We start from the raw sequence: 72,089 nt of genomic DNA on the forward strand, positions 1-72,089 counted from the left end.
CTTTGAAACTGCAAGTGCTGTGGTCGTAACGACCTAGAATGCCCCCTGGTGGTTAAATGTGAAGTCGGGCAGTCTTGAAACAATTTTTTTCGAACAAAGCGCAACATTTTGACTTAGAATTCGCCTCAGAACATTTTTAATCCGAAATTAGCGTTAAACCAAGGACGTTTTTTTTATAAGAAAACGAAGGGTGGGGTATCAGTTATTATTTAATATTAAAATAAATACTTAATAAATTTAATCCAATTAAACTTTGACCTTCTCCAGAGCAACAGGGCTACTTTGAAATATTATTAGAAGTTTTAATTAATAAGCAATTTGTAAGAAATATACCGTTTTTCGTTATAATTTAAAGATATGTTACCTTTTTTAGCTCATGACCTTTGACCTTTTAATAAAATCGACCTTTTAAGAGCTTATAAAGAAGGATAAGACAATTTGAAGAAGAATGACACCTCTTATGTTGAGTTTGGGTAAATAATTTTTGAATTATAAGCGATTATAAAATTGCGGTCATTTTCCAAGATGGCGCTGAAAGTTGGCACTGCAGACTTTAGGACTTTGCGGAGGTTCTATAAGACCACAACCTCTTTCGATTGTGAAATTTTTAGGTATGGCATATTTTTTTCCACAAAAAAAAACATGGAAGTCGTACTAAAAACATTGGCACTACGATTGCGCAGAAACGACTGCTCAGACGCTAAATTCAAATAGGACCATTCTTGTCAAAAACGTGCTCAGCATTAATTTTGTAATTGACAGTATAGCTGTAAAAGTAATAATAACGAAGATGTTGGTGAAAAACCATTTTTGTCGGCCATTTTCCCGCCAAAAAAAGGTTCCATACACCCCAATGATGGGGATTTTTGACACAACGTTTATAGACGCTAAATAAAGGTGTATGCAAAAATTCAGCCCGGGGGCAATTTTTCCGAAATGAAATCCTAAAGTTACTGGACTATAACTAATTTTATCCATTGTGTCAAACAAATGTATATCTAAACGGGAGCTCCAATCAATAATCAGACAATCGTGCTGCCTTTGTGAGGGATGGTCATTGTGGCAACCTTGGCACTGCTTATGCACGTAGTCTGTAATCGCGGTCAGTACGGCTCCTTTAATATCATTGAAGACGCGTTTTACTTCATTGTTAAACGTCATCACTTCGTCGCATTTATCCATCATCGTCTTCCAGGGGTATTGCCTGACAGTAAAGCCCTGTTTGGTTAAGATGCACTTTCCGAAGTTGGTCCCAGTTCCAAGGATTATTTCTCTCGCGTCCACTACCTTCCGCGTTTGGAAAATACTCGTCTCATTTCTGATCCTTCAAAGAACCAGGTAGAGTTTGGGATCGAATCGTCTTCCAAGAACGTTGTTATTTGACCGCTCGCTGTCCGTAGTTGCTTGAACTGGCTTTCCGTCAACTCAATTCCAACACTACCATCCAAAGTACCGACGTGAATATTAGTCTGGGGTTACCAATACCACCTTCGTAGTAGAAATAGGGAAAACCTTACCGACGTTGCTAAAAGGGGTATCGAAATTTTTAGAAATCACTATTTTTAATGCGGAAAAGTTTATACTTACATCTTCTTAGTATTTGAATTCCAAGGTGTAAGAGACTCAGGGATCCTAATTCAGAATGATATATTGGAGGAAAAATTTACCTTTATGTGGTAAATTTTATTGCGCTTTGTACCACGCCTTAAACCATTAGGATTATGCCACCACGTTCGAAACAGTAGATTAAGCAGGCTTTGAAATTTAAGGGTATATCAGCGCAATACGTGTTAAACAATTGACGGTCAATATTCAAATCCTCGTCCCCATGTATTTTCTATGAGATACGGTGCTCACAGCTCTCTCGCAGTACAATAACGACCGGTGAACACATCAAATATCGGCAATATAATTCCCCATGTTAATTGTATGCGGCATGGTGCCCGGTGAGATACCGTCCAAATAATACCCCATGTTATTTCTATGGGGCATAACGCCCGATGCCCCATAGATCGTTCTCGGGGTACGGCACCCGCTCGCAGTACATTAACGGTCGGCGAACGCTTCGAACGTTGAGCCGGTACTTTTTTTCTAGATGCCGTCAAAATAATACCCCGTGTTTATTCTATGGGGCATCATGCTCGGTGAATTTCCGTCAAAATATTACCCCATATTATTTCTATGGGGCATGATGCCCGATGCCCCATAGAGCGTTCTCTCATTTATATACTACTTAAAAAATTCCAATATCCAATATGAAATTTATTACGTGCATTATTTTCATTGGGAATAATAAATAATGTTCATTTATTACGTGCATTATTTTCATTGGGAATAATAAATAATTTTCATTTTCACAACTTACCAATACTAGTGGTGATTTGAACTATTATCTTTCTTGACGCTATGAAGCTTCTTTAGTTCGACTAAAGCCCGATGAAGGGTTAAAAACCCAGGAGTGCTAATCGTACAGGTCCTAGTACGTAGCAAGGGCCTTCGGGAACTGAGCACGGCCGTGAATGTCCTTTAGGTACTCCGGAAGGGAATTCCTCTCCTGTATGGAGGGGAGAAATTAATGTTTGCGGACGACAAGTCTGAAGCCCGGAAGGATCTTAGAGGCCACCCTATTCCCTCTTGGAGGGCCAAACCAGTCGGACAAGACCGCCGAGAGGGGGGAGAGGGCACCACAGGAGCGATGAACCACGCTATTTATGATAATGAGACGCTTAAGACGGCAGCGCAAAGCTAAGGTGTCCCATTTGTTTTTCTTGAGCACGCTTGTCATCGACGTACTCCACGCTTATCCAACGCTGGTAGCGAAGCGAAGGGCACGCCGCTGGATACTATCAACCGCGTGGACGCCACTTGCAGTTAATGGGGACCAGACGGCCGGACAGTACTCCACACAGAAAAAACAACGTTTAGCTTTTCAACATTTGAATTGCAATTTAACGCGTTATAAATGTAAATGGCTACTTTTGCCGTTGATTCACTAAACTCCAAAATGTTTAAATCAAAAATGGCAAAACAACTAAACACGAGGAGCAAGCGAAAATCTATAAAAACGCGTAAAAAACCTAGGCGTTTAACAAAATCAACATAAATCTAAACATCTGTGTTTTAAAGTGTTCAAAACGGATCCACTCAGTAAAAACCACGTTTAGCTTTTGGACACTTGAATTGCAATGTAACGCGTTATAGATGTAAACGGACCAAATGGCTAAACAACTAAACACGAGAAGGAATCGAAAATCTATAGAAACACGTTTGAAACCTAGACGATTAACAAAATAAGCATAAACCTAAACACCTGTGTTTTAAAGTGTTTAAAATGGTTCCTCTGGGATATAGATTTGAAACGGCTTCTGTTATAAAAGCCAAAGTTTCCGCTAATAACGCGTTAGATCCGACTGCGCCGATGTAACCGTTTATTTTGCTTCTTTCAAATTCTAATGTTCCTCACAGATTTAGTTATAATTCGTAAACTAGTTATCCTACGGATTTGCGGTCGGTGAAATTCGGCACTAAACAATACGTAACATCCGAAAGTATGGTTGGTCTTGTCTAATATTTAGTGAAATTTACAGAAAACCACGTTTTTGAGTGTACTTTTGGTCATAACTCGGAAACTATTAGTACTAGCGACCCTCGTTAACACATACTACAGAACGATACCCAACTCGACCAGAGTTCTAAATTTAAAAGGTTTTTTCATATCAGAGAAAAACGACCACGTAATTCAGTACAAATTACTCGGAAACAGTTCATCGTACAGACCTGTGGTTGGTCTCATTCGACTCAGCGTTAAAATTATCATCGGGCACAACACCATACGCGGTCCAATTCGTTGAACGCAAATTTCGTGGCCAACTGCCCCCTATTGCCTCCTTTGCCCCCCCCCTAAACTATGTTCTGCACCCCGCATCGCTGCGGACTCATCATCCTTAAAGTAGGCCAAATTGCAAGTTGGGGCGAATTTACCGTTGAGCTATAGGGACGGTTTGCAGCCGTATATTTTATTATACCTCTCGTGAAAAACGTTCGTTTACAAGCCACCACCGCGTCCCCCGGCTTGAAATTTGGTGATTTAATTCGGAAACTACTTTCCTGTATATCATTCCAATGACTTAAATTAGTAAATATCACTAGATTATCATCGCTGTCATGTATTTTAAATAGTTTAATTATCTTCAATATTCCAATGGCCAAGGTCTTAGGCCAAGGAATAAAAATAAACCTATCTGAAAAACTAATTCCTTCATCATCACAAGGTGCTCTTTTTTAATATTCCCTACATTTACAAAATAGAATTAATGGGGGCGGCTCTGATGTCTGCATGGCTCCAGATTATTATAGTTGCTAGCAGACTTGGAAACAGCGGTAGTCCCGGGGCCAATGGCCCTTAAATAAATCAGGGACCCCTTAAAATAAATCAATTGAACGGGGGTAGCGGGCCACCAGGGCCCACATATTAAATTAAAAAATATTTTTTAAGCTGATTCTGAAACGCTGTCTTCCTACCCTAGATGAGAGCGAAATCTAGCGTTACTGATAGTCTGATGTGTTATAAATTTTACTACTTAAGCCCAGTTCACACTATACAATTAATTGGGCCACTTAATTGTATCCAACTAATTGTAAGCAAGAACAGAAAAAGTGGTGACATATAGTGTAAACAGAAAAAGTGGAACAATTCTTACAATTATTCGGTTCACACTATACAATTTTCTTGCTTACAATTAGTTGGATACAATTAAGTGGCCAATTAACTGTATAGTGTGAACTGGGCTTTAGTTACGTTTAATATGTTTTGAACATCTGGCAACGCTGTTCCTTGGAAATATTCGCATAGTCGCGTTATTTGTGCTTGACTTCCATTTCAAGACGATTCCGCGCTGCTCACGTTTTTCTTTGAAAGTAAGTCTACGTGAGAGATGATTTTATTTCTTATTAACAATTACTTGCAATATAGAAGATTTGCTTCTTCTTGTATATTAATGTAATTTCAAATATCTGCGTAACGAAAATTTAGGCCTAAGTTAAGCTTGGATGTAGTATTGTACTATTATCATGAATACCAGTGCTAGTATGCCTAATGAAATCGCCAAACGATTATTAAATAAAAACTTAAACATTTTAGTTCTAAGCTAACTATTAATTCGATCCAAAAATTAATATTAAATTCAACAATGTTATTACAATTTAGGGAAGACATTAATTATAAATGCTGGAGGTAAAGTTAAACTAGCGAAGAGGTTAAAAGTAGGAAGGGGTTAGTCTAGAAATTAAGCTTAGAATATAATTATTGGCAAATTGATATTATTGAAGTGAAGTAGAACTCATGAATGCATTGCAATGTGGTTTAGACAAAATTCTTATTAACTTGACCCCCTGACTCCTATTGTCGAAAAACACATGGTGGTAATAAATAAAGTCAGTACCATTGCGGAGGGGGCGGTTCGATCTGGGCTGCATTTTTAACGTGAGGCAATTTCATTTTCAACGTATTTTGCGTTGGTACAGGACCGTTCTTAGAGCGCTCATGGCCCCGGGCGAAATGCATGGGCGAAACTGAGTGTAGAGGCCCTCCGGTATATAAATCCCTATGGTAAAATTTTAGAGGCCCTGGGCGACCGTCCTGCTCGCCCCCCCCCCCTTAAGAACGGCCCTGTATGTTGGTATTATAACTGCTGGCCAAATTAAATGTTAGACCAGGGCGCCAAAACCTCTATTTACGTCACAGAACTAAATCGTATACTTGGCGCTACGAATCTATAGTGTTATATGTAAACACGCAAATTTATCGTATAAATGATTCTTGGGCATCTTTCGTTGTCGACACACAACTTACTAAATATTGTCCACGCAGCTCAAAATCTTCTTTATAAGCTCTACTTCACTTCACTTCAGTTTGGTTGGGTCAAATAATAAAGAAAACCAAAAAATTCAGTTTTAGGAAAGAACATAGCGGAACGGGCTCGTCTCACAACAAGAGCCCGAGCTCGATTTGAAGCTAAGCTCAGCCTTTTTATGAGAATGATACGAGCCCGAGAAGAGACCAAAACGTTGTGGTCATTTAATTTGAGCCCGAGATGAGACCTTTATATTATAGCGTATTTTTGTGTGCTCGAACTGAAACTATTTTAATACAGCGTATATTTGTGAGCTCGAGATGATACCATTAAAATATAGTAAATTGCAGTGACCCTTAGCGGAGTCCAATATAATGTACTACTACGAGTCCGGGCTGAGACCATATTTTTGTAACGAGGCCGATATGATACCTTTTTATTTTTAAGAGACGGTTGTGTCCGTTTTTGCACGATTATATTTCCCCTTGGCCACTGGGGAGCGCTGCGGAGCAGAGCAAGAGTACGTACTTAATAATCGGTCCCCAAAATCGTCATTTGTTAAAACCACCAAATATTTAAAATTTGTGGAAGAACATCATATTGACATAAAATGTTTGATAATCAATAAAATATTTTTTTGCAAATAAAAATTTTCTTTATAATCAATTTTCTCTTTGAATAATCCGAAACGTCTCAAGAACTCGATACGTTTGGAATTCTAATGTTGCGGGAACTTGCCGCGTTTGAATCTTAAACGTTTCAAGAACTCGACGCGTTTGAATCTTAAACGTTTCAAGAACTCGACGCGTTTGAATCTTAAACGTTTCAAGAACTCGACGCGTTTGAATCTTAAACGTTTCAAGAACTCGACGCGTTTGAATCTTAAACGTTTCAAGAACTCGACGCGTTTGAATCTTAAACGTTTCAAGAACTCGACGCGTTTGAATCTTAAACGTTTCGAGAACTCGACCCGTTTGAATCTTAAACGTTTCAAGAACTCGACGCGTTTGAATCTTAAACGTTTCAAGAACTCGACGCGTTTGAATCTTAAACGTTTCAAGAACTCGACGCGTTTGAATCTTAAACGTTTCAAGAACTCGACGCGTTTGAATCTTAAACGATTCGACAACTCGACGCGTTTGAATCTTACACGTTTCAAGAACTCAACGCGTTTGAATCTTAAACGATTCGACAACTCGACGCGTTTGAAACTTAAACGTTGCGACTACTCGACGCGTTTGAAACTTAAACGCTTCCAGATTTCGACGCGTTTGAAACTTAAATGATTGGAGAACTCAACGCGTTTGAAACTTAAATGATTGGAGAACTCAACGCGTTTGAATCTTAAACGCTTCCAGATTTCGACGCGTTGGAAACTTAAACGTTTCAAGAAATCGACGCGTTTGAATCTTAAACGTTTCAAGAACTCGACGCGTTTGAATCTTAAACGATTCGACAACTCGACGCGTTTGAATCTTACACGTTTCAAGAACTCAACGCGTTTGAATCTTAAACGATTCGACAACTCGACGCGTTTGAAACTTAAACGTTGCGACTATTCGACGCGTTTGAAACTTAAACGCTTCCAGATTTCGACGCGTTTGAAACTTAAATGATTGGAGAACTCAACGCGTTTGAAACTTAAACGCTTCCAGATTTCGACGCGTTGGAAACTTAAACGTTTCGTCAAATAGACGAGTTTACATTTTAAGCACTTCAAGACCTCAACACGCATAAAACAATCATTTCTAGAACTTAACATGCTTTAAACGAAAACGTTTTGTAATTCGACGCGCAAAAAGACTTAACGTTTCTTCTACTCAACGCGTGTTGGTATAGTATATGTCTGTGAGAGCGTTGCATTTTCCCGTTTAGAAAAACGTCTAGAATTTAAACATTGTTTTTTCTGTGCAGGATCAGAAGGACGTAGGTTTTAACTCCTAACGACTTCGACACAAAGGAGCAGTGGGAAAAGTGTTGGCGGATGAAACCCAAGGCCCTAGCGGCTTGAGCAATGACACGGTTGATGTGGGTGTACCACTCCAGGGTGTCTGTTAAGGTCACTCCGAGATATTTTTGAGAGGAGACTGTGTGAAGGATATATTTCGCTGAGTTAACTGATCACTTAGCAGAGTTTAGCGGTAGCAGCCACTGCTCACTCCACTTGCCGATAGTGTCGAGGACGGATTGAAGAGCAACGCAGTCCTGTGTCGAGAAGATAGGCCTGGAGAGCGCTATGTCATCCGCGAAGATGTAAAGTTGGGAGACGACATTGTCTCCGATATGTCGTTGATGTAGATGATGAAGAGGAGAGGCCCCAGGAACGATCCATGCGGTACGCCGGAGGAAGCAAGGAGCCAGGCGGAGATGGCACCGGGGAGTACCACTCGAAATTCCCTGTTCTCGAGGTAAGCTGATCGCCCGTTCAGGGTCCTACCCCTGACCGCGTAGGAGTAAATTTTGTCCTTGAGGAGCTCATGCTTCTGGAGTGGTGTATGACTGCCCTGAGCAGGAGAGGTCAGGGACGAGTCACTTTCACCTTCATAGAGACGCGCTGATAGAACTGCTTCCTGTGGGTAGTCAAGTCAGAAGACAATTTTCGACATGATGGGTAAGCGCGGCACGGCGGGCGTATTTGACGATGACACGATGTCGAGTGAAGGCTTGCATGTTAACAGCCGTAGGCTATAGCCGAGAACGATTATAGCGTCGCTTCGTGATACTCATCAGGCGGCGGAGAGATGAACAGACCTCCGGAAGATTATGTCGAGAGGAGAGCCTCTTCATCGGAACATGGGCAGGAATCGCCTGGGTGGTGGTAGGAGTGAGTGCGCTACACGCCTCTGCAATAGAAGAGGTGGCCGTCAGGTTAACAGTTGGCAGCTACCTCTCCATAGCAACGAAATTGGTCTTGTTGAAGTCAGGGCAGAACCAGGGAGGGTTCTGTCCGGGGACGAACCACTTCGATTCTGAGAAGGCGAATCTCGTGATCGCTGACTCCAGGTACATGGGAGATTACAGCTCGGCGTTTGGATAAAAGTAACCACTTATAATTATTTTATCCATAGCCTACAATTATCCTTCTCGCACTATTCATCACTCACCTCGTATCTTTCATCGATCTATCACTTCACCCTCCAATCATTCACCATCCTCGACGCATTCTTCTCTCTTACCTTACGGCATTCCACTAAACACCCAACTTTCGTCACCCCCAATACCATCGCTATCTTCCAAGCTGCAAGTGTACCACAGCTTGTTCATACCAATTAACATATTTCTTTAACTCGTGGATGCAATTTTGCTACCATCTGCAACGAGTTCATCCTCGGTTACACGTTTATCCCTCTCTACCCCTGCGCTCACTCTACCTTCTCCTTCTAGACACACGCACAACAGCATAAACCCTCGGGCTACCACTGTGCTTCAAGACTTTCAAGTTCACGATCGCCCCCAATCATCCCATCCTGGCCTACGGCGCTGCCCTCCTCCTCCACCGTTTCCGCCTACTCCACCACAAACAACATTCATCTCTCAACTACCTCACTCTCCACGTCATGCACAAGATCTCCGGAGAGCCTCTCCTCCTCCAACAGTCACTTTTGCAGTCTCACACCCCTCATGACACGATCTGGTTCGTCCCAACTCACGCTATCAACAGTAATCAAAACATTCCCTTCCCTGGGGAAAAAATTATTATTTTCGGTCGTTAATAATGATAGAGAAAAAATTAACCGAACTGAAATTGTTTATTTTATTTTAAAAAGTACTAATTTTTTAAGATTAGCAAAGCAATTGAATTATTTTTCTAATGTGTTTTATTTTCGAATAATAATATTTCAGGAAAAATTCTATTTAAAAAAACGAACAATCTTCAGAGGTTAGCAGCTCTTTAAATTAATCGTACCAAAAAATATAAAAATATATTCTTTAATTGATAAGACGGATAAAGAATGTTTTTTTTCATTAAATGAAATAATCGCAAATTTTCATTTTTCAAATATCTTTGTTACGAAAGAACATTTGTGGTATCTAAAAAATTATTCTTTGACAGATTTATCTATACGGATAATAATAGTTATTGGTTAACTGTACTTAATTGTTTATCCGAATAAAATAACTGAAACAAATAATTTGATAGACTTCCAATAATTTTTCATTATTCTAATCGCCGAGCACTAATCCAGCGCCCTTGGTGGTCACTGCCAAGGCCTAGCTACGGCTCAGCGGAAGGTGCTTTGTTCGTCACCCACTAATCGCCGACGTAAAGCGAGCTTCTTGAAGTTTGAAATGACAATTGCATCTCCAGTTTCTTTAAAGTATTCAAAGCTGTAGTAAATCTAATTCGTTAACATGACTTATCAAAGGTTGAATTAAAAACAAAAATAAATGAAAGCAAAAATATATATTTTATGCAATGTTGTAGAATTTTACATTATGGTAAATTATTGGCTTTTCTATCGAAATTTGGTGAGGCATAGAGAGAGCCAGGTAAATTTCAGGGTGAATCCGAGTGTAACCCAAGTGATTTTCACAAATAACTCGAAACGGTGCTACGTTAGTGCATAAGCCAATCAAGTCAGGTGACTGACGAATTTATATCGCCGAATATATTTGAGATTAATCAGACATGCTTCTTCCTAATTATACTGACGTTCTCAACTGCCGAGCAGCAGTAACAAGAAACGTCCCAAATACACAGAATAACATGGTTTAAAAATAGTGTAAAAAGGGAAACGGACGTGTGTACAAATATATGATATTGTTTACATCTACGTATAAATAAAACGTTTATTAAATTGGAAAAACTGCTATATAAAAAACTACTTAGTAAGTTTTTAATTAGATTTGACCTAACACTTCTGATCATATTTTAGGTATTTCCTTCCCTTTTCCTACTTGCAATTTTAGTATTCTGGTTGAGTATAATTTTTGCGAAGAAAAGAACTAAACGAATAAATAAATTTAAAATGAATGAAGACTTAAGTACAAAATCAGTTTCAAATTCAGTTGTTTCTGCGTTTTCACTTTATATAAAAGGAGGTTTTGTTAATCTGCTGCCACTTATCAGACAACGTGAGTAATTCAATATTTAAAAAAATATCGTTATCACTCTGTGTTCGTTTTTATCTTAAGTGTATATTGTCCAAAAGTAGCTATTTGTAAAAACAATTTAGTTCAGCTGTTAAAAAAATACTTGAGATAAGGCTTAATTATTGGTCACAAACACTGAATTAAATTGTAAATTTAATTCATTGTTAAGTCGCATTTTTAAGTATGCTTATTTATTTAAACTCGGCTAATGCAAAATACTTTTAGTTTTACTATTAGATAATTTTTCCTTTTAACATGTCGAAAAATATAAAAAAAGTGGTATGGGACTTTACCTGCACTGACCCTCTGCCTCCGTCGTATTTGGCCAATTCCACTAAGGGGCCGCTACCCAGGCTGAGTGGAAGAAATAAAAGCAAATATTCGGGTCTGAAAAACAGATAATCACGGGGGTGGTGGACTCTCTGAGATTTCCCGGGCAGGATAGCCTGGCCCTGGTGCATTTCATTGGTTGTAGGATAATTATTTCCGAAAAGCATTTTTGACTCAACGCATCGCGATTGTTCTGCAACGGGGGAACGCAGAATCCGTTGAAAACACTTTCCCGCCCGGTTACTCGCTCGCGGAAGGCCTCGAGAGTCAATATTTTTTTATAGAAACCATTACTGTTGTAATAATCAGCTAGGCTAATACCCAAGGCTCCACCCTAGGCCCAAGTCATCTAGCGACTTTTATAGCCTTTTAATTCAGGTGGCCGGGTTAAATTACGTAGGAAGCGTGGGTATTTAATATGCTTTTAAATAGAAAAAATATATAGTAGAGAGGGGGGTGTCTATCCGGTGATTGAGAATTTCATTCTCAATCACCGGATAGACACAAAGAGCTTGGCTCCCGCCGTTCACCCGCGCCTATCCCGTTCCTCCCCCACCCGCGCCTCTCCTCCCTTGATCACCAGAATTTCTAATCACCAGAATTTCTAATCACCAGATTCTCCCGTTCACGGGTTGCTTTCCCCCAACCCCCATTCACTGGATACTTTATCTCTCGTTCACCAGCTCCTTTCCCCCATTGCTTTCACCCCTTCTAATCACCAGTTGCTTTCCCCCAACCCCCATTCACTGGATACTTTATCTCTCGTTCACCAGCTCCTTTCCCCCATTGCTTTCACCCCTTCTAATCACCAGTTGCTTTCCCCCATCTCTAGGCAATAAAAACAACCATAATTGTTATCTCTCATACTATCGATCCCAATCGCTAGAAATTGGCTTTTTCCCCATTCGCTATAAATCGCAGCAGTTTGCCAGAATTAGTTTTATCTCTCCGAAATAATTAATGTACCCAAAATTGGACCGCCAGTTTATTATTCTTTTTAGGGGAATCTCTATGGGAGTTTAACATTACAATAAAGCTAAAAGGTCCAGTTTGGGGTACATTTGGTCCGAAATGGGGTACATAGGGCCGAAAATGGTGACTTTGGTCGTTTTTGGGGTACATTTGGTCCATTTTGGTCCATTTTTGGGTACATCCCTGCTTTCCCCCATCCCCATTCTCCAAAATTAGTTTTCCTCGCGCAGATATCTGGAGATTAGATTTTTACCCGTTTGCTTATCGCTTTCGAACCCCTTAATTTCTAATCTCTAGGCAATAAAAACAAGTTATTTACATTTAATTTTTTATTTTAGAACTTTGTTTTACATGTTAGTAGGTACTATCAGATATTCCATTAGATGGTTATCTTGTACATTACACAATTAAAACAAATTAAAGTAGTTAAGTTTACAGGCATTTAAATGGGGTGAAACGATCTCCTGCAACTTAATTTAATTAAAAGTTCTAACTCACGTATTTGTAGTGTTTAGCAACAGTATCGTCTGACATCCGAGGGACAGTTACAAACGTCTTCTTCTGGTACAGGTGAGAAGCTTTTGTCAGAGACCGTAGTTGCTTTTGGCGTCGGGGGAATGTCCCATTCTAGCGAAAGGTACTTTTTTTCCGATGGTGAATTATCCCTAGCCGGACAGTTTGGAAAGAATCTAGCATGTTCAAGTTCTGGTACGTCTCCTGATTTCCATCCTTCTAATACGCCATGGCATTTGTAACATCGTACTTCATCGCCCCGCTGAATATAGTAGAATCCAGCCTTCGCTAGTTGCTCCTTAGTGACGTGCGGATTTTTCCAGTGACGAAACGTTTCAAGTCGATACACTTCAATGTCCATAGCTGATCTAGACCAAATACGTTCTATAGTTTCAAATGATACATTCTCTAAGCCTACATTTACCCCTAAGTCTACTAAACCTAATTTTATCAATATGGTTAAATTTCTACGCTAAAATTATCAATATAAATGCTTTTTTCAATATGCAAATTGTTTTAAATATGTCTAAAAATATAGTCTATTACCAAGAAAAAATAGTTACTTACTTTATGGGTAGAAATCCTTTGTCAAGCTGTAGAAAAGACTGAGCGAACCGTCAGCAGGTCTTTACTCGTCAATGTGCCGTAGAGAAATGACGCACGGAAGATTAATTTATTCCTATCTTGTTGAGAATAATTCATCACGTGATCTAAACTTCAAATAACCCTCAAATTCTATTGGCTGTCTCTCTCTGACAGTTTAAACTGCCTCTAATGATTGACGGCACATATTAACCCACTTGAGTATTTGGAAAAAACCCTTTGCTACTCAAGGAGAGTTTTGGAAATACCACGTTGACGATATCAAAATCGAGCTCTCACTTGAAAATGTTTACGGAAAACAATCCTCTTGGAAAATTGAGTTACGTAGAAGATTGCTAAAAAATGGCTATGTGTTAAGTTTTTTTCAATAATGAGTCTAATTTTTTACATTTTAAAGTATTTATTAAGAGTGAAAAATCCTATGACTACACTGACGGCATATCTTAAGTACCGGTGGAAAAATCCAGTGCTCAAAGTTCAGTTATCTTATTAAACGTGCGCGTGCACAGAAAAATGAACGAGTCACGTGATAGTAACTTAATTTCTACGCTAATCTTACCCCTACTAGACCTAATTTCTGTCTAATACATTTCCAATATATATAAAAGAATGCCTAAAAATTTCATTTTAAATATAATAAAATAGCCTAGCTGATTATTATTATTATAACTTACTTTTCAGCGTGACCTTCAATGACTATTCCCAATGCTAAGACTCTTTATTGAGATAACTAAGAATTGATTCCCATGACTACCCTGACGGCATATCTTAAGTACCAGTGGAAAAAAAATCCATTGCTCAAAGTTCAGTTATCTTATTAATCGGGTGCGCGCGCACAGAAAATGAAAGTCACGTGAGAATCGGTACGTCACTGAAAATAGTGGAAGTGTCATCACTAGAGTTCTTTTATCAATATATTTAATTAAGGATTATTTCAAAGTTTAGATGGCGCCATGGTTCTCAAAGCAGTGATATTAAAAGATCTCAACGGGTGGAATTGGAGAAACGCTAAAAATATTATCGACATATTCATTCTCCCTAAGTATAAATAAATAAATAAATACATTCTTGGCATAGTAGTAGGATTTTAAGAAAAAAATTAAATACGGAAAATCAATTATTTTATTTTAAAGGTTTTGTGATTTCTCACCAAACAATTTCAACATCTTCAATGTAGGCTATCACATCAGGGGCATCTCAAAAATCTTTTTCCTCTGATCTCCTAGTTTCTGCCTCTGTCTTTAGTATTTATAAATATTTTCCTATCCATAAACCATTTCCTAACTGGTGGACATTGATAACACTAAAAGTTTACTTATAATAATATGCTGAAATACATTTTCCAATACGCAAAAAATTAAAGCTAGACCTAAAAACCTGTAAAGTGTAAATAGTTAAGACTAAATTTCTAAGCCTAGCCCATGAAAGTACATTTTCCGTAAATCATATCCTAACATGAATGCATTTGTTTTTTTTTAAAAAATATGCTAATTAATTTCGTAAACAAGCATAAATTTTAGTTCGCCCTTCCTCCAAAATATCTAATAGAGCTAGTACATTCTCGATAAATATACATGTTCTTGGGGAATAAGAGACGTTTTTTATCAAAGTAAGCCAAGTTTAAAGCTTATTGTCATTGGTTCCATAACAAAAACCACATTCGGATCAAAATAAATTTATTTATTTTATTTTTATACAGATTTTTTTTCATTTTTTTTGCCTTAATTTCAATTTTGGGAGTCGGTACCCGTTTCACCGAAGATGAAGATGCTTCGTTTTATTCAGCGTTGGGTAAATCGCCGTGTAAAAAAACATCTAGCATTGCATTAACTTTTTCCTCGTCCTCGTCCGAGACCCCTACAATACGTCTCTCGATCTATAAAGTAAAGAAATCAAAATAATAAGCTAAAAGATAATCCATACCTTCTATTCACTAGTTCAATTTATCACTGTCTCATATATCCACTATCGTACATACATACATTCATACACTAACTTACTAACGCTTTAGTCTCCGCAAGTTTTTATGTTGTATAATCAAAGTTTTGAATTGAATAATAATAATAATAATAATAATTAGATCAAAACAAATTTCAAGCTTACGTTAATGTATTCCCTTGAGTGAGGGCCCAATCTTTGAAAAATCTTCTCAATGACGACATGGGTAGCTAGATGGACGTCGATGTAACCTTCGTCCTCTTGCAGGTTCAATTCACGTAAATACCAGTTTTTATATTTTCTTAACATTATTTCTAACGTTCTAAACGAAAATTGTTTTTCGTTTGGCATATCAGGCTTAAAAGAAAACCTAAGAACTGCTTTAGTTACACGCATATCCACGTTATTTTCCATAGCTAATATTTAGCCCTTAAACTTGCTCGTAATTACGAAGAATGTAAAAATGTAGAATGCTCGCTCCTATATTTATGCCAAATCAGAAATCACTTGAAATAATAACTTCATTTGGTACTTAAAAAACGGTGAGAGGTGGGAGGAGGGGTTTGGTAATTTATAAATTTTTATAATCAAATGTACCATAGCAAAAGTATATAAATAATCAAGAAGTGCACTAATTATTATTTTCGCTCGCCAGGTAATTTCGTTTGATTTCCGTTTCGCACGGACGCAGATAACATGGTAACGCGACTACAGCGAACCGATAAAGCTAATTAATAAAATATTGTCAACCATTTGATATTAGAAATGTTAAAATAAAACTTTTACAGATAAATCTAATTTATAAAATATTGCCAATTGAGGGTTTGCAAGTTAGTTTGATTATAGGTTTTGAGTGTTAGAATAGAAATAACGCTAAATACAGGGTTAAATTCAATTCAAAATAAAAGACCATGACAATAAAAAATAACCTTTAAAATATAAATCGCGAAGAAAATGAAGTAACGCGACTTTTAAAATTAGTATAAAATGTTTAATCCCTCTGAAAACGTGAAAATTCATATAGGACAAAACCCAAATACATGTTTACTGAGCTTAGCACTCTACTTTTTCAATCCTCTATTCTCAATGGTGGCCTCTATTTTTACCATCGTCTGCTTCGTAAACTTTATGGATGCATTGGAAGGGCTCAAATTAAGCTAAGTGGGTACACTTCTTGTTTAATTTATATACTTCTAACCATATTAAAGTATCAATTTTAATAAAAGGAATTCAACTTAAGTGTTGTTTTGCTATCTGAAATTCGAAAACAAAGAAGGTAGTACAGGGGTACTTAAGTTGATTTTAATATTTTTTTTAGAAATAACTTAAGTATACAGCGAAATAATCATTAGTGGTATCTAATTTTTTAAGTGCCCACATACTTCTCATCTCGTATAAAAGAGGGTCATTTTTGTACTATAAAACCATTCCATTCCTGAAATCCGCTACAGGAAAAAAGTTGATTAAGCTAAGCAATTTACGAGCGACGTCCTAGCGTACTTGTAATTAAGAAAGTAAGTACTTAGTTTTACGATTTTGCTTAAAACTATGATTTTAAATCGATAAAGTGAAACACGTAAAGTGTCCCTGACCAAAATTGTTTCACAAACATCTGTACCGTTTAATAAGATACGAGTATGATAACGATTTCTAGAGCCCTATGTTCGATAATGATTCATTAGGAAAATTTGAATATAGTTTAAATTTTTAATTACTTATTTTTTGGTTTGACTACCAATTTGGAGGACTACTGTTTTGATTTTGATATAACTAAATTTGATTGGTTTTCGAAAAGTTTTCTCTTCTACCCCCGCCCCCAGTTTATAATTATGATGTCAGTTGTAAATTGTTTTTTTCGAGTATAAAAAGGGTAAACAGAAAAATTGAGAGATAGTATTAAGAAAACAGCCAATTCGAATTGTTTCGGAATCGGCTCGAGGGACTAAGTACGTAGATATACGTCAATTGTAAATTCTAAACTTTGTATATATATTATATTCAATCATTCATTCATTCTTACTAATTTTATAGTAATGGATCCTATTTCCATAACTTTGGCCTCGGGAAATGAGTACGTCGGTACGACAACCGAATCTATGATTTGCTTTCACTGCGGCGAATGTACGGAAGAATTGGCAGTAAGAGGCGGAGGACTCTTCTTTTGCTGGGGTCGAGAGTGCGCGCATTATCAAATGGGAGTAATTTTTCGACATGGTAATGTCTATACCAAACACATCCCAGGGCATCTTATAAAGGAGTTCCCGCCCCATCTCCGCTGTACGTACTGTGGAAGAAGAGGGTCGAAGAGAAGCCGTCGACGGGAGGAGTGCTCAGCGTTCGATTTCATGGGATGCTGTCATTACCCTAAGCCTCCCAGAGACCGAACTGTAGTTCGTTTTATAAATAGATAAATAAATAAATAAAATTGCGAATAATTTACAAATAAATGTCTATTGACTTTTCTTCATCCTATAATATAAGTTTATTCCTAAATTTTTAAGCTTATTACAATAAGATTTCTTTAAGAGAGAGAGAGAGAGAAAAGAATTGCTTAAATTAGGAAGTAATAATGAATCTATTGAATCCAATGTAAAGAAAATGCATCAAGATATTAACTTGGAAAATCCAAAAGATGATTCACCAGTAAGCAGTATTCAGTTAATTAAAAATCATAAACAAAAACCGACTGATTACGGTGCATCAAGATATAATATTTGTATATCTTCGAAAAAAGGTGAATCATTAAACATCAACAATGCGGTAATTTACTTATAATATATTTTATATGAAAATAATTAAAGGTTTTATAAATGATAAATTATATTATAGATTATAGGTGGATCTAATAGCAAAATAGTATACGTCCAGGTAAAGTATTGTTTTATTTAGAAGTTTAAATATTAAGTTAATGGTTTATTTTAGAATAACTATATGTTAAATGATTTATTTTAGAATAGCGTTGATACATATGGTGGTAGGACAACATTAGAAAGTAGGTATATTGATTTAAAAAAACTATCGATTAATTAAACATTTTAATAATATTTTTACATAGCTTCGATAGTATCCAGAGATTGTACGATTGTTATTACAAAATGAAACTAATTTATTTTATAATAAATATAGGTAGTAAAATGCTGCAAAAACCTCTGACTCTACGTTCAATACGTTAAAATAGATTACAATACGTAAATATAGGTGAAAAAATACTAGAAAAACACGCATACTATTATTTTTTTTAATTTTTGGAAATACACAACATCCACCAGTTACTTCGCAATGACGAACTGGCTGCTCTCTTTGTCCCAGGAGACATGACCAATGAGTTGGCAAAGTACGGAAAAGACTCGTACATCCAAGAATTGGCAACAGGTGGTGCAAAAAATTACGTGTTCCGTATAAATCAAGGCGTAATTTTTTGCGCCACCTGTTGCCAATTCTTGGATGTACGAGTCTTTTCCGTACTTTGCCAACTCATTGGTCATGTCTCCTGGGACAAAGAGAGCAGCCAGTTCGTCATTGCGAAGTAACTGGTGGATGTTGTGTATTTCCAAAAATTAAAAAAAATAATAGTATGCGTGTTTTTCTAGTATTTTTTCACCTATATTTACGTATTGTAATCTATTTTAACGTATTGAACGTAGAGTCAGAGGTTTTTGCAGCATTTTACTACCTATATTTATTATAAAATAAATTAGTTTCATTTTGTAATAACAATCGTACAATCTCTGGATACTATCGAAGCTATGTAAAAATATTATTAAAATGTTTAATTAATCGATAGTTTTTTTAAATCAATATACCTACTTTCTAATGTTGTCCTACCACCATATGTATCAACGCTATTCTCAAGACGTAATTTTTTGCGCCACCTGTTGCCAATTCTTGGATGTACGAGTCTTTTCCGTACTTTGCCAACTCATTGGTCATGTCTCCTGGGACAAAGAGAGCAGCCAGTTCGTCATTGCGAAGTAACTGGTGGATGTTGTGTATTTCCAAAAATTAAAAAAAATAATAGTATGCGTGTTTTTCTAGTATTTTTTCACCTATATTTACGTATTGTAATCTATTTTAACGTATTGAACGTAGAGTCAGAGGTTTTTGCAGCATTTTACTACCTATATTTATTATAAAATAAATTAGTTTCATTTTGTAATAACAATCGTACAATCTCTGGATACTATCGAAGCTATGTAAAAATATTATTAAAATGTTTAATTAATCGATAGTTTTTTTAAATCAATATACCTACTTTCTAATGTTGTCCTACCACCATATGTATCAACGCTATTCTAAAATAAATCATTTAACATATAGTTATTCTAAAATAAACCATTAACTTAATATTTAAACTTCTAAATAAAACAATACTTTACCTGGACGTATACTATTTTGCTATTAGATCCACCTATAATCTATAATATAATTTATCATTTATAAAACCTTTAATTATTTTCATATAAAATATATTATAAGTAAATTACCGCATTGTTGATGTTTAATGATTCACCTTTTTTCGAAGATATACAAATATTATATCTTGATGCACCGTAATCAGTCGGTTTTTGTTTATGATTTTTAATTAACTGAATACTGCTTACTGGTGAATCATCTTTTGGATTTTCCAAGTTAATATCTTGATGCATTTTCTTTACATTGGATTCAATAGATTCATTATTACTTCCTAATTTAAGCAATTCTTTTCTCTCTCTCTCTCTCTTAAAGAAATCTTATTGTAATAAGCTTAAAAATTTAGGAATAAACTTATATTATAGGATGAAGAAAAGTCAATAGACATTTATTTGTAAATTATTCGCAATTTTATTTATTTATTTATCTATTTATAAAACGAACTACAGTTCGGTCTCTGGGAGGCTTAGGGTAATGACAGCATCCCATGAAATCGAACGCTGAGCACTCCTCCCGTCGACGGCTTCTCTTCGACCCTCTTCTTCCACAGTACGTACAGCGGAGATGGGGCGGGAACTCCTTTATAAGATGCCCTGGGATGTGTTTGGTATAGACATTACCATGTCGAAAAATTACTCCCATTTGATAATGCGCGCACTCTCGACCCCAGCAAAAGAAGAGTCCTCCGCCTCTTACTGCCAATTCTTCCGTACATTCGCCGCAGTGAAAGCAAATCATAGATTCGGTTGTCGTACCGACGTACTCATTTCCCGAGGCCAAAGTTATGGAAATAGGATCCATTACTATAAAATTAGTAAGAATGAATGAATGATTGAATATAATATATATACAAAGTTTAGAATTTACAATTGACGTATATCTACGTACTTAGTCCCTCGAGCCGATTCCGAAACAATTCGAATTGGCTGTTTTCTTAATACTATCTCTCAATTTTTCTGTTTACCCTTTTTATACTCGAAAAAAAACAATTTACAACTGACATCATAATTATAAACTGGGGGCGGGGGTAGAAGAGAAAACTTTTCGAAAACCAATCAAATTTAGTTATATCAAAATCAAAACAGTAGTCCTCCAAATTGGTAGTCAAACCAAAAAATAAGTAATTAAAAATTTAAACTATATTCAAATTTTCCTAATGAATCATTATCGAACATAGGGCTCTAGAAATCGTTATCATACTCGTATCTTATTAAACGGTACAGATGTTTGTGAAACAATTTTGGTCAGGGACACTTTACGTGTTTCACTTTATCGATTTAAAATCATAGTTTTAAGCAAAATCGTAAAACTAAGTACTTACTTTCTTAATTACAAGTACGCTAGGACGTCGCTCGTAAATTGCTTAGCTTAATCAACTTTTTTCCTGTAGCGGATTTCAGGAATGGAATGGTTTTATAGTACAAAAATGACCCTCTTTTATACGAGATGAGAAGTATGTGGGCACTTAAAAAATTAGATACCACTAATGATTATTTCGCTGTATACTTAAGTTATTTCTAAAAAAAATATTAAAATCAACTTAAGTACCCCTGTACTACCTTCTTTGTTTTCGAATTTCAGATAGCAAAACAACACTTAAGTTGAATTCCTTTTATTAAAATTGATACTTTAATATGGTTAGAAGTATATAAATTAAACAAGAAGTGTACCCACTTAGCTTAATTTGAGCCCTTCCAATGCATCCATAAAGTTTACGAAGCAGACGATGGTAAAAATAGAGGCCACCATTGAGAATAGAGGATTGAAAAAGTAGAGTGCTAAGCTCAGTAAACATGTATTTGGGTTTTGTCCTATATGAATTTTCACGTTTTCAGAGGGATTAAACATTTTATACTAATTTTAAAAGTCGCGTTACTTCATTTTCTTCGCGATTTATATTTTAAAGGTTATTTTTTATTGTCATGGTCTTTTATTTTGAATTGAATTTAACCCTGTATTTAGCGTTATTTCTATTCTAACACTCAAAACCTATAATCAAACTAACTTGCAAACCCTCAATTGGCAATATTTTATAAATTAGATTTATCTGTAAAAGTTTTATTTTAACATTTCTAATATCAAATGGTTGACAATATTTTATTAATTAGCTTTATCGGTTCGCTGTAGTCGCGTTACCATGTTATCTGCGTCCGTGCGAAACGGAAATCAAACGAAATTACCTGGCGAGCGAAAATAATAATTAGTGCACTTCTTGATTATTTATATACTTTTGCTATGGTACATTTGATTATAAAAATTTATAAATTACCAAACCCCTCCTCCCACCTCTCACCGTTTTTTAAGTACCAAATGAAGTTATTATTTCAAGTGATTTCTGATTTGGCATAAATATAGGAGCGAGCATTCTACATTTTTACATTCTTCGTAATTACGAGCAAGTTTAAGGGCTAAATATTAGCTATGGAAAATAACGTGGATATGCGTGTAACTAAAGCAGTTCTTAGGTTTTCTTTTAAGCCTGATATGCCAAACGAAAAACAATTTTCGTTTAGAACGTTAGAAATAATGTTAAGAAAATATAAAAACTGGTATTTACGTGAATTGAACCTGCAAGAGGACGAAGGTTACATCGACGTCCATCTAGCTACCCATGTCGTCATTGAGAAGATTTTTCAAAGATTGGGCCCTCACTCAAGGGAATACATTAACGTAAGCTTGAAATTTGTTTTGATCTAATTATTATTATTATTATTATTATTATTCAATTCAAAACTTTGATTATACAACATAAAAACTTGCGGAGACTAAAGCGTTAGTAAGTTAGTGTATGAATGTATGTATGTACGATAGTGGATATATGAGACAGTGATAAATTGAACTAGTGAATAGAAGGTATGGATTATCTTTTAGCTTATTATTTTGATTTCTTTACTTTATAGATCGAGAGACGTATTGTAGGGGTCTCGGACGAGGACGAGGAAAAAGTTAATGCAATGCTAGATGTTTTTTTACACGGCGATTTACCCAACGCTGAATAAAACGAAGCATCTTCATCTTCGGTGAAACGGGTACCGACTCCCAAAATTGAAATTAAGGCAAAAAAAATGAAAAAAAATCTGTATAAAAATAAAATAAATAAATTTATTTTGATCCGAATGTGGTTTTTGTTATGGAACCAATGACAATAAGCTTTAAACTTGGCTTACTTTGATAAAAAACGTCTCTTATTCCCCAAGAACATGTATATTTATCGAGAATGTACTAGCTCTATTAGATATTTTGGAGGAAGGGCGAACTAAAATTTATGCTTGTTTACGAAATTAATTAGCATATTTTTTAAAAAAAAACAAATGCATTCATGTTAGGATATGATTTACGGAAAATGTACTTTCATGGGCTAGGCTTAGAAATTTAGTCTTAACTATTTACACTTTACAGGTTTTTAGGTCTAGCTTTAATTTTTTGCGTATTGGAAAATGTATTTCAGCATATTATTATAAGTAAACTTTTAGTGTTATCAATGTCCACCAGTTAGGAAATGGTTTATGGATAGGAAAATATTTATAAATACTAAAGACAGAGGCAGAAACTAGGAGATCAGAGGAAAAAGATTTTTGAGATGCCCCTGATGTGATAGCCTACATTGAAGATGTTGAAATTGTTTGGTGAGAAATCACAAAACCTTTAAAATAAAATAATTGATTTTCCGTATTTAATTTTTTTCTTAAAATCCTACTACTATGCCAAGAATGTATTTATTTATTTATTTATACTTAGGGAGAATGAATATGTCGATAATATTTTTAGCGTTTCTCCAATTCCACCCGTTGAGATCTTTTAATATCACTGCTTTGAGAACCATGGCGCCATCTAAACTTTGAAATAATCCTTAATTAAATATATTGATAAAAGAACTCTAGTGATGACACTTCCACTATTTTCAGTGACGTACCGATTCTCACGTGACTTTCATTTTCTGTGCGCGCGCACCCGATTAATAAGATAACTGAACTTTGAGCAATGGATTTTTTTTCCACTGGTACTTAAGATATGCCGTCAGGGTAGTCATGGGAATCAATTCTTAGTTATCTCAATAAAGAGTCTTAGCATTGGGAATAGTCATTGAAGGTCACGCTGAAAAGTAAGTTATAATAATAATAATCAGCTAGGCTATTTTATTATATTTAAAATGAAATTTTTAGGCATTCTTTTATATATATTGGAAATGTATTAGACAGAAATTAGGTCTAGTAGGGGTAAGATTAGCGTAGAAATTAAGTTACTATCACGTGACTCGTTCATTTTTCTGTGCACGCGCACGTTTAATAAGATAACTGAACTTTGAGCACTGGATTTTTCCACCGGTACTTAAGATATGCCGTCAGTGTAGTCATAGGATTTTTCACTCTTAATAAATACTTTAAAATGTAAAAAATTAGACTCATTATTGAAAAAAACTTAACACATAGCCATTTTTTAGCAATCTTCTACGTAACTCAATTTTCCAAGAGGATTGTTTTCCGTAAACATTTTCAAGTGAGAGCTCGATTTTGATATCGTCAACGTGGTATTTCCAAAACTCTCCTTGAGTAGCAAAGGGTTTTTTCCAAATACTCAAGTGGGTTAATATGTGCCGTCAATCATTAGAGGCAGTTTAAACTGTCAGAGAGAGACAGCCAATAGAATTTGAGGGTTATTTGAAGTTTAGATCACGTGATGAATTATTCTCAACAAGATAGGAATAAATTAATCTTCCGTGCGTCATTTCTCTACGGCACATTGACGAGTAAAGACCTGCTGACGGTTCGCTCAGTCTTTTCTACAGCTTGACAAAGGATTTCTACCCATAAAGTAAGTAACTATTTTTTCTTGGTAATAGACTATATTTTTAGACATATTTAAAACAATTTGCATATTGAAAAAAGCATTTATATTGATAATTTTAGCGTAGAAATTTAACCATATTGATAAAATTAGGTTTAGTAGACTTAGGGGTAAATGTAGGCTTAGAGAATGTATCATTTGAAACTATAGAACGTATTTGGTCTAGATCAGCTATGGACATTGAAGTGTATCGACTTGAAACGTTTCGTCACTGGAAAAATCCGCACGTCACTAAGGAGCAACTAGCGAAGGCTGGATTCTACTATATTCAGCGGGGCGATGAAGTACGATGTTACAAATGCCATGGCGTATTAGAAGGATGGAAATCAGGAGACGTACCAGAACTTGAACATGCTAGATTCTTTCCAAACTGTCCGGCTAGGGATAATTCACCATCGGAAAAAAAGTACCTTTCGCTAGAATGGGACATTCCCCCGACGCCAAAAGCAACTACGGTCTCTGACAAAAGCTTCTCACCTGTACCAGAAGAAGACGTTTGTAACTGTCCCTCGGATGTCAGACGATACTGTTGCTAAACACTACAAATACGTGAGTTAGAACTTTTAATTAAATTAAGTTGCAGGAGATCGTTTCACCCCATTTAAATGCCTGTAAACTTAACTACTTTAATTTGTTTTAATTGTGTAATGTACAAGATAACCATCTAATGGAATATCTGATAGTACCTACTAACATGTAAAACAAAGTTCTAAAATAAAAAATTAAATGTAAATAACTTGTTTTTATTGCCTAGAGATTAGAAATTAAGGGGTTCGAAAGCGATAAGCAAACGGGTAAAAATCTAATCTCCAGATATCTGCGCGAGGAAAACTAATTTTGGAGAATGGGGATGGGGGAAAGCAGGGATGTACCCAAAAATGGACCAAAATGGACCAAATGTACCCCAAAAACGACCAAAGTCACCATTTTCGGCCCTATGTACCCCATTTCGGACCAAATGTACCCCAAACTGGACCTTTTAGCTTTATTGTAATGTTAAACTCCCATAGAGATTCCCCTAAAAAGAATAATAAACTGGCGGTCCAATTTTGGGTACATTAATTATTTCGGAGAGATAAAACTAATTCTGGCAAACTGCTGCGATTTATAGCGAATGGGGAAAAAGCCAATTTCTAGCGATTGGGATCGATAGTATGAGAGATAACAATTATGGTTGTTTTTATTGCCTAGAGATGGGGGAAAGCAACTGGTGATTAGAAGGGGTGAAAGCAATGGGGGAAAGGAGCTGGTGAACGAGAGATAAAGTATCCAGTGAATGGGGGTTGGGGGAAAGCAACTGGTGATTAGAAGGGGTGAAAGCAATGGGGGAAAGGAGCTGGTGAACGAGAGATAAAGTATCCAGTGAATGGGGGTTGGGGGAAAGCAACCCGTGAACGGGAGAATCTGGTGATTAGAAATTCTGGTGATTAGAAATTCTGGTGATCAAGGGAGGAGAGGCGCGGGTGGGGGAGGAACGGGATAGGCGCGGGTGAACGGCGGGAGCCAAGCTCTTTGTGTCTATCCGGTGATTGAGAATGAAATTCTCAATCACCGGATAGACACCCCCCTCTCTTATAGTTGAAATTTAGATAATTGGTTAAAGAAAAATTGATTACACGTATAAGCTTATAACTACAGTAAAATATAACAAAATTTAAATACATTTTCGTGATATTTGGAGTATTTCTTATATATAAGCTTTTATATTTTAAGAATTTTAATTATTGAGTTCCCAAAATACTTAAACTCAAAATTTCATTAAATAAAAGAACAGTGAAACCAAAGTGAAGACGATACAAATTATCAGTTTGCGTAATGCTTTAAAATAACAATACCTTATCAAAATATCGATTTACTCTTAATTTTGAAAGTAAATTATCGTTGGTTTCAAATACGCATGATTGTCGAAACTTCTTTTAAATAAAATCTTATCAAAACACTATATTTGGATAGTCAAGAGGTCAATCACTCAAGGTAATCGAGGCTTGAATTTCAGATAATTTTTATTCTGCTTTACTTAAATAATTTTATATAAAGCACTTTAAAAGGGGTTTGCTTCTTTAAAATAACACCTTATGAAAGGATTTACAAATTAGTGAGCTTCAAATTTTGCTGCAATTTTATTTTAAACTGTTTTACAAACTTCCCTTGTATTAAATTCTCTAATTGACCTAAATTAAACATGCTTTACCATTTATTGTTTTGCTAAATAAAGATAAAAAGTAAATTTTCAATTTATCTTTATTTCTTTAGAATTACAATGAAATTGTATCCATATAGTTACAAAGCCGGATTTGCCATAGTTAATATTTTTTTACAGGCGCCATTGCAATCACTTTTGAAGCGTGTGTTGGAGGTACTCGAGCTGTATGAGCCTGACTGTTTTATTCTAGCCACTGATTTACTAGATGAAGATCATTATTATAACATTTCTAACGGATATGTAGTTCTGCTAGCCCCAAACCTTCTCTACGAAATAGCTGGGAGTTTAATACTTCAAGATATTGAACGCCAAAAGTTACAACTATTTATATCTAAAGGACATATCTCAAATCCATACTCTTACATGGTGCATCAAAATAAATCTTTAAAATATTTGGAAAATATTAACTCTAGGTATGGGTTTGTGTTCAGGAATGATCAGTTGATTCTTTTTGTACATTTTTTTCTAGAGACGGATCGTTTAATAATCAGTTTAAGGAGAAGATTTAATAATAAGTCATTATTTTGATAAAGAATGATATACTTTTGGGTGTACAGGACCCTTTTGTCATTTTAATTTTTAGAGACTATCATTCAAAACACCTAAATCAGAGAAGAAAAACATTAAGGATAAAACAAATATTTCATCTTAGAAATAAAAAGGAGTTTTTTTAAAAAAAAATTAAATCGGTTTTTGAATGAAAGATATTTAAAAAATTCAGTAAAATAATGAGAAGTTGTTTTAAATTCCTGATTTATTGTGACAGTTAATGGAAATTTATGTACTCTACTCCGTGGATGTTATGAAACTGTTATTTGATAGTTTTACCTGCATGAGCACTAACCGAGTGGTCATAAGATCGTTTTCTGCGCGTTCATTTCCGTAATTATGTTTGAGAATCATGCGCATTATTCTTTGCGATTTAAATATTTCATTTTTAGGGCCTTTAGAAATAAAACTAAATACCCTAACGGTAATAGTTAGTGTAGGGGGCTGTTGGGTCGCGTGGCTTGCCACCACCCTCCTACGCATTGTAGCCCAGCCACCTGAATTAAAGGTTTTAAAAGTCGCTCGATGACTTAGGCCTAGGGTGGTGCCTTGGGTATTAGCCAAGCTGATTATTATTTTATTATTATTAACTAACAATAGTTTAACCATTTGCAAATTTTAGGTTAACAAGACTACCTTTTATCTAATTTTATTTTAATGTTTATTTTTCCTAATAAAAGAATATTCATTGAATTTTCTGAACAGAGTTCTAAGAATTTTTGAAACGAGAACTTTCGAATACATTTTTGGTGATCTGCGATATAATGTTTACGTCAAACATAAATGGGAATTGCCTTTGCAATATGACATAATTCTAACATTATCAGACGTTTTCTTTACGTTTCTGTTCATCGTCACATTCCTCAGCGCAAGTGCCATAGTGTTGGGAATAGAAATATTGTTCAACATCACCAATCGAAAGGAAACATATCCACAAGTATATAGAAAGGCAATTCGTCGTAGGAAAAAGTACGCAACACTTAACAACTAATTAAAATACACGTCGGCTATCATCCATGTGCAGTCAGTCTTAATAAACAATGTTCGACATGATCTGGAAATGTGCCGATACCAACCACGTAATCAATTCAATAACACTAAAACGGACACAACAAGCTTAAGACATAATAAACAAATAACACTTAAGTAACGCTTATTTATTGTCACGCGCAAAAGTGACGTGTTAACTAAAATATTTGTAAAAGAGTTTTGAAGTCGTGGAATGTTCCAATTCTTCTTAGAAAAGTTACGAGAAAGCTTTAAATTTTGAAGCAATCTATCTTTCATTTCGAACATAGCTTTCTGTAGCTAAGAGTTGTGTGTACGAAGATTTACGCGATGTTGTGAAATAAGAAAATAACGTTATTTAAATAATATCGTCATGATTGTATAGCGTAACTTATGTCTCTGGATCCATGTTCGTGGTTGTCTAAAGAATGTGTACTGAAAATCAGAAATGTTGTACGATTCTGTAAAGTTTATAAATATGGTAGTTTTTCATTGCCAGCCCCAGTGAAAGTATAATTAAATTTAGCAGAAAAATAATGAAGTGTCCCCACATTGTGATAAATTTCGATGTTTTTTCTCACGACATTAATGATGAGTACAAAAATTATGTGTAACGTGTCCTTACCAATTGTGACGTGCCTTAAATTGGCCCACAAACAGATTTTATCATGTACCTTGTGTGTAACCAGTGAACAGAAAAACAAAAGAGTTGGCAAGTAAAAATATACCTCTCCTCGGAAGAATTGTCCCTAGCGGTATTAATTTTGCGAGATGACTCTTAAAGATATATCTCCGCAATTCCGAGTTATTTACTAAAAACGTAATCCCGGTTCAATCCCGCCCGGTGTAAAATTTTAATTATAATTTAAATAATTGAGAAGAAACAACAGAGTATAATTTATTCAGAATATTATAAATTAAGTAGTTACAACAGCGAGTTAGACGTACTAAAACAATGCACAATTGAATTTAACCCTATTTACGGTACAAGTTTATCAGTTAAATATAATACGAAGCCAATTTTAATGAAAGAAATATCTACAGAGGGTATTTGTATTTTTCTCGCTTACGAAATACTTGCCGCATCTTTATCGCTCATTTTATTTCAAATTAAACATCTTAATCAGTCGAGAAAACGTTTAAAATAAATTATGAAGTAATGACGACCCAGTTTCAAACCAGACCAATATAAGTGTAAGCGCACGATGTATACAACTCGATAAAAATATACGAGTGAAAAAACGAAATAAAATACAAATAAAACGAAAGATATTTAAAATTAAAAAACTGATCCTAATAAAACGTGAAAATACCCTCCACGTCACGCACATTCGAAATACGCAGAATTAACGTTATACTATATTCAGTTTAAAATATTAGAGTATCAAAAAATAAAAATAACGAATAGAAAAATACACAATAACAACCCAATCAATCAGACTTCAGAAACAAAACTCATAGAAAAATATTATAACGCAGTCAAGCAATAAATTTGTTTAAATACTTAAAAATCAAGCCATAGAATATATAATATCAAGAAGCGCAACACCTTACCATTCACAAATACGATTTTTCACGTTGTTATAATGAAACCGGATAAGCTTTTGGGCATGACTTACGCTCTTAAAGGTTCCTCTAAGACTGGACGGTTTTGCGGGAAAAAGGAAATAAACTTTAAAAAAAGTAGATACAAATATTAGACAAAAAAGAACGTAATCTCGATCAGTTAAAAACACAACAAACAAGATTAAATCAACATAATTTCATTCGTAAAAAAACCAGATTAGGCCCTCATAAATTCATTAATAAAAAAATTCAAGACTTTATTACCTATTATGCTTACGATGAGTGTCTTATTTTCAGTGAATCTAAGCCGCTATCGGTGGTTCTGTGATAGAGCGCTCGACTGCCAAGCTGAATGGCCTGGGTTCGAAACCTGGGTGGCGCATTTGTTTTTAATCGATAGAGAAAACGCTAAATTATAATTTCTTCGATGCAATAATTTCAATTTCAATTCCATTTAAATTAAACCAAAATTTCGTGCTCTATTAAATACGCTTCCGATATAGCTGAAGGTTTAATTTTTAATGAAGCGTAACAAGTGTCGGTGGTTCTGTGGTAAAAGGTCTGCCTGTCAAGCAGGGGGTCTCGGGTTTAAATCCCGCCTGGTGCGATCGCAAATTGATACTAAGACGAATACCGTAAACAATTGGTGGAAACCCTGCCATTGGATGTTGAGAGGTTGTGTAACACTCAGCACTCGGTCCGTCCCAAAGTCATTAAGAAGAAGTTGGAGAGGTAACGCCCGTACAAACACAACAGACTCAACATCCACAACCATCATAACACACTCAACACCCACAACCGTCATAACATGAACTCAACATTCACAATCTACACATTACAACAACGAAATATCCAATCAAACTGAATTAAAACTGTCGCGACGGTGAGCGTTGACGAAACAAAGACAATCCAAACCCAACCCAACCGCAAATAAATCCGTTAACGCTCACCGTCACATGGCGGTTTTGCCAACCCTTCGAGAAACTGCGAACGCAGTAATTTTGAGAAACTGCGTACGCAATGATTAACCTTTGCACGGATAATGCGAACGCGTTCGCAGGACAGACAGACACGGTGATTGTATAACCCCTCCTAGGGGACTTTGTTCCCTCGGAAAGGTAATCAGTCGAGATAGAAAACTATTAACAAAAATTTGAAATGAAAGTACCTTATGATACGCATATGGTTTAATCACAAAATTATCTTTTGTTGTTTTATAGAGATTAATTTAAAAGTTATCTATTATTTGCAATGCTGGTTTATTTAAATTTCAATGTCACAAAATATTTTGTAACTTCTTTCTCTTATATAATATACATGTAACATGGTAATGTCCCCTGTAATAAGACTTGTCGGATAAACTATCAAAAATATAGTAGCATCCTTTGAAAACCATTAAGAATCTTTATTTTTTTTAATTAACCATATACAAAATGTAACATAATCTAAATAATTCAGAATTCTACTTAATATATATTTCGAAGCGGAAGTTTTAGTTTCTTTGAAATTTCGTTAGTAATCCCAACATCTATGAAAGTATTTATATAACCCATCGTTACCTCCCTTTTTCGAAATGGTTTTAAAGAATTCCCTTCACCTGCCAAACCAAGTTCGATTAGTTAAAACTAATTAGCTGCGATTTAGCGACAAACTTAACTGGTCACGAACCTGGAATATGAACTAAATTTAAGGCACGTTTTTCGCACCGTGCGTTAGTGCCCTTACGAAACAGCCTCAAGAGCAGCTAAATTAATTCAATTATTTTATAAACATGGCTTTCATCCCAATGATATCCCCTATAAGTATCTACCTCAAACAGTGTCGTTGTCGTATTTAAAGGGCCAGTTTTTATCTTTATTTCCAATTCCTACTTCGTACATATTGTTGTGTGCGATAGGGCCTCGTACGGCACTGCGTTCAATTGGTTAATATTTTGATTTGTTTGAATTGTTTAACTTTAATGATTCCGCGTCTTTAAAACTCATCACACGATGTAATACCCAACAGGATCCCGCTGCATTATATAATTGTAATGATGTAAGCAGTGGATTTTTCGATGTCTTACTTTGGTCGTTGTCTATTTGTCCAGGTAGACTTGTTACATTTATTATTAATACATAACTAATAAATAAATAATTACTTACTTATTACTCTCTATTTAGAAAAATGAGCGAAACACAAAATTAACAAATATTTGTTTTTTTAGTTTTTTGCCCACCCTTTGGTCTATAAACAAAATAAAGGATTAACCAAAGACTCGATATCGCTAAAAACCTAGAGCGCACAATGTCGTTCATGTTTTACCAAACGAAACAATTCAATCTTATTTCCAAATGGATTACAAAATATCTGTATTTCTATTTAAAATATTTTGTCAAACTCATACTCAATAAGTGTTTAGTTTGAGAAAGATAAATAAGGTAATCAGAACAGACGTAGCAAAGCACTTTTTAATTCAATCCGTGGTACTTGTATCTTTGTATTTACCTCTTAGTAATTTTTCTCTTGTTACTTCAATAATGAAAGATTGTATTTTCGTTGAGTGGATAAAAGAATTGTAGTAGATACAAAATATTTTCCCATAATAAATTTTCCATATCTGTTTGTTATCAAGAGGTTCGAAATAATAGGTCCCAAATTAGGGAGAGGTCACTTATCACGATTTAAAAAATGTTCAATATACCTAAGTTGGAATCACTAATATTATAAGAAGCATCTCAATTATTAAGATTGCACATGGCTGTAGGAGGATGTCAATAAATGAGATGTCTTAAGGCATAATGTCCAAAAGTAAGATGACCTTAGGTAGGATGTAACTTAGGTGAATCTCACTAGCTTTGTCACAAAGAGGATGTTACTAGGCCCGATATCACTTACAATGTACGTAAACGACCCTAGGTACGATGTAACTAAGGAAGATGCAACTTGGTACGATGTAACTAACAGGGGTGTTAAAAGCTAATATATAACACCGGTGGGAGTCACAAATTACTATGTCATTATAGAATAATTCCCAAGATATGTGATCCCTAAGAATATTGTCGCAACGTACGACAAAATTAAGAAATATGTATCTATTTATGATTTAAAAACGAGAGTTGTCAATAGGTAGGGTCTCAAAAAGGGGTTATCACTAGATTCTGTGTTACAAAATGGTATTCAATAAGTCAAAAGACTATATTTCACTTAGTGAATTAAGACTGATGTTACTATGTAAGATATCACTAAGGTGATCTCCCTGAAGATATTTCATTAAGGGGATGTCACTTACGGGATGTCCCTAGGTACGATATCACTAGAATAATTCACTTGGTACTATGCCACTAAATAGGTGGTTACTAGGTACGATGTCCTCATTTACGGTGTCCAAGAGAATGATCAGAGCCATATCTAGTGGCATTGTCGCCCTTGACGGAGTGAGAACTTGGCGGTCGACTAACGGTAATAGTGAGTGTAGGGAGCTGTTGGATTGCGAGGGATGAAAGACTTGCCACGACCTTCAGACGCATTGTCACCCGGCCACCTGTTAAAGGCATTAAAAGTTGCTAGCTGATTTTTGCCTAAGGTGGTGCCTTGGGTAATATCCTAGCTGATTATTACATAGTAAAATGTACACAAGGCAGAACTATAATAACTTAATCATGTAAGGTATTCTATTTCGATAGACACGATCCGACGTTTTTTGGTTTAGTAACCTACGATATAGCAACTTAACCTTTTCAGCAAGTAATGGTTTTAACCAAAAGCATTGGTTATCTGGATATAGAAAGAATACCAGATTAAAACTTTAAAGCTCTTAAAAGTGTCCGTATCCATTGAAACTCAATCAACAGCGTGAAAATGTGTGGAAAAATTAAACGAGCTGCGTAAAATCTAGGCATCATTATTTCATTTATCCGTATTCTGTCAGCGTAACAAAAATATCAGAATTGTGTTTTTTTACTTTTATGAAACTATGGATTTTTCACCTGGTATTATTTACAAGGAGACAAAGTTGTAGAGCATACTACAAAAAGGTCAAATAGAATGGAATTGGTCCAAAAAGAATGATTTTTCATACCGATATGAGTTCATGAAAAATAACAAATTACTCATACGAAGAATTAACTTTTTCAACCGCTGTAAGAAAAATCATTAAAGCCAAACAAAAATGAATCGAAAATTTTTATTTTAATTCAAACAAAACAGACCTACTAGATTTTTGCAAGTTTTCTCAAATTTTGGTCAGGGTTCAGATTATTTAGTAATGTAAAATAATTATTCCATTTTCCTGGAGTCGAATTTGATACCTCTTTATTCTCACGATCACCGTGCATTAATTGTTCAATTGTCTTACGGCGAAGCTATTTGGAACGCTACAAGAGTGATTCAGTTATTACGTATTCCCTTTCCAAAAAGAACACCGCTTTCGGAGCTGCTCAAGATTTCAACCCCATACGTCATCGTTCGGAAACGGAGGAATAATTGAACTGGAGACTTGTAAATTTTAGTTTTTTTTCGTTAGGATTGAATAAAAAGATCATCTGTGGTTCATTTGTGCTATGCTTTACCATTGTGAAAAATAATTATTGTAGTTTTTAACCCATTTAATTATGTTTTTTTTATAAAGAAGCAATGATAAATAACTATTCATTTCGAGATAGATTAATATGGAATATTGGATCATGTATTATATTGAAAATACACATAGCTAAAGTTAATAACTATTTTGTTTCTTAAACATTTTTACTTGTTTTTTTTTTCGTTTTAAGCCCTTCTTTCATATGCCCAAAGAGGAAAAACAAAAGATCTAATCCCTAATTTCGTTGCCTCTTGTTAAGAATGAGAATGTTACAATTATGTTTCAAACAGATATGTGCAAAGTTTGAAATTGTCCGCTATTGGTGTTGAGGTTTATTTTAACACTTAGCTGTAGCTGGTCCAGGTTTTGAGGTGTTTTACCCCCTACTAGAGAAAATGAGCGTGCAAACGTGGTTTTAGAACCGGCTTACAATAGGAGGATTTGGTGGTAAATGCTTTTTACCCACGCTTAGTATAACATATGTTCAATTACATCGCATTTCACAAGTATAATTAAAGTAAGCAATGTTTTCGATTAAGTATAGCACAATATACGAATATTTATTACAACGTTATGGAATATAATTGTGCCCACATATCACGTCACTTTTCATAAAAAATGGTCGACCTTGCACGGCAGAAGTTTTTTAATTAACATTAAAGTTAAGTTTAATATTTAAGAAGAACTAGAATCTTGACTTTAATATTAATTAAAAAACTTCTGCCGCGCAAGGTCGAACTTTAATATTAATTAAAAAACTTTCGTGCATATTATCCAAAAAACCGCCTATGTTTAGCTAATTTTCAGTCGATCATTTTTATAAGAGTTAAGCCAAATAAACCTTTGCTAATCGGAATCAGAGAAAGCTCTGATTATTAAAAAGTTGACTCGATATGGTTGTAGTAGATAATTAAAAGTGATGTGTAAAAATATATGTTATTTTGTTATTGTAACTGCTGTACCTTTTGATCTTGCAATACTTTTCTTAATTCATATCTACTCACCCAAACACTAGAAAAACATTTAATTAATCATAGGCAAATTTGTACGCTAGTTAGGGTGTAAGGTAATTTTCCTATAGTATATATAAATTGCAGTGATTGTTTGTATATGCTTATAACGGTTGATATTAAATAAGACCAAGTAATTTAGCACAGAGCTTTTTAATGGTGAACATAATTCTGATGTAGAAATGGACAACCGACCTTAATTCATGAAAATCGCAAAAATATGGTACATGATGGATGGCATTGAAAGTCAAGGTACGTTATGTATACTAGATTACAAAGCTGACTCTCAATATGCGTTTTCAGTCGAAGTTTATTGAAATTTAAAATACCAAAAAAATAAAAACAATGGTTTAAATATACCCTACATGTAAAATCGTGCCATACGTGCATTGAAAATCAGCAGCGGTAAAACTTTAACTAAACTAAAGCTAAAAATATTCTTTAAATATTCAAATATAACATTCTGCCATTGCTGTTACAAACGTTATCTTAAAACACTATTTTTTTAAAACCAACTGTACAGGGGAAAAACGAACCATTACATGCGACAAGTTTTTAAGGTTGCGACTATGACTCTCTGAATTTTAATAATTATAATTATTTATAAATAACCCTCTATGGATCATTTTCATTTATCATATTAAACTATGGTTCTAATTATTTACGATTCATTCTTTTATTTGACCTCTTCAAACATTTCGGTTATTTCTAACAAAAAAAGGTTGGTTTTTAATATCCTTTTTAAAAGCGTGACCACAATTTCCCCAAATAAATGGTTTCTATTAGTGAATAAAGTAGTAGAATCTCTAAAGTAAGACAATTTCCATTGGTTATTTTACAGAGATATTACAAAACACTAATTTTCTTCATAACAACAGCAATACAGCATAACATTACCCAATTGCTATAGCTAAGCAAATTGCTTATTTATAAATCTCGATTTAGTTTCACGTGATTGCCACTTTCCATTTGTATTAAATTTTAATTTTTTATACATTATCTAACGACGTAAGTGAAACCGTATCCCAAATATTATCTATTAGGCTTGAAACGCAATGCCAGACGCCAAGTTTTCGAAAAGTAGAAATAGGTGACCTTAGGGGTTGAAAATTAAAACCCATAGATTAAATAATTTTCTAGAATCTTTGCGGTTCGTGGCAAAAACAATAATTTTTTTTAAAGATTTGCAGCGTCATTTAAACTGGAATGAAAATCAAATAAATGATTTCATTTAAAGACTAAGGACTCGATGGGTATTTGTTTAATACCTGCAAGCTTATTTCACCGACGAATTTGCTTTTTAAGAAGTTTAGAGTTTTCTTCTTTTTTAATAGCGAAATTTAAAAGTATTTCAAATCCCAAAACCATTGCACTTGCGCTGAGAAATGTAACGATCAACATGAATGTAAAGTACGTGTCTGAAATTTTAAGCGACTTGTCATGTTGTAGTGGATATTCCCATTTATGTTTGGTGTAAGCAATGTATCTTGTTGCAATAAAGTTGTATTCAAATGGTCTCGCTTCAAAAATTCTGAGAACTCTGTTCAAAAATTAAAATAAAATATAACGTTATTAGCAAAACTACATTTGCATTCGAATTATTTTTATTGATTTAATTAAGAAAAGTAAAATTAAATGTTTGAAATATATTCGATAGAACCTGCTTCCCTTAGGCATTTAAATTTCTGATTCTAAAACTAAATTAAATTGATATATATATATAATTATTTCAGCAGTTAAATTTTACAGTAGTAAATTATCTCTTATCCAAAGATGATAATAATTCTGGTGTTTATAATGTCCATGTTATAGTTTCGGTTTCTCCATAAACGTTAAGGGATTTTTGGTATATTTATTGTCATAAAAAGCGTCAGTTGTGAAAACATTTCTTCCTTCAAAAATGAACATTAGCTTTATGCAAAGACTCCATTTTACGCTTACGGGAAAAAAACTTTTATCACCAAAATATTTCTACGTATATTTATTTAATTTTTAGTGATTTAGTGTTTAATAAACTGAGCCAGGACTTACCTCAAGTTAATATTTTCAAATAGTTCTAATGATTTATTTCGATGAACCATGTAAGAAACGGTAAATGAGAGATAATCTCCTTTAGAGATAAAAAGGTGTAATTTTTGCCGTGGAATATTTCGAAGTATTAAACTCCCAACAACCTCGTAGAGAAGGTTGGGGACTAAGAGCACGTCAACTCCTTTTGCAACGAGGTAATAAGGCTCTTCATCTAATAGATTATAGGCTTGAATAAAGCAGTCAGGTTGGTAAAATTTGAGTAACTCAAGCACTCGTTTGAATAGAATATTCAGTGGTGCCTGTGAAAAGAAAACCATAGCATTACTACTTAAATAATTATTTGAAACCTATTTAAAAAATCGAATAACCCCTATTCTTAACATATTCAACTAGAAATGCGAAGTTTGGTATCGATTGATAGATTTAGGCATTTAGAATATTGGAAGATAACATTTATTTCAAACTTTTAGAAGAACGAATAAAAAAATATAACTACGGCACGCATGATTGCCAATCATGCGTACCGTAATTATAATTTTTTAGATGCATTTATTATGCAAAACAATGCACGCATATATAATTTTACAAGCCTTCTCTGGGCTGTAATGCAACACCCTGTCTTTCAATAAGCAGCGGAATCGCTGTTTTAATACCCCATTACACCGCTCTATAACAGATCGTGCAAACTGTCGGCACAAAGAGAATCGCTATTCAGGCGAACCTGCCGATGGGTTTACAATGGGGGTGATTAGGCAGGGCAAAAGCGGATATCTATTATCACCTGCCATAATAAAATCTCAATATTATTAAAAACAAGTTGGCAAGCCAAAATATACCTCTCCTCGGAAGAATTGTCCCTAGTGGTATTAATTTCTCGAGACGCCCCTTAAAGATATATCTCCGCAATTTAGAGTTATTTGTTAAAAACGTTATCCCAGTTCTATCCCGCCCGGTATAAAATTTTAATTATAATTAAAATAATTGAGACGAAACGACCAATTTTAATTTATTCAGAATATCATTTAAACCCTTTTTACAGTTCAAGTTTGTCAGTTGAATATAATACAAGGTCATTCCATGACAAAACGCCTGCCACAGAACACCCGACCCCTTTCGATTTTGCCCAAATTTTGTATACAGGGTTTTTTGGGCCTAGGAAAACGATTTTGACAGTTTCATAACGATCGGTTCAGCCGTTTACGAGATACAGCATACGCGTTTTTTTCAAAAGTACGCCTTGACCCCCTAAATGTTTTCTACTATATCTTAAGACATAATTATCGCAAAATCACATGTAATACCTCATTTTAAAGACAATGCGCACCCTAATATGAATATTTAATCAGAGTTGTCATTTGACGTAAATGTCATTAAACTCTGGGCCTTTAAATAATTTGACCTTTGACCTTGCCCAGACACCTCAGTCGTAGGTCAACGATTTTAGCATTTTTAAAATTCCCACTATCGAATACATAATAATCACTCAAAATCTCAAAGTAGTATTTGTAGTTTTCGAGATATTAATTTTTGAAATTTACCCCTCAAATTAATGAAAATGCTATTTTATACACGAAACTAGTTGACCTACTAAATAAATTAAAAATATTATTATTTTGGTAATTTTGAGTTTAGAATATCAAATACACTAATTCTTAAATTAAGTTGAGTTATTTACATATTATTTTTAGTTTTGCATGTTATCTGTAGACAGAAGACATCACTAAATTGCTTGTCCTTAGTATAGTCTGGCGTTCAATATTATTGTAGCGTATCTTACTGCACCCTAAAATGGAAATGTGCTAGATATCTCAAGAAAACCCAATATTGCTCTTAGTCATATCGATTACGTTTTTAATAACGTAAAAATGTTTTAATATCTTTTTAATATATAATAGTTATAATTGAGTAGTTAAATATATTAACAGCGATAATTGAGTAGCGAAATAGAATTTATTTAACTGTATATTCTCGAACAAAGCCCTGAAATGGATCGAAATTGTTCGTTTTGGAGAGACAGTAGTAAATGTCATTTGCAAACACTTTCGAAAACAGTTGGTATCAACAACCATCTGTCCGAGGATGACAAATTAGTTCTTAGCAGCCGAACAGCTATACCTATGTCCAAAATAAGAAACATATGTCGTCACCATGAAGAACTTTTTATGAAAAGGTATTCAACGAGTCAAAAGAACTGTATGAATCCTTTTGGGACTCACGACGCTGAAAAAAAGAGTGGAATAAAAACTATTTCATTGGATTTGTTCAAAAAATTAAAGTTACGAGGAATTGAAGTTATCGCTGGAAATAAGTTGTGCATCCAGTGTTTTATGTCTGCTGGAAAAAAAGTAAAGGATGAACTCCAAATACAGTTGGACGTTTCAGAAGTTCACACTGCACAAGAATCACAAGAAAGCGATTCTTTTTCATTTAGTCAACCTTGTTCATCGGGAGATGCGACGCAAGACGACAAAGCTATAGCTTTAGTGGCAGTTAACGAAACTCTAATAAACTTGGGAGAATCTCCTGTTAAAAGAAGTAAGAAATATATTCAATTTGAAAGAATTTATATATGTATACATATATAAATACATATATTTTTTAACTTTTGTACAGAAGGTTTGTCATCTCGACAAAAAACAATTCTAAGCAGGACTAAGTTAAACGCTGTGAACAATTCAATGAAACGCAAATTAGAAGAGTCAATGGAAATTTCTCTTGATGAAACAGACGATAATATGGTTACGGACGATGTTTTTAGAAAGCTCGAAGAACATCGATTATATGATAATATTTTGAACGAACTGAGAGAGAAATTCAATAACTCGAAGACATCATACGGCGAAAAGCTTCAGATCCTGACCTTGTCACCATTTGGAATACAACGCACAATGGAGGAATTTGGAGCACCAGAATACATGGTCAAACGAAGCAGGAATCTTAAATCTAGTCAAGGAATTCTTTCGCTACCAGAGAAACAATCGAAGGGATTAATATTGACAGAAGACGTTAAATCAAAGGTCGTTGAATTTTACGAAAATGACGATAACAGTCGTATGACACCTGGACAAAAGGAGTGTGTGTCAGTTAGAAACCACGAGACAGGTCAAAAAGAACATCATCAAAAGAGGCTTGTACTGCTGAACCTGAGAGAGCTCTATAACAAATTCAAGGAAGAGCATGATTTGACGTTAGGATTTTCGTCATTTTGTTATCTACGACCACCTTGGTGTGTATTAGCAGGTTCGTCAGGTACACATTCAGTGTGTGTCTGCACCTATCACCAAAATGTCAAGCTAATGATATCAGCTCTACCGTCTCCTTGTCCTTTAAAATGTGATATCGATTTCATGGCGCTCACCGTGTGTGACACTCAAAACAGGAATTGTATGATGAGGGTGTGCAAGGACTGTCCTGGGAAAAATGGTCTACTTGAAAATGAATATTTAACGAACCTTTTAGAAGATTTTGAAAATATAAAGTTCATGCAATGGGTGACAACTGACAGCACAAAGCTCATGACCTTGAGCGAGAGTGTTGAAAACTTTTTCGACTCTTTGGCCATTAAACTACTTGAACTAACGCGTCATCATTACACATCTAAGTCGCAATCTAATTATCTTAAAAACCTCAAAAAAACTCTAAAACCTGGTGACGTAATTGTTCTCGGTGATTTTGCGGAGAACTATTCCTTCGTAATTCAAGACGAAGCACAAGGGTTCCATTGGGACAATTCTCAAGCGACAGTGCATCCCTTCGTAATCTACTTCAGGGTAGTCGAAAACAGAGAACTTAAATTTTTGTATTATCAGAGATACCAGCAGGGCCGGCTCAAGAAAATATTTTCACCCGGGCAAGGGGGATTTTTGGCGCCCCTCTTATTTTGAGACTAAATTAAACTACTCCCCCCCGTAAAAACATTAGCATGTCCATGTTATAAATTTACCGTTTTCATAACAATAAATAATCCCTTTAATCACTTTCTAAATACTTTGTAAACATTTTAATACCTTCTTTATGGTACATGGTCATTTTACATGGAGCTTGAAACACTAGGTAAGGTGGCAAGAATAGTATAACTTAAGTACATTAATTATTATGTCCATACTGAATAGTATCACGGTTAATATACAGGTTGTCCTAATTTGATCGGCCCAGTCGTTTTTCTCAAAAAACTATAGTTGTTAGAAATGTGAAATTATCAGGATATACTCTCTCGCGGAGGACGCTTTTCTTTTGGAATTTTTAGAAGAATCGATAAATTTTTCACCGCTTTGAATTTGTTTTTTGAACGATAGGCGGTAGACGAAAATTTTCGATCAACAAGTTGTAGAGCGTACTCGAAAACCATTAATGAAATTGGTTTGGTCAAAAACGGACAATTAAAAAAACCAGTTGGTACTAACCAAAAAGGGTTACTTTTAATTTGAAATGATCGTATGTTTGTTAAGATAAAAAAGGGACTGTTTTTTTAGCCAAATCATTTTAAATAATTTTTAGAGAAAATACAATTTACATAGTTGAATTCCAGATTTCACGCGTCTTATTTGGGGCAAGAATGTTGAAAGAAGTCCACGAAACCGTCTAATTTATGCCAACTGAATTTCCCACGTGTTTTTCATTTTGCACTACTCTGTCGCTTAAAGTGTGGCTCCATTTTAGTATTTAAAGAGACACAGCTTCGTTTGAAAATCATTCACTGAACGCACTCCAGTAAAATAAAAAGATGCCTCGTTATACCTGTGAACAGCGGTTTAGGATGGTCGAATTATACTACGGAGATTGTCAAAGAAATGCACGTGAATTTAATCGATTATTTCAGATGTTGTATCCTGACAGTCATCCAAATCAGCACACTGTTCTCCGTGCTGTCCGTGACTTTGAAAACGAAGGCAACGTGAATCGCAGATTCCGCGGACCTGGCCATGACACAGTCATCGCCTACTTTGTCGCCTACCCTCAAGCAAGCATTAGAATGGCCTGCTCTGATTTGGACTAGTCAAAGCACTACGTTTGGAGTGTCTTTGACCGTCATAACTATCACCCATTTCGTGCCACGCTCCACCTAGCACTTTACGATGGTGATCAGCGACTTCGGCTGAATTTCTGTAACTGGTTTTGTACTATGGCCGACGGAAACGAAGATTTCCTCCGTTTGATTCTTGTGCCCGACGAGTGCTCCTTTGGGAGAGACGGCCCGTTAAATAGCCAAAATAACCACATGTGGAGTGATGAAAATCCGCACTGGGGATTTCCTCACCACAATCAGGTACAATTCCGTTTAAACGTCTGGGCTGGTCTTCTGGGAAATCGCGTTATTGGGCCATTTTTCTTCCACGTCGACTACCTGGCCTTTCTACAAAATAAAGTCGCAAATGAGTTGGAAGATGTGCCATTAGTCAACGTCCCACGCCTTTCGCTCCAGCATGACGGTGCCCCTGCCCACCAAGAAAGACACGTCGTGCTTTACCTTAACAACGTGTTCCCTGGGCGATGGATAGGCAAGAATGGTCCAGTACGATGGCCTCCGAGGTCCCCAGATTTCGCACCGCCTGACTTTTTCCTGTGGGGATTCGTCAAGGAGGAAGTGTATAAAACGCAGGCCACTAACGAAGAAGATCTACGACAGAGAATCATCGCAGCGTTCTAAAGGCCCATTTTCATGCTCGCTGGTAGCGGATAAAAATCGTCAAAATTCGCATCCGCCACTCGCAAGCGTGAAAATTAATCTAAAATATCTGTTTGAAACAGATCGACGCGGAAAGTGAAAAAGTGTGTAGCGGAAGCGGATTTTGTCGATTTTTACCCGCTACCAGCGAGCATGAAAATGGGGCTTAAAGCTTGTTTTCCACTAGCGCGCGCAACGACGCGATTTTCAGCTTTGAACGTTCAAACGTTTTTACGCGCTTAAAGAAAATAACATTATGACGCGCGCAAGTGGAAAACAAGCTTAACTCGTAACTCCCGAGATGGTCCGTGCGTTATTTCAAAATAGGCTTCATCGCGCACGGATTTGTATTGCAGCGGACGGTGGAATTATTGAACCTCATCTAAAATAAGACGCGGGAATTCTGGAATTCTACTATGTAAATTGTATTTTCTCTAAAAAATTATTTAAAATGATTTGGCTTAAAAAATAGTCCTTTTTTATCTTTACAAACATACGATCATTTCAAATTAGATAGGTTTCTCTTTCTTCTTCATGAGACGTAAACCTTTTTGGGTAGTAACAACTTGTTTGTTTTTCATGACGTATTATTTCAATGAAATATTGTCCGTTTTTGACCAAACCAATTTCATTGAAGGTTTTCGAGTACGCTCTACAACTTGTTGTTTGAAACTTTTCGTTTTCCACCTATCGTTCAAAAAATAAAAACTTCAAAACGGTGAAATATTTTACGATTTTTCTGAAAATTTCAAAAGAAAATGGTCCTCCCCGAGAGAGTCTATCCTGATAATTTCACATTTCTAGCAACTATAGTTTTTATGAAAAACGCCTGGTCCGATCAAATTAAGACAAACTGTATGTGAAATAAAAGAATTAAGTTTACAAAGAACCCGTGAGTTTAAGATAAAAATAATGGAAATTTTTAGTTTTAACTCACGGGTTGTTCTTAGTAAACTTAATTCTTTTATTCCTTACATTAATTGCTTTAACAATATTATTAAAACATCTAGCCATCGAAAACGATTTAAATGCATTTTAGAATATTAAATGTAGTTTCATAATAGCCTAAGAAACAAATATAATTCTTGAAGATGGTCTGCTAGTTTATTTATCATAAAGATGGATAAACGACAACGAAATAGCAAGCAAGTTCATTGAAGTACTGTATTACTTTGGGCTTTCTTCTATTCTTGTGGGCCTAAATGGGTAAGAGTGTGCAATAATTGGTGGTTTTACCGGGGAGTTGGGGTCCGTCTGTTGTAACCCATAAGGGTGGTGGCGCACTGGAAACTGAGCTTCGGCTCAGGCTAATGGAGAGGGTCCGTGCAAACTGGCCACCTTGGCGGATTGAGTAGCCTGCTGTGGGGTGGCGGGCCTCCGTATGAGGGCACGGTGGTCCTGTTTCCCGGCCTTTTGGAAAACACCGGGATCTACGGTGCCAGCTGTCCGAGCTTTGGGACGCTGGCGTAGGGCACTATTATGATAGGCCCCAGTGGTATCGCCCCTGTTGCTAGGTACACCGGGCTAGAAATTCTGGCACACTTCTATTTTTGTAGTATCGCCCGACCACTTTTTCTTCTTCATATTATATACCCTGGTTTATAATGAAAATACCTGGAAAATGCTTCATCAGTCAGAACTATGCACCGTAATTTTATGGTTTATTTACTATTGTAAAATAAATTAGTCGCAAAAAAACGTTCATCGACGATGTTGGACATTTTGGTTGGGAAAACGATTTGTATTTCTAATTAGATAAATATTTTTCAAATTACGTTACGCTTTCATTAAAAATTTTTATAAACAATCCAATTCATGGTAAACCAAAAAGGCGCACAACTCAATTTCGGCGCCCCTCTCAAACCTGCGCCCCGGGCGGTTGCCCGGGTTGCCCGGCCCTTGAGCCGCCCCTGGATACCAGAACACATACAACCAATACTGTTCACAGTTTTTTAACTTATCTAATTCCAAATATAAAAACACATGTTCCTAATGTTAGAAAGCTAATTTATTTTACGGATGGATGTGCTGGACAGTATAAAAACAAATACAACTTTTCTAATCTCTGTTGCCACAAACAAGATTTTGGTTTGGACGCTGAATGGCATTTTTTTGCCACATCTCATGGCAAGGGACCTTGTGACGGAATTGGTGGAACAGTGAAGCGTAAAACAGCAAGAGTCAGTCTTCAGCGACCAGTGACTGGACAGATTTTGACTCCAACAGATATGTTTAATTTCTGCCTATCAAACTTCGAAAATATCAAGTTCATCTATGTTAAAAACGAAGAAATTGAGCGACAAAAGGAACTTTTAAAAGAAAGGTTTTCTAAAGCCATAACAGTAAAAGGAACTCGAGGGTTTCATAAATTCGTTCCGAAATCGTTAAATGAAATCATGGTTTATCCGTTATCTAATGACGATTCGCTAACCACAGTTAAGGTTTCGACTTTAGAATTGTCAGATACTCGAAATCAAGAGGCTGAAAACTTTAAAGTGGGAAATTTGGTAGCCAGCGTCTACAAAGGCCAACTTTACGTTGGATTAATTGAGGAAGTATCAGAAGAGTTTGGAGACTTCTTTGTAAACTTTTTGCGTCCCCCTGGTATTTCGGACAAATACACATGGCCCAGAAGGATCGATAGCAGTTGGGTGTCAAGTGAAAATGTTCTATGTGCAATTGAAATTCTTGTAGGTTTACCAAATTCGAAAGGCTATCAAATCAAAGAACACGATAAAAATAAAATTACCAAAGCCTTTTCCATGTATAAAGAAGTTTAAGCTGTTTTGTGTAAATAAAAAATTAATTGGTGTGTAAACTATAAAAATAAATGGTTTTGGTATTTCATTTTGTGTGTGGTGGGGTAAATTTCAAAAATTAATATCTCGAAAACTACAAATATTACTTTGAGATTTTGAGTGATTATTATGTATTCGATAGTGGGAATTTTAAAAATGCTAAAATCGTTGACCTACGACTGAGGTGTCTGGGCAAGGTCAAAGGTCAAATTATTTAAAGGCCCAGATTTTAATGACATTTACGTCAAATGACAACTCTGATTACATATTCATATTAGGGTGCGCATTGTCTTTAAAATGAGGTATTACATGTGATTTTGCGATAATTATGTCATAAGATATACTAGAAAACATTTAGGGGGTCAAGGCGAACTTTTGAAAAAACGCGTATGCTGTATCTCGTAAACGGCTGAACCGATCGTTATGAAACTGTCAAAATCGTTTTCCTAGGCTCAAAAAACCTTGTATACAAAATTTTGGCGAAATCGAAAGGGGTCGGGTGTTAAAATTAAAAAAAACTAGGTCGTTTTGTCATGGAATGACCCACAAAGCAAATTTTAATGAAAGAAATATCTACAGAGGGTATTATAACGACCGTTCGCTTTTTGGTTTAAAATTTTAACGGAATCAGGCCGATTTTAATTAAACGATAGTTTATCGAAATTTTGTTAAAAGAATATTCCCTAAGGCCGCGCGATAAATTTACGATAATTATTTCCCGTCGCCGTTATATCGAAAATTTAGTTGATTCGGGATTGCCAGAACTGTAATGTTGTGGGCGAGTGATTAGAAAATAAAATGGCAACCAGAATTATGCAAAATTATAAATGTTTATTTTTATTCAGAACAGTCTATGGAACGTTCTAGATTTAACTTTCATCAATAACCCAACAATATATATCACTTCTACGTAATTGTACAGAACTCGTACTCAAGTGTCTAAGACTAGATTTGTTTTAGTTCATCGTGATTGAAAAATAAACCAAAACATACTTACACTTAAGTAAATATCATAAATTATACTGAGTAATTTTAACTAAATTCAAACTACGTTACTATAAACTCTTGTCTTAATTAACAGCTGAGAGCTGTTCGCTACTAATTACTTCCAATCTACTTAATTAGCCTCACAGGTTGAGTTGATAATTTCAAGGGTATAATTAGGTTATTCCAATTCAAAAAATAAAAACAATCAATTTTTTCTTACAGCTGACTTGAGTTAGTTCACAATTACTTTAACACTTTCAGTCTTAAACACGCACTGTTCATACACTTAAGTCCATTCACTCACGTTCCAAACGCGAAACACAATTTAACTCTTTTCTTGACCGAAGACTGAACATACTAATTAAAACCGCAAAGTCACCTCATAACTTTAGACCGACACCAGGACCCCGTCCTGTAGTAGTTCGTCTGACAGCCAAGAACTCAGAAAGACAATTTTCTTTATTGACGGCAACGGCTTTATATACGTTAATTTGGCGTTTTTTAGACCCGTCAAGATTTGACTAAAGTTCGAAAAATTAAAGAGATTATATTTTTTACCCGGTTTGTTTGATAGTTCTCCACACGGTGGCGCTATATTATTACTTTGATATAGTTTCCGCGGGAGTTTTGAATAATTATCATTCAATAAACAATATATACAGATATTGTATTAATCCGTTTAGTTCATAATCATAATTGTTCCTTTACTTGAATATTTTCCCTAAGGAAGTCAATGGCTCGGCGGTGAACTCTCCGCATTGTAACAATGCGACCCGAGTTCAATTCCTGATCGTGATCACATTTTACATTAATATACTAAAATATTTAATTAAATATAATATTAATATAATCTATAAATATTTAATTAAATATAAGATTAATATAATTTATAAATATTTAATTAAATTTAAGATTAATATAATTTATAAATATTTAATTAAATATAAGATTAATTTAATTGATAAATATTTAAAATGATGTAGAATAAATTATAGTACCTAACGTTATAACTTTGTAAAGGACATTCGCCAAAGCTCTTTTAAAAAAAAAAACACCGTAACTTAACAAGCGTTGGTGGCTGAGTGGTTAGAGTACATCTCTTACACGAGGCAGACCCGGGTTCGATTCCCGGCCGGCGCCTAAAATTCACAAATTTATACTAAGACGAATACCGTGTGCAACTGGTGGAAACCCTGCCTTTGGACGTTGAGAGGTAGCATTACACTCAGCACTCGGTCCGTCCCAAAGTCATTAAGAAGAAGTTGGAGAGAAAACGCCCATTCAAACACAACAGACTCAACATCCATAACCATCATAACACAAACACAACCGTCATAACACGAACTCAACACCCACAACAGTCACAACACGAACTCAACATTCACGACCTACAACATAACAATAACGAAATATCCGGTGAGCGTTGACGAAAAAAGACCAACCAAACCCAACCGCAAATCAATCCGTTAACGCTCACCGTCACACGGTAGTTTTTCCAACCCTTCGAGAAATTGCGTACGCAGTGATTACCCTTTGCCCCGAAAATGCGAACGCGTTCGCAGGCCTGACAGACAGACAGACATGGTGATTGTATAACCCCTCCTAAGGGACTTTGTCCCCTCGGTAATAAAAACAAACTTCTCGAAATTATTGCGTACGTTTTTAATAATTAAAACCCGACTAGTTTAGGCACAACGTAGTCTTGATTGGTTCCTCACGAAGGAAACGCTGTCAACCTGAGGCAAGATTTATCAGCTTAATGCGTCCCGGGTTTCTAGCGGATCATGGTATCTAGGAGCAACAAACACAAGGAGAACGCAGCTAGCCTTTAAACACGCTAACGAAGGGTTGTGTAAGTATTTCATTGGACGAGCGTCACGAGCCTTTACGCTGAACGTTTTACGGGTGGAGGGGAAGACAATTTCCGAATTTTCCCCTTCCGACGGCAGCAGGCGCTAAAGCGTCTAGCCAATGAAAAATGTACACAAGAAAATCCACGACTTTTGACGTTTTGCGTTCTCCTTGTGTGGGGTGTTGTGTTTGTTGCTCCTAGATGGTAGGCTGCGCCTTTGCTGCATTGATAGTCCCACTAAGTCTGATGAGAAAACTCTGCGTTGCCCGCGACTGGGCCACCTTTTATACCCCAGGGTCCCTTTGTTCATTAGTGATGCTCGAGTTTTCTCCCTTTCTCGCATGGAGGCTTCTATTGTCGGTATTCTCGTTGTCTGTCCACTGGCACGACAATATACTCTCGTAATTTTTTTAATTTGCTTTCTAAATCCACCCATTAAAATAGGAGCCGTGGTCTGAGGCGGTACATCAAAATCGGAATCAAACTACATAAGGACCTGGCGTACGTCCTTATGCTTAAATTAAAGTTTAGTGAATATGATTTTTTTAACTTGCTTTAAACTTAAGTAATCCTGGCAGTTTCTTCTTTAAGCCCTATTTTTCCTGCAGTTGTAACGCGTTCATGTCAGCCATGACATTTATACGCCCATTGTGTTTTTATGACAATTTATCCAACAGGATCTGTTGGTGTTCTACTGTGATGTCTTTGTTCCAGGACAGGTACTGGTAAACGAATAATTCAGAAGATAATTTTTGAAAAGTATCACTCAGTGAAATCACACATTCTAACTTTATTTAAAAAATATTTAATCTTGAACTCTTGTTCCATGATGAGGAAATAATTGATTTTATATCACAAACACTTTACCTTTTCGCTGATCCATCTATGACTTAATCCATGATGAAGAATTTTAGGAACACAACCTGGGTACTTTAGTATATCAGGAATATAATTCACTTCGCTGTATTCTGACACTGAAGCACCGGCTTTGAAGTAACACGAGATCAGAAAAAACAGATAATTGAGACTTAAGAGCCAGCAACACAAATTTATTATCGCTGAAGTCGATTCACCCACGAAGAACTCTGGGATTGCTACAGATTTTAAAGAAAAGATTTATAAAGTGAAATCTTGGATAAATAGTAGTTCCTACCTCGAAATATCACTTGAAAAAAAAACCTAACCAGCAAATGGCTTTTGCGACAGCAGCGCCGCTTTGGCGAAGTTAACGGAGAATTTCCGAAACTCCCGTAACAAACACTTAGCAAATGCACGCGGAACTATAGAGTAGGAACTACTATTATTTATCCAAGGTGAAATTAATACCTTTTTCGGCAAATACCTATAGAGGCGAAATGACAAAAAAAGTTGCACTGTCGGTTTCGTAAATGCTTTTTATAATTTAACTTGGGTTTTTTATGTGCTGCTATTCAAATTAATAATTTATTTTACTTTGCGAATTAAAAGATTTTCTTAGTAAAACTTAACAAGATTAAAATTTCTTGCTTTTGTTTAAAAAACCAATTTTATATCTGAGGACTTTAGAACAACATTTAACCATAGAAATAGATTACGTACTTTCAATTTGGGGCTCATAATTCAATTCAATTGGGCTTTAAAAATAATTATTAGTATTTTTACTTCTTGATTAATTAGAAATGTATGTAGGTAAATATATATTTATAAAAGATATAAAAGATTTTGAAAACGAAAAATTCACTGTTAACCCAAATTATCACTACTGTACATTGCTTGAAATGATAATGAATTATGAAAATTCCTAAAATACTCACGCTGTCTGATGAGTGGCAAAAGATTTGCAAAACCTCCTTTAAAATAATGTGGCCACACATAAACCGAAGCTTTCTTTGAGGATTCTCTATATTTTATTTCACTATTTTCAACTTGATTTATAACCTTAGTTTTGTTATTTATAAATATTTTATTCAACCAGAAAACAAATACTGATATTAAAAATAAGCAAGGAATAATCTAAAATATGAAGAGAAAGGTAAATTGAATAAATTTTGTGCTTTTTAAATATCTACTTTAACGAAAGTTTCATTGCTGTCGAGTGCAAAATAGTTTTGTCAACTACTGAACCGATTTCAACACATTTATATCAGAATGCCAAAATTAGACCAAAAATATTAGTTTGAAAAATATTTTATATGACTTTAGGCAATATCTCTTATTTGCTAAAGATTGAATTTCATATATACTTTACTGTAGTTTTAATACACATTGTTAAAGAATTAAAAAAAAACACGCATATAAACGCCTCCAGGAAGGGTTTAGAAAGCACAATAGGCTATTTAATAATAAAAAAAGTCATTTTTAGCTGAAAATCTCCATTGCGACTGATATAGGTAGAGGATAACGGTAATAGTTAGTGTAGGGAGCTGTTGGCTCGCGTGGCTTGCCACCACCCTCCTACGCCACTTGAATTAAAGGCTTTAAAAGTCACTCGATGACTTAGGCCTAAGGTGGTGCTTTGGTTATTAGCCTAGCAGATTATTATTATTAAGCATCGTTTTCTAGATTCTAAAGCACATTTTCTGATTAGCGATTTAGTCACGGCCCACATACCGTCCACCACCTTAAAAAATCGATCTCCATTGGCTGCTGTAGTGCGCTTATGAAATGATTTTTTGTCAGAGTTCTGGAAGCAAGTGGGTAAAGGCTGTCGACTACGCTCGAGATTGTGATTTAGAATTTAGGGTACGTGGCGTTTATAGCCATTTGAAAACCAGCACTTATCAGTAACATATAAAAAGGGTTGCTTTCGCGTATTGGCTTTTATTAAATCTTCGAAACAAATTGTAATTTTAATTAAAGTGTCTGTTTAAGAAGGGACAACTATTTTTCTACTTGTTTTGTAAAGTTAATTTTACGGCGTATTTTTTTTTACCATCTAAGTATTTAAACGTTTTTTAAACACCTCAAAATCATCAAAAGAGTAACATTTTACTATTTTTAGAAAAGAACCTTCGATGGCTTAACTTTCAATTTTAATACATATATTTTGTAGTGGTTTCAGTTGAGAAACTTTGTAAATTATCTCTTCTTAATATTGAATTGAACTTAAGTTTTTAAGTTACCTTAGTTAAATTTAATTAGCTCTAAATATTAAATAAATGACTTTATAACAAAATGGCTATGAAAAAAATTAATGAGGTAAGGTCGAAAGGGAGTCGACTAATGAGGCACCCGGCGGAAACGTGTTCAGTACCGAGGCCGCATTTCCTCTTTGGACGGCGATTGCGATCCGCTGCAGGAGATACTCGGCAGAACGAGGCTCTCCGGATACCTCTCGAATTCTCCGGCCGATTGAGCCCAAAGTTTCGATGGCCACAGTTTTAAACATGTAACGGTTTGCAAGGCCGGCGTATTTAGCATTCTCCTTTATTTCAGCCTGGGTAGCTAACCAGAGAGGGGCTGAGGAATAGGAAGCCACATAGAATAGTGCCAAGAGATCGGTGCAAGTAAAGTCCCACACGACGGACTTTCCGCCGGACCACGGGACAAGGGACAGGCCGTGTGGCCGTTTTCCATCATCGCGTGATAAACCCGGCGGCTCCAGGATGAAAGTGACACCGGCGGACACAAGGGCGCGTTTCTAGATGTCGTTGACGGCTCCGTGACGCGATAGACGACCCGAACTTTTCTTGCAACTCAACCCGTGTGTACACAGGTAATCCAGCCATAGTTTTTTCTCGTCGATTTTGCTGGAAAGGCACACGGAGGTAGCTTCGGCTGAGTGGGGAGCTCCAAGGAGAATGTAGTTTGCGCGATCAATAATTGTAATACCCGGAGCCACCGCGGAGAAAAGGCTGAGACAGTGCGCCTCGTCAAGTCCACCCTTATTGAGAACCAACAACTCACATTTGGAGGCGTTCAGTTGGAGGCCGATATCCGCGGAAAGTTCTTGGAGAAGAAGCAGATCACCAAGGACTATGTCTGGGTCATCGCCCAATGAGGAATCATCCAAATACCAGACGTTGAACTCCGATTCCATGCGGGAAGCCACCTTTTGAGCAGTGAGACAGAAGAGTACGGGGCCCAACGGGTCTCCTTGCTGAACACCCCGTTCCGAAGATACCAGCGATTCACCGTACGAGAGATGGGTGTTGACTTCATAGCATTGGCGCAAGTAGAGGTAGAGGTCTGGTATTTCGTTGCGAACGCATGCGAGGAGGCGGTCTCTACGAACCATGTTAAAAGCATTGAGAAAGTCGACCTAAAATAGGACCATTGAATCTTGATGTGGATGACTGATGAACCGGCGGGCGGCGTGTGCTGCGGCTTCAGCTCCTCCATCGGTACCGAAACCTATATGAGAGCAGGCCAACTTGGCAACCAGGCGACGAATGGTATTTCCGACAGTGATTGGCCTAATCCCACCGTCATTTTTCTTGAGAGCGCAAACGGAGGCACCAAATATCTTGAGGAACAAGACCACCCAGCATCAGGTGACAAAGGGACGTGAGTGATTTCAGCACGCAATCACCTGAGTCGCCGGAACCAGGGCCCGTGAGGTCTTTCATTTGTTGGGGCGACAAACAATCGAGGCCACCGGCGGCGGCTGCTGGAAAAGATGCCAATGCTTTACGGACATCCCACTCATTGACAGTTAAATGCGGTAGTGACCGATCCGCGGCGGACTCAAAGGAGAAGTCGTTGTGACCAGCCCCAGAGGGATGCTTAGATAGTAGGGTCTCAAGCGTGGCTGGGCTGTTGGGAGCAAAAGTATCATTCGAACAGATCACGCGGACGGCACCGGTGATATCCCCGTCAGAGATCTTACCGATATTCCGGGCTAGTGGCTTCTTTTTGGAAGAATTGGAAGGTTTCGATCTTGAAGGAAGGACCAGACCGTCGCGAAACTGGTTGACATTGGCTTTAACCCGTGTAGCAAGCAAGGGATACTGATTTCCCTTCGGCGGCTGCGAGAACTTGTAGACAAGCTGCGGAAAAGCAAAAGAAAACGTTCCATGAAGCGGCCGAGTTTTCGCGGACGACCGTACGTACAATAGACGAAAGGCAACTGGCAGCCGAATTCGAGGCACCTTCGGAACACGACGGAGAACGCGACGAGTTGATTTTAAAATGCCCAGCAATTGCGCGATGAAGCTCGGGTTGTTATCTGAAGATGAGTTAGGACGATCATATGGATCTTGCCCTTCCGACAATTTGACGCAGTTAGAAGAATTGCGGCTGTAATGATAATTAATTCGCCTATAGGAACTACCGCACTGGAGGCAAGTCGTGGAGACTGGCTGCAAAGGCATAACGAAGAAAAAGAGTAGTATTGCCCAAAACAGAAAGGGACCGTGGGCACGGACAGTTCCTCTAAAGTTGACGAAAGTTTTAAATGTGACCAACACTAAAGCAACGCGTCGCGAAGCCGCACGTACCACAGGGGACAACAAAATCTAAAGAAAGAGTGGCCAAGGCTGTAAAGCCACGCTGTGAGAAACAGTAGAGACACGATAATCACAAAACAAATGGACCGCTAAAGAAGTTCTATACATTAAAATGAAGGTTAAGGCTTTCGACAAACGAAATTTACCGAGATAGCGGAATGAAAATAAAGAAAGCCACACATTTTGACGAAAAATCCGCGAGCGAGTTATATTGGCTTACCCCTTCGCGAGTCCTATTTTGAATTGATGTTGATATAGATTTTGATGTTATCATATTTAAAGAAAATTAATTTGAATGTATATTATTCAAAGAGCAGTTTCAGCGCAGAAAAAATGAACGTTTGAGTTTGCAAGATTGGCGGAGTAAGAAACGTTGATATTTATTTTTATTTTGTATAGTATTATATTCAGGTTAAACAAAATCACACGTACATTAAAGAGGCCCAACGTTTGTATTTTGAGGAAGCGTACTCTGATTTGGAGGCCGTGAACCTTCGAATCTAAAATGTCCTACTTAAAGCTCTTAAATTCGGAAAACCCATCGCTTACCAATTCATCCATATTGATCATGTTATCGATGGATATTCTTGACGTGGACTTCGGTGGGCCACTGACAATTATTTCGTGTATTGTTCCAACGACAGCAGTGTGATGGAACTCTCTCGAGAAGAGTTTGCTCTCGGTTACGATTGGCACTAAAAGCAAGTCTAGTGGCTACAATATTTAGATGGAGAAGTATAAGACAAAGTTAAATTTATTAATAATATAGCAGTTTTTGAGAAGAATTAAAAATTGAATTCATTTAGGCAAGTGATAATTGATCTAAAAGTGGTTTTCAACTTTGGGAGGCGTCTATGGGAGTTGCGAATGCTAATGTCATGATAGGACGTCCCTTGTTAAATGTTAGATTTTATTAGTGTTGAAGTTTACAACGCGCACGCGGGGCATAGCTGCTTGAGGGTTTTATATAACTAACTAGTAATTTATTAATAAAGGATTTAAAAGAATATTTACAAATTATATACAATTAACGAATATTACTAGATTAGTACTGTAGCGATATTACTGCATAAGCTATATGACACACCTTAGTCAAATGCCAGCCAGTTTTATATACGATCGAAATCTTATATCTAAAGGAGATAACGGAAAGATAAGATTTCGTTGATAAAAAATATCTTCATTGCTCTTTTTCTTCGACAGTAAGGAATACATTATTTTTCTTCCTTTATAATTCTACACACGATATAATCACTTTCATTACTCATTGTTTACTAATTTTACTTGGCCAAATTTCTTGGAATTGTTAGCGTTGGACACTATTAGAAGGTGTATTTTTTTCTCTCTTACGGAGGGAAAACTTTTTAGAGCTTTAGTTGTTCTCAGATAAGATGCAAGCCCAGGGAGAGTAGTACCTGGCGCAAGATTTAAATATAATTTAAAAATTTACTCACTTTGGTAAATGACGCGGTTCTATTTACACGGTTTAAAGTTTAAATAGCAATTTGAACCTTTCGTGTATAAATATTTTATAGGTACGTTTATAACACATTCATAAAGTTCCCAAAAAGCTAAATACTTAAGTAAAATAATATTTTTTAATTAATTACAGGGACAATAATTAAAGATACAACTACTTTTACATTATCCAAAAATAAAAACTTGAAAACCAAAAAGTTCCTAAAGTTTTAGTCTCAGAGGTGAAAAAAGGGCGACTGGTCAACAATCAAGGTTCCTAGATAAATCTCTTATATAGGTTGGCACATACAGGCTCTTTTCATACAAAAAAAACAAACACTCCCGTTAAAACAAACGGGGAAAGATATCCGGTTTCCCCCCTAAAAACACGTCACTGGATGTCAGGCAACAAGTCGTCGCTCTCCCTTTTGTCGTGAGAATCGAGTATAAAAATTTATCTCACTGCGCAAACCCGAATGGAGTCGCTGGAGTTTTATTTTGTTTCACTTGTTTATTCAGTAAGGAATGAAGGCACACCGCGCTTACTATCTATTATCCGGTTAGGATACCTCTAGCTTAAGTCACCTGACAGTAAGATTTACTACCGCATACGCTAACCGTGTATTGAAATTTAGAGAAAGAATCGTGCTTTATTGTGAAGACCGAAGAAAGTTGAGAAACGAAAAAAAAACACTCCCTTTTAGGCTTTTCTTCTAACTGGTCGCGATAAAAAACAACGGCAAATGTAAATTGTTGCCGTTAGGAAATAAAAAAAAAACCAAACGAAATATATTGTTCAAGAAATAATTGATGTTTTTGTGAGTATTAATTTTCCTAATAACAATTTTGAGGTATTGATAATTTTCTCTATTAGTGGATCCATGGTAGATCTATTTGAAATAATTTTAATCGTGATCAGGCCCGTAGCCTGCCTCCTAAAAAACCTTCTCCCTCAAATGAAATGATTGGCCCCAGCTGCCCCTTCTCTATTTTAGCTAGTCACTTAATACGTCGAAATATTCATGAACATTTTAATGAATACAGAGTAAAGACGATTTTTTGTATAATTTTTGTCCCAGGCTTAGACCGTTTAGTTTGACTGTTTAAGAAACTGATCAAAATTCCAATACAAGATACTTTCAGTGGCGTAACGACCAAATTTGGGCCCCCCGCAGTAGGATATTAAGTGAGGTTGAGCACAATTTCTCCGAAAATATTGGGTGTAGTTGCCAGATTTCTACATATTTACCAATAATTGAAGATTAATTTTTAAATATATTTAAAAATTAATACTTAAAACGAAAGGGCCCCTATTTAGTTAAAAATTCATGCCCCCCCCCACCCTCGCGGGGTCTGCGGATCCTTAGATACGCTACTAGATACTTTTCCAAACGGTAAATTTAAATAATCCAATAAATCGGATAGTATTGTATTAAAATTGTATTAATGGAATTATTTAAAATAGGACTCAAAATAAATGTTTTTTAAATTATATAATTAATTGATCAAAAAAATTCTAAATTCGGGCTTCGTTAGGACACAGAGGCTGTTGAGATCTTTGTGTGTGTGAAGTTTCATTACAATAGGTGGAGTAGTTTCTGAGAAACCGTGTTACATAAATAATGCTATTATAATATAATAGATTACAAAAAATAATGAAAAGTGAAAGGATATAAATTAAATTAAATTTAACTGAAATTGAAAATTGCTGGTTTATCTAATTTAAAATTCAGCGACTTTTACTTCAAGGTATCGTTTGGGAATATTTAAAAAGAAAAAAGAAACGACAGACAAATGGAAGTAAACTATAAACCCCCTCTACTTCGATCTCCCGAAAACACGAACTCCAGAGACGTCACTCGCGACTGCGCAGTAGGAGAAAGAGAAAAATAAACGTTTTCAAGGGAGGAGCAACATTTTCCCCCGAATGCACCCTCGTTGGTCAACAATTCCCTGCATCGTAACTGAAACTATCGCTGCCTAAGACTAAATGTTGTTGCCATCTGTCTTACCAGTATTGTTTACGAAGTAAAATAAACCCTGTGCAATTCGTGTCCATTAAACATGAATGTTAATTTCCAAAGAGTTATTATATCGCCAGTTGAATCCATATTAAACAATACCAAAGCTTTTCCGTCCAAACAGCATGATAACAATTATAATTGTAAGTTGATATAAAAGTATACAGCTTAGGGAAAATAGTGTTTCCTGTGAATTTTGTTATATCTTCGACTGCTAACATGACGTAGGTTGCGCTAGAACCAATTTATGAATTAAATACATGCAGAATGTTTTTAGTTGTTTCTTACGACATACTTTAAATGCATTGACTCTTCAATGTATTTCTTAGAGTCCTTATATATTTGTCCTGCTTCGATATACAATGCTTGCTAGAAATAATTTTAAAATATATATTAAAATCGACTTTTTTATCTAATTTGCTATTATTAATTTTTAATTTTTTATGATTTTCCTCATTTTAATACGTGTTTATCATCAGAGAGTGTAAAGATTAGGAGAGGCGTCTCTTCCTGTTCCCATAACGTAAAAATTTCGTACAAGGTTTTGAGAGCGTAAGGTCAAGATCTTGTTTTTTAATGAAACTATGTATCCAGAATTCTTTGAAAAAAAGATATCATGTTTTGGAATGCAGTTGCACATGCACAAGTTGGAGGATCTTCGGTAGCTTTCTTGTCAATTCTTTGGGTGATGAATCTCTCCAAACGTCCTTTAATATTTGTCATGTGAGATAAAAGCTTAAAACTGGTGTCAAATACTTCATTTGTCTCCGTTACAAATTTGAGGAAACTATCAGTTGGTACGATGAGGCTGCCGAAAGAAGAATTCTTTGATGTTTTGAACGCTTTAAAGTAAGAGAGCAGATTTGTTGGGTCAACAATTGGATTGTCTTTGTTGAGTAGCAGCGGTAAATTAGATATCCTGAAATGTAGCTAACAACATTTTGTTTTAGCCGGTTTGGACTTTCAATAGAATTACAAAATTCTAAGTCTTCATCGAACATTGCCCCTGGCCTTGCAAGACTACAAGATTTTCAAAATTGGATAAATCTTCATCCGGTCCTGCTTAATTTTTTTCTAATAAGTCTTGACTTTCTTTTTGTTTGCAATCCTTTTTCTTGGACAGCCTGATCATTGCTTTGCTTCACTGAAACTCAATTAATTATATAATTTAAAAAACATTTATTTTGAGTCCTATTTTAAATAATTCCATTAATACAATTTTAATACAATACTATCCGATTTATTGGATTATTTAAATTTACAGTTTGGAAAAGTATCTAGTAGCGTATTTAGATGTGCTGTAACTAATTTGAAAAGCCCTTAATTAATTACCCTAAATTTAAAAATTATATGTATCATACCATATTTATTGTGGTTATTTATTACGTAGGTGTTGTTTGTATTGATTGTTTTTGTTGGATCACTTGTTTCGGTTGGATTGCTAAAGCTAAAGAGTGTTGTCGTCTGATACGATTTTGAAAACTTGTAACGTCACAGCTGTAGTGTTAATAGTGGCCGCCATGACAGTCGCCGTTTTTTATCAATAGGCAAATTACAATGGTGACGTCGCACGGTTTCAGATGACAAAACTCTATAAATGTGATCTAGTTGTACGCGTTTAGCTGTCTCTGTAAAATCCGGGTTTAAATCCAAAGTTCTTTTTCCATTTTGATTCACTGTAGGCGTTGTAATGTTTTTCTGATTAAAATCTGATAGCTATCAGGGATACAAAGTATCTTTTGAATTACTATTTTCATTAAGACTGAAAATTGTTGGAACAGCGGATGGTGTGAGCCTATTTTTAGTTCTAATATTCATAAAAGTCTCATCAATGAAATGATTCGCGCAAATTCGATGGTCAGCGTGTAAATATTCCGTAGTTTAATTTGTAAGCCCATCATTATTTACATTTTTCAGCCACAAAATGGAATTAAAATTTATAATAAGTTAATAAACCAATAAGCCTATCTAATGGAAATGCGAATTTACCGGTCTTTTTTATTTGGAAATTTAAAAAAATATAAACGAGGATTTCTTGTTTTCGATGTTTGACAATTTAAAACGGAACAATATACCCCAGGCATATTAAACTATTTAAAAACCTTGTAAAACTAGCATTAACAATCTGGAAAGTTTTTGCGTCTCTTTTAAACCCAACTGGTGGCGCCTTCGCTCTTACGGTAGTAGTGGACATTTTTGGGGAAAAAAAATTAGTGCGGTTTTTTGAAAGAGAGACGCCTCTCATAATCTTTATACTCTCTGTTATCATACTCGATTAACGCAAGCTGACCACTTGCTGTAATTAGTGTACACTCCGAACCAAATGTTGAAGGTAGTCAATACGTAATCATTCCGTAATTGATCCAAAATATCCGTCATCGTTCAATGATCACGTAATTGGCTTAGCCTTTTGACTCACGATAATATATTTCTTGTTTATTTGTTTTTATTCGTTATTTGTTTGGTAAGTTAAATTGGCTTTTTAAATACCTATTTCGTGTCATGAAAAATAAATGCAAGTGTACTTCCTTTTTGGGAAAATAAAATTTCTTAAAATATATTTACTTGAATAACTCCGACTCTTAAATCCATTTTGAAATTCCTTTTTTTATTTATCTAGTTTAATATTACGATCGCATCTTCTCCTAAAACATATACTAAAATTTAAACTGTTTTAATGATATAAATTAATTGTAAAGAATTATTTTAATGTAAAAACTTATAAATATTTTCTACGTCACAGCCACCGGAGTTAGTAGTATCTGGTTCACATTAAAATAGCCTAAAATTATCTCCAAAGGTTTGCTTCCGTAGGCAATTGCCTCTTAATTCGCTAAACAAATTTAAGAAAAAATATTTAAATTATTTATTTACTCAGTGCATAATAGCTTAAATTAAGGGTGACATGGCTACTAAATCGATTTAAATAATTTATTTTAATAATGAAAGATACTATGACCCACACAACCTACACTAATTTTGAATTTTGGACGTCCAGTAGATCCTTATTTTATTACGGAGTTGTAAAACAATTTTAGTTCAAAACCAGACAGACAGCGTTTTGATTTTAATAATATTTCATATTTCAAATTGAAGAATATTTTGTTTGTTCAAGCTACAAAAACAAAGTTTCAAAATGTATGATCGTTAAAGTTACGAAAGTATATTTTTAAATTATCGCTAAAAATATCAAAATGTGTCGGAAATTGTGCCAGTTTGTTAAAGTAAATCGCTGCTAGTTTTGGACATTTATAATAAAGCTAAAGGCCTCTTTTTCTGAAGTAAAATTTAGTGACAGTTTGAGACTGAGTCATTTAAATATCTGTTCAAGTCGTGAACTCATCGGTAGAAGTACCATTAAAGAAATAAAAATAATCATTCCAACAATAGTGTTCAACAAAAAAGTATCATCACAAATCCTAATAAGCCAAAGTAGCATTAGGTGGCTATCTAGTGTGTCCGAAATTTCCAATATTTTTCTGTCTAATTATTGAGCATGAGTGTTTTAAGACAAAGAGTTTGAATAACTTATAATAAAATTATAAAATATTATATTATATTATTATTATATTTAGTGTATTATATTTTCTGAAATTACTTTATTCATTATAATCTATTGATTGTAACTAACACGTACAGATTCATGTTCAATTATCCTTATTGCAGATCCTAAGATTTCGTAGCCACGTCCATTAATACTATTAAGCAATTGACCCAAGCTTTAGCTCAACAAGATTCCGTGAGCATTTAAGTACACACAATCCCCGAGCTATCTCCACCACCCTAAACAAGTATTCAATCAGAATGTCCTTTAAATAAAATTAGTGCCCGAAGAATTATTAACTGTAGAGTAGCTTTTCCATAAAACAAATATTTATGGCTTTCTTAATCACACTGACTATTAAAAAAATATTACATTATCTTAATACGCAAATAAAACTTTTGCCAACGAAGATGACTAATGTTACCAACTGTGGCGCGTTTTACCAACGTGTGCATTAAGAATAATCCTTATCACTCCGGCTTTTACCCTGTGAAATATCATATAATGATATACAACGGTTTCTCAATAACACATCCAATAACAAATCAACCAAAATAACACCCCATCAAAGCTATATTAAAAGGTTATTTTTGAATAATATCAAAATAGATAAGGGAGCGTTCTCAATAAACATACATATACATACATTGATAAAAGTATGAAAGGTAAAACTAAAATGATTCTATCAGGTTTGAAACTTTGGAGTCCTACGGAAAATAAGATTAAATAAACATAAAATCAGATCTTTAATCAGTTTTTAATAAAAAAAACTTACCTCCTATAAATTACTTTATGTTGAAAGTTAATCTTGGTATTGTACCATTTGTACAAAATTTCAACGAAATTCGCCCACCCATATCACTTTTTGAAATAACCAATTGAACCAACACGGACTACATGTATCCTCTCAAATACACATTTTTACCAAAATTATCTAAGCGAACATTTATGGTTTTGGACAAAACTTACTAAGCAAATTGATGAAATAAAATATTTTGGCTAGTGAAAAAGGTCAAAATAGTTTTGGGTTTCTTAACAAGGGCTTTAAGTTTTTAAACCTTGGTTGGTTGGCTTATGCATTATAAATCTCATATCAGAAAAAATAAAATCACTAAAGTGCAAGTTTATTTATAATTACGAAGTTTCAGTTGGCCATCATCCAAATGTAAAGCGCATTTCAATGAACGTCCAGCAAGAGTTCATTTTTCTTAAATTGATGTAAAGCTTTTATTAAATATCCTTTTTACAGAAGCAAAGTTTATCTTACGCAATCTCAATATAACAAGGAAGTAAAGTCTATTTAGTGAGTCTATTTTCCATTTGAAACAAAACCGATATTTATTTTAACAGTATGAAAACAAAAGATTCCATTTTATAAGTAAAGAGCTTACTTACGGGTCTACCAAGTTGAAACTCTATTAAAATTCTGATCTTGTAGCTTAAAATCTATCTTCCAGATTTATTCGAAACCCCTTTATATCGATCATCAACGCGAAGCTACAGTCATAGGGAAATTTATTTTGAACGCTTTCTGTACAATTTATAAAACGTCTATTACACGTTTAAATAAGAAAAATATTTTATTGGCGTAAATAAAAACTTCAATTTCATCTTTTACCGAAATTAACTCTAAAATTAAAGTTAAAATTCACAATTATTGACCTGCTTAGTATATTCACAATTTATTGTAGGTTGTGTAAAAAGATATAAACTGGGTATTTTACCCATTTTCTTTTAATTATTCTTCTTTCGTAACATCGAAATCTATCCATCCCTTGCATTGATTATTAAACAAATTTAAGAGCAAAAAGAACTAGAAATGGCAATCTCTAGATAATTAGAGTCGTTGATTTTGTTAATCAAGTGATCATTGCTACGATCACCTGCCTCTATTTCTATTAACACGCCGAACTTCCATCCTTCATTAAAATTATCCGACGTTCTTAAAAGATGCAACTTACTAACGGCGATGTTACTTAAAATCTTTATAGCTTATATGCATAAAGTGAAATGATATCAAGTAAGGCTAAACAGAAAATCGACAAATTTCATGCTTTAGCACCATCTTTTATAATTTTTAATTAATTTTAATTAATATTTCTACCCCCTTTTCCAAATTATTTGCATATTTTGACAAGCTATTTTGTAGGTTTTTTTAATTTGAATTAAAAAGTAAGATATACCTGGCAAAATTTGGTAAGTATGATACAGGTAGTGCAGTGATCCATAAAATTGCGTTATTTTCGTGGAGGCGTTGGTTCCTCTGACAAGTTTCCAGACCCTGATTTGTTTTCAGAAACTGGGGCAAGGGTACTCCAAGTGAGTACTAAATTATTTTATGGTCACGCTTAAACGTTTTGCCATTAATAATAATCATTATTATAATGTACAGCCAGTTGATTTGTTGAAACAGATAGATAAACCTTTGGACCTATCTGTGTTGAATTTAAATTCTAATGAAGTTTCGCAGGCAACGAGTGGTGTGCTGAAAAATAAATACAACTGGCATTCCCCTATATATTTTAACGGAAATGGTTTGTAAACTTTCTATTCACCAAAGGGTGATATTGACAAATTTGAGAACTTGTAGATGTGTAATAAATTATTAAAAGGGGTTCCTAATAAATTAATTAATCCTTATTTTTATTTAAAATATTTTTTTTTATTATAAACGTTTTTCACTTTTTAGATTTCAATGAGCAGTTTTTACTAAACCAGATCAATGAATTAGTAGAAATGACTTCCAAAAATATGGACACGTGCAAATTGGTAGAACCTGGGGATAATGTAAAATAAGTGATTAGTCAAATTATTCTCAAAACTATCCAAATACGTATTAAGAATGATGTCATCGATATTCTATCAACTTTGAATGAGAAAAAATACGCGTATATAGTTCACTCACAAGAATATCGTGAATGAATGGACTTAAAGAACGCAACTTTGAACTCATTTAAATTGGTAAAGGGTTTCGGAGAATTGACTCCTGAAACACAATACCTCTTATGAAACCACGAAAACAACTAATGAACAACCATGAACAACTTATGTGATAAACAGATGAACGAGAAAGAAGACCAAGTAGTCCATTGATGAGCCGAAATTATTTGAAAGCTGCATTTGTGATACTGGAGAAAAGAGTTTTAGTTATTAAAATTGGAGCGAACAGTTAATAATTTTGAAACCAAAAGCATTTGAACTTTTCAAACTTATGAATAAATTAGCAGCCCCAATTTTTGAGCAATCCGTATTGTTAGATAAGAAAGATAAAAGTTGAAGATGCTCTAAATACGAATTCGGTTAAAGATAGGTGGGCTGATTTATGGGGAAGTTACAATGTTTTGGAAAGGGAATATTAGAAGAAGCTAGTCATTGATACTTTTAGTAACTGTAGAGGTAAAACCATGAAAGATTTTTGTAAATGGAAACTTAACAATGCCCAATCTGATTTGTTAACTAAAACCAGAGGCTTGAGAAAAACGTTGAAGGAAAATAATGTGATTAGAAAATGATTCACATGACTACCTGATTGTTATTTTAAAAACTCAACGTATCTCATTTACATTTATTTATTTATTAAAATTAAAAAAATTAGTACCTGATTTTAAAAACTATACTGTCTATTTTAAAAATGTTAAAAAGTGATAACGTAGATATAGCCTACAAATGAATTTTTTTTTATTTAAGAATTAAATTTTTTTGGGAAAGTTCTTTTTTTTTTACGAACACTATTTCATTATTTGGTTTACGCTACATCTTCTTTGGTAGAAGTTGTAGTTCCCCTCCAAAAGAAATGCAGCGACACTTGGGGCAGAACTAAAGGGTTTCCTTCGCTTCCATTGGTTGTGTCATTGAAAATTCAATTACATTTTAATTCAAATAATTTTTATATTGAATATTTTTGTGTTTCAACCAATTTTTGCAATTTTCTTTCCTCTATTGAAATAATCAGGGTAATTTCAATCATTGATTGTATATTAGAAAAATCATTTGATTTCTAAATTATTAAAATCAGCTAACCCTAAATTGAAGTCATCATTTAATCGTGAAAAATTCCATTTACTGGTCCACTTACGTAACAGAAAATGAAATAATAATCATTATTAATATAATTTATATTGTTATTATTAATTAATTAATTAATCAACATTTTATCGAAAATGAGCGAGAGACCAAGAAAAAACTTCCGTGGTCCTTTGTAAAAATACTGACTATCGTAACCTCTTAGCGAAAGCGAAGGTAGGAAATGTTTCGTCAGTTGTGACAAGTGACACGACTTAGTAAATGTATACTGAAGTTATTTAGACTAATGACTCTAACGCTAAGGCAGTCGTAAATCAATAGTCAATTGTCCGCCAAAGAGCGACTGGTCAAAAGAATAGGAGTGCGAGTTTCCTCCATCGAAAATCAGCTGGCAGGCAGAAAATAACCCGGTCGCATAGCAGGCAGGCCACTCGACGTTCTCTAAAACCATGTATTGCGGGAAGCGTAAATGCTAGGCGAAGCATTGAGGGTAAGAAAATTTCCAGGGTGACAGGCAGAAGAAAACCTAGGCCTTTAAATGTTTGTAAAAAAATGGAACGTAAATGCTGCTGTTCAGAAACATTTGGCTAAAATACCAACAGTCATTCGGAACAATGTTTTGTTTAGATCAAAAACGTTCCCGAAGCACGCTCCAAGTAGGGTAGCCTAAGTAAAAAAAAGAAACAATGTGGCACCCAAGAGGGAAAAAACCAAAGTATAATTAATATGTAATCTTGAAAAAAACGAATAAAAAATAATTCAAAACGAATTTGATTTGATTATAAAGCTAAGTCATACGCGTTGCCATTTCGATAGTTATAAGAAGGGCCTTAGATAATTAGGGATGTAATCATTCAAATGTAGGTATTAAAAAGGTCAACCTAGCTTGTTTCTCCAAATTTACTAATTAGCCCATCTCAAATTAGTAATAAATAACATAAAAGGTTAAGTGCCACACTTTCCAACGTTATAAGTAGGCCTTAAAGTGTTTAAAAGTAGACATTAAAATGTTAATAAGTAGGCCTTAAGCTTATAAGTAGGCCTTAAAGTGTTTAAAAGTAGACATTAAAATGTTAATAAGTAGGCCTTAAACTTATAAGTAGGTCTTAAAAACACGATAAGCTAGCGAAATAAAACCTTATAGCGACGTGCATATTACTTTGTAACTAACGTGAAATGGGCGTTCAAACTATATACGTTCTGAGAACGTTAATCTGCTCTGTACCGAATAAGGACGTCTGTAAATAGCGTCTTTAAGTAGGATTAATCAGGCCCGTCTTAAGACCCTTTGGGACCCTGGGCTAAATTATTTCTTTGCGATCCCCAACGGTAAGCCATTGTATGTCCGTTGTCTAAATTCATCTACACCATAATCTATCCAAAATATTAATTTCAAAAGTATAACATAGGCCTAAGAAAATAAAATATTTACTGACAGTGTTAGGTTTTAGAAATTGTAGGTACCGTATGATACGCGATGTGGCGATGAGTAAAATTACTTTAGACGCAACTAAACGACACATAATATTAAATGAGCCTAAATAATTTTTAACCAACTAAACCTTTATCCCTAGAGTAGAGGCAGTATGGCTGGCCTTTCCGGGCCCTGAGCTGTAGCCCATTTAGCCCATGCCTTAAGACAGCCCTGGGATTAATGAGTCTATAAGCAGGCCTTAAAGCGTCTAATAGTAGGCCTCATAGCGTTTATAAATAGAACTCACAGTGTCTATAACTAGGCTTCACAGCGTCTAAGTATTAATCCCAGCGCCCATAAATAACCCGTAAATTGTATATTAGTAGGCGTTATAAACGCGATAAGCTATCAAAATAAACGCCACAAAATTTATAATAAAACGTTATATCAAAGTACATATTACGTTTCGATAACTTTATGACTAACGTTTAGTGGGCGGCCAAGCTGAACGTTCTGAGGATGTTAATTTGTTCTTAAAGGCTCTATAAGCAGGCGTCGAAGCGTCTATAAGCAGGCCTCGAAGCGTCTATAAGCAGGCCTCAAAGCGTCTATAAGTAGGCCTTAAAGCGTTTATAAGTACGCCTTAAAAACGCGATAAGCTAGAAAAATAAACTAACAAAATTATTTTAAAACGTAATATCGACGTACATATTACGTTTTGTTGATGTTGTGATTAACGGTAAATGGGCGGCCTGTTAAATTATTTGATTAACAAAAAGAAACGAGGCTACCTTTCGAACAATAACAAACAAACTGAAACTTTTAATAGCGTCATTGTAAAGGTACAAAAATTGAAACTAAACAATAGCAGAGGTATCGCCATCTGTTAAACATCTTGTATAGATTTCCCAGCAAACACAAGTGGTCTCTGGGACGTCCTACGAATGTCTCAAAGTGCATTATACGTCCAAGTCCAAACGGATATCCAGACAATGTCGTTGGGACGTGACAAAAATAATATATTTTAGAATTAATATCTAAAGTACATCCAAAATATCGCTTACCAATTTGGACATCTCCTGGATGTCCTTTACAGATCCAAAATATTTAGGAGATGTCGAAATTGGTAAGCGATATTTTGGATCTATAATGGGCATCCTGGATGTACATTTTTAGATCTAAAATATCGCTAAACATTTGGGACATCTCCTGGATGTCCATTATAGATCCAAAATATCGCTAAACATTTGGGACATTTCCTGGATGCCCTTTACAGATCCCAAATATCGCTAAAAATTTGGGAAATATCCTGGATGTACATTTTTAGATTCAAAATATCGCTAAACATTTGGGACATCTCCTGGATGGCCTTTACAGATCCAAAATATCGCTAAACATTTGGGACATATCCAGGATTTTACATTTTTAGATTCAAAATATCGCTAAACATTTGGGACATCTCCCGGATGTCCATTATAAATCAAAGATATTCCTAAACATTTCGGACATATCCTGGATGTACATTCTTAGATCTAAAATATCGATTAATTTGATGGATGTTCGGAGAACATCCACTAGATGTCCAGAATGCCGGATTTCATGGAACTGTGAATGACGTCTATGTCCAAGAGCTGTACATTTGTAAATGTCAGGACTGACATTTACAAATTATTAATTAACACTTTAAATTAATGTGCGCCATTAGATTACTTTTTAAATTATTTAAGCCCGATTACTGGTAGCGCTTACGTCGATCGTCTTCCGGAAAATTAAGAAGAAAACGATCACATTTGGTCTGCCTAATTCTTTTTATTACTAGCAGTTAACACCGCACGCGCGTGCTAGAAGGAGCTCAGATGTATGAGGTATGGTTCGACGTATATATTTTCTTTTCGCGGCAATTTCTTTTATTTGAATGCATGTAGTGTTTAAAAGGATAAATTCTACCGTAGAACGTATACTTCACGTCCTGTGAATGTCTCAAAGTCACCATTATATGTCCAAGCCCAAATGAATATCCTTAAAATGTCGTTGGGATGTGACAAAAATAATACATTTAAAGTTATATTCATATTACATACAAAATATCGCTAACAAATTAGGACATCTCCTGGATGTCCATTTTAGATCTAAATATCGGTGAATTTGATGGACGTTAGGACAACATCCTTTTATGTCCAAAATGCCGGATTACATCGAAATGTGAATGACGTATGTAGGATGTCCAGGAGATGTAAGTTTTGAAATGTCAGGATTTACATTTGCACGCGTATGCAAATTAATAATTAATTCTAAATTAATGTGCAACGCCAATTTAATTTTGGTTTAGATGACTTTTAAAATAAATATTTATTAAAAATATTATGTTACAATAATTCAAGCAGCTGGGACAGATTATTGCTACTAGCCCTTACGTCTTCTACCGAAAATTAAAGAAGAAAATGATCCCCTTTGTACAGCCCTCTTGTAATAGTAACAAAGTCGATACGTTGTCTGCTAGAAGGAGTCAAGGGTTAAGTGACATCGTGCCTCGTGGTTCTACATCATTTCTTTTTGCGGGAATTTCTATTATTTGAAAGCATATTGTTAATAATTAAACATTTATTAAGTGTGGATCTAAGGTAGAAGGTGTTCTTCACGACATATTACGTAAATCCAAATAATGTAATTTAAATTAATTATTATTTTGCTACTTCCAACCGCATTGTAGATTTCGCGCTGTTATTCCATTTTATTCCCTATCGGCGGAAATTAGGCTTAATCATGGGCCGATGGAGAAACGGGGAAAAAACGCATCTGTTGTCTGCTATAACTCAGGAAAGTCGAGAAACTGGTTTGTTGTTGCGTATTTTTAAGTCATTGTGCTATTTTTCAGAGAAAAATATTTGTCAAATGCTTGAGATATATTTAAAAAGATAATTGAAACCTATAAAAAAAACTTTGAAACCGTATCTAACTGCTCAATAGATATTTTGAAGTAATTATCAGGCACGTAGGAACGTTTTGGATTAAGGGGGGTACAAAATTGAATGTTGAATTAGGCACCCCATTCATCGACAGGTTTTTAGCACCCCTTTCAAAACAATTTGGCGCCCCTTCACAATTTCAAGGGGGGGTAGAAAAATGTCGATTATTTAATGGCATTTTTCTTACTTTGAAGGTTTAAATTACCTTTTTAAATACCTCAAGAACTTGACAGTTATATTTTTCTCATGAAATATCATCATAACTTGAAAATCCGCGCAAACGAGTCTCCCGAAATTCCACAGACGACAGATGCGTTTTTTCCGCGGGTTGGCTATCCCTGTCTTAAAATAATGCGATTATATAGGAAGATCAACACAAAAACCCTTATAATAACAATTTAATACTTTAAATATTATTTTTATCTACACATTTAATATTGCTTCAATATTTGCCTTAAAGGGGTTTTAAATTCTAGAATTTAGTGTTATAATTTTTTGTATTAAACAATTATATTCTATAACAGATATGCCCAGAGGCTTCTTTAGCTATTAGGCGAAGAACGAGCGCGCCTATGTGCACCTCGTTATGAGGGGCGCTTCAGATTTCAATATATCCCATGAATTGCTAGTTAGAGACGAGGGGCTGATCAATACATGTAATTAGAGGTGAGTCGAGCATCCGGTTAAACTGGATTAGGCTGGTTGGGGACAAATGTTTTCGGGCCGGAAATGGGCGGGTTTTTAAAGTTGCATATTGGGTGGGCTTGGGTTTGGACCGGTTTTAACTATGTCGGGCTTGGGCATTTGTCTGTAAAAACCCATTACCCAATAGGGACATGACACTGTGACGTTGCAACACGTCACCTATGTTTTTTCCTACATATTTAGGTATACAGTTTTCATCCATTTGATATCCATTGGACGTCCTTTTCCAGGTCCAGTGGACGTCTCAGGCATATCCATTGAACGTCCTTAAGTACTTATTTAGGTACAGTTTTCATCCATTTGATATCCATTGGACGTCCTTATAAGTACATATTTGGGTACAGTTTTCATCCATTTGATATCCATTGGACGTCCTTTTCCAGGTCCAGTGGACGTCTCAGGCATATCCATTGGACGTCCTTAAGTACTTATTTAGGTACAGTTTTCATCCATTTGATATCCATTGGACGTCCTTTTCCAGGTCCAGTGGACGTCTCAGGCATATCCATTGGACGTCCTTAAGTACATATTTGGGTACAGTTTTCATCCATTTGATATCCATTGGACGTCCTTTTCCAGGTCCAGTGGACGTCTCAGGCATATCCATTGGACGTCCTTAAGTACATATTTAGGTACAGTTTTCATCCATTTGATATCCATTGGGCGTCCTTTTCCAGGTCCAGTGGACGTCTCAGGCATATCCATTGGACGTCCTTAAGTACATATTGGGTACAGTTTTCATCCATTTGATATCCATTGGACGTCCTTTTCCAGGTCCAGTGGACATCTCAGGCATATCCATTGGACGTCCTTAAGCATACCTTAATATGTACAGATTTCATCCATTTGGTATCCACTGGACGTCTTTTATCAGGGTAGGTGGACGTCTCACGGACGTAGAAACCTGGGACATTTGGATGGTTTTAGTACGTCCCTTGGATATAATACGGATATCCAAAATGTCCAAACTGGATATCTAGTGGATATCCGTGGGACTAACTTGGGTTTGCTGGGTTATTACGGTACATTCAAATATACTTTTCAATTATATAACATGCATACGTTTTTGACACATATATATAATAACACGGCCAAGCTACACGTTCTGAGAACGTTAATTTTTAGCGAATAATGACGTCTGTAAATAACGTCTTCGTGACGTCATTGTGCTACTTGGGCAGATTGTAATCCACAAATATATTTTGAGAAGACCTCGGATTAAATGTGATTTACCAATTACCACCTGAAGGCACTGATTAACTTATCCTATAGACCATAGGTTTCAAATAACACATAAACCAGCCTTAGGCTTGTCCTTAAACTTGGTTGGTTATTGCATTCATATAATGGTGTGGCAAAAATTTCCAGATGTGCGTCGATAATGTGGAAGTAACCTAATTCTTAATTGACGTTGCTTGCTTTAATATAATTGTCTGACAGAAGAAACTTCGGTAATATTTTATCCCGCTCATAGCCAAAGTGACTGCATTCTTTAAACGAGCCTTAGTCCTTGCAATCTCTCTTTATATATATCAACATAGCAAATCAGTTGGTGTACAAACAATGATTTCCCATATTTATTTCTCCATCGAAACGTATAACACTATCCTAAATGATATTGGCTATCATTTTTGTTATGTTTACTAATATAAAAAATAAGAGAAAATTAAAAGTGCACAACAGGTCTATTAAAAATAAAGCTTTATCTGACTAGTTTTACGAAACTAGTCGGAAAAATTTATGTT

General features: G+C 35.2%; 1 protein-coding gene across 1 annotated transcript; it reads left to right on the forward strand.

The window, feature by feature from the left end:
- The first annotated feature begins 24,487 nt into the window (after positions 1–24,487).
- LOC149954605 (death-associated inhibitor of apoptosis 2-like) lies at positions 24,488–25,163 on the forward strand. The gene is made up of 2 exons (XM_090167650.1): positions 24,488–24,524; positions 24,724–25,163. The coding sequence occupies exon 2, from the start codon at positions 24,731–24,733 to the stop codon at positions 25,091–25,093; it is 363 nt and encodes a 120-aa protein (XP_090023776.1). The 5' UTR covers positions 24,488–24,524; positions 24,724–24,730; the 3' UTR covers positions 25,094–25,163.
- Positions 25,164–72,089: the final 46,926 nt, after the last annotated feature.

Source organism: Leiobunum rupestre, chromosome 3, assembly GCF_980474605.1.
Source record: "Leiobunum rupestre chromosome 3, qqLeiRupe1.1.hap1, whole genome shotgun sequence".
NCBI classification, from domain to species: domain Eukaryota; kingdom Metazoa; phylum Arthropoda; class Arachnida; order Opiliones; family Sclerosomatidae; genus Leiobunum; species Leiobunum rupestre.

What these genes read in the sequence shown, in the direction of transcription:
- LOC149954605 (XM_090167650.1), top strand. Translation starts at nt 24,731, where the DNA reads ATGGACATTGAAGTGTATCGACTTGAAACGTTTCGTCACTGGAAAAAT.